Below are 72,089 nucleotides of genomic sequence, written 5' to 3'. Positions count from 1 at the left end.
GTCGGATTTCGGCCATTTTTTACACCAATACAAAGCGAGTTCAGATAAGTACGTGAACTGAGTTTAGTAAATATATATCGATTTTTGCTCAAGTTATCGTGTTAAAGGCCGAGCGGAAGGACAGACGGTCGACTGTGTATAAAAACTGGGCGTGGCTTCAACCGATTTCGTTATCGTCCTAGGGGCTAAGCCTCTACCAAATTTCACAATGATTGGTTAATTTTTGTTCGACTTATGGCATTAAAAGCATCCTAGACAAATTAAATGAAAAAGGGCGGAGCCACGCCCATTTTGAAATTTTGTTTTATTTTTGTATTTTGTTGCACCATATCATTACTGGAGTTGAATTTTGGCATAATTTACTTATATGCTGTAAAGATATTAACTTTTCTTTTAAAATTTGAATTTAAAAAAAATTTTTTTTAAAAATTGGGCGTGGTCGTTCTCCGATTTTGCTAATTTTTATTAAGCAGACATAAAGTAATAAGAGTAACGTTCCTGCCGAACTTCATCATGATATCTTCAACGACTGGCAAATTACAGCTTGCAAAACTTCTAAATTACCTTCATTTAAAAGTGGGCGGTGCCACGCCCATTGTCCAATTTTTTACTAGTTTTCTATTCTGCGTCATAAGCTCAACTCACCTACCAAGTTTCATCGCTTAACGCGTATTTGGTAATGAATTATCGCACTTTTTCGATTTTTCGAAATTTTCGATATCGAAAAAGTGGGCGTGGTTATTGTCCGATATCGTTCATTTTAAATAGCGATCTGAGATGAACCTGCATACCAAATTTCATCAAGATACCTCAAAATTTACTCAAGTTATCGTGTTAACGGACAGACGGACGGACGGACGGACGGACATGGCTCAATCGAATTTTTTTTCGATACTGATGATTTTGATATATGGAAGTCTATATCTATCTCGATTCCTTTATACATGTACAACCAACCGTTATGCAATCAAAGTTAATATACTCTGTGAGCTCTGCTCAACTGAGTATAATAAGTCTCAAAGGCTTATTAAGAACTACAGACGAAATATTGTCAGCATGAGCTTTATAAAGATCTTCAGAACTATTCGGCGGAATATAAGATGTCTTCACGAATAGAGAGCCGGAGTACGTAGAGCCACTAATATTAACACAGAGCTGGTCAACTAGCGAATCGTTATTATCCAGCTGAATTAGGGAAGCATTATACTTGCGTTGAACTGCAATAAGTACACCTCCACCTCGCGAACGCCCAGTTTTTCCTGCATCCCTGTCTTTACGGAAAACGACTAACAAATTGGGATCGAAGAATTAGCCATCAAAAAAATCTGGAGTCAGCCAATTTTCAACAATGACAAAGATATCGTCAGAGAGGATAGATAGAATAAGAGGCGTCATTTCAATTTTTATTTGTAATGTACCTGATTGGCGGGTATTAGAAAATTGGCTTCTACACATTTTTATTTTTCGTTATACCCAGCTTTTCTGGAGGGGTAGGGATTGGTTTCATATAACCACTCACCTAATTTCAGTCGTCTAGCCTTAATACTTTCAGATATATTGACTACGAATAATTCCAGTTGTATGGGAGGTGCCACGCCCCCTTGTCGAAAACTTTTTTTATATAGCCTACCATAGATTGACATACTCAGGGTATGTCATGGCAAAATTCCATTCTGCGGTTTAGGCTGCAAGTCCAAACATACATACAGACATACTTTCACAAATATATAGTAGATGTACCTGATTGGCGGGTATTAGAAAATTGGCTTCTACACATTTTTAAGAAGTGTATATTAATATATATTGTGATTGTTGGAAAGAGGATTAATTGCTTAATTAATACAATTATTTAAAACAATCAAAAATACCTCATGAAATTAGCCCTCAAATGGGACATTGCAAATAAATTTTGCAAAAAGTATGTAATGACGTCACTTATTCAATCTATTCTCTCTGGTTGATGGCAAATTCGAAGACGAAGTTGAAATTGAGGTCGAACACGAAGCAGTGCTAAAAATAAGTGCGCCATCATATGTCGTCGTTACAATGCCAAAGTCACGAATGTGCCATTTTTGTAAAAACGGAATATTATATATGTCAAATTTTGCAAAGCCAAAACGAATGTGCATTTTTTGAAAAAATAAAATATAAAAATTTTTCAATTAGCACTGCTTAGTAGTTTACAAAAGTAAACCTCCCAAAGGTGGTTGAAATATACAGAATTATATCTGTATTGTAACGAATTTTACTTGCAAATCCTCTTATTTGCAATCCTCTGCTAAGTTCGAATCACTAAACTGTTGAATAAATAACTCCAATATTGAATAACGTAAAAATGGCCTTTATTAAAGTACTTCACAATGACACTTATACTTTGCTACTCGCTGGCTTAATAACCAAACTGATTGATAACTCAAATTGAACTCTACTATTGGCCGCCAGATCGCGTGTTTAATCAATAATTGATTGATTGCTCAACTCAAACTGAATTACAGCGCCTCTTCATCTGTTGCCTTTTATACCCTTTGGTTTCCTCGTTCGCATTTTTCCAGAATGTACTAGCATTGTCCATGAGCTCTCAAACTTCTCAGCTATAACTAAAATTGCACAATTTTATACATCTTTTAGGCGCTTCTAGAATCTACTAGTCCAGTAGCTCTCAAACTTCTCAGATATATGCATGTGTTTGCGCATTGACTCTCAGCTGCTCGTATTCGTACATGGTACATATGTGTAGACGCAATTATTTATTCGTTTATGTAGATACATAAAGATTGAATTATTGATGTGAATGTTTGTAGTTTACAGTCTCTCGCGCGCACATAGGCGTATAAGTAAATGCATCTGTGTGTGACATCTCTCTGGGCTGCCTTATATATGTGTATACTTGATTTGATTATTAACGTAAATACTGCTTGGCATGGCCTTAGCATCGCCTTAGTGATGGGATAACTTAGTGATGCTAATATCCGTGACAGTATTAATTAAATCTCTATTTTTAACAATGTCTTCAAGGTTTCAAACGCTTTTTTCACAAAACATCAAATATCCACATTCGTGAATTTGGCACTGGACCGACGATATTGGCTGCAATATCTGCACAAACGTCGACAATGGCATCTCGTAGGAGACATCCATAACATCGAAGATTGAAGCACAATTGGAAGAACAGAAGGCATATATGGCATCTCTAAAATAATATAGACTGAATGAGTCCGTAGTGTTACCAGAAGTTTGTTTTAACGACCAAACTGAAAACCCCTATTAAAAACCATTACCTATATTATAAAATAACTGCGTCCCCTTGACTGGCTCGGATCTACGGGGGGGGAGAGGGGGGAGGCCTGTGTCTTTAAACATAACATTTATTTACATTGCTATTATTACATTCAGGCCAGTTCTGAATTCCGACTCGGAATGAAAAGTAAAACGACATTGATTTCGACTCGGTTTCTATTTGGTGTTCTCAATTCCGATTGTAAAAAATCGATTCGAAGTCGATTTCGAATCGTTTTCATTCCGATTCGGTAACCAGTTTAATCAGCTGTTTTTGTTTATCAGGCCTGTTCTGAATTCCGATTCCGATCAATTTTTTCGGAATCGAAATGGATTGATGTTCTCAATTTCGTGTATGTGTTTTGGTTTAGGTATCATAAAATTTTATTTTAATTAAAAAATGCCTGCAGATATGGTTTTTGGATGCGCAGACGCAAGAAGATGTGCTATTGTGCGTGCGAATCGTAAAAATGCGCTGGATCGGAATTCAGAATAGGTCGACTTCATTTCGATCAGCATCGATTTGTTTGCCTAATAGATTTCTTGATAGAAGTTTTTAAAGAAAGATTTATTATGCCAATTTAACTCAAATTTAAACAAAAAAATACACACAACTCTTCCAAATAAAATGAAGAATTAAAAAAAAATTATTTGAAAGACAAATATCGCAAAATTTGTGTATAATCTGTCAATTAATTTTCATTCCGACTGCACAGAGGCAATACTTTTCAAACCGATAATTTTTGATCGGAATCGGAATTCAGAACAGGCCTGATTGTTTCATTAAAATTATATAAGCATGAAATGTACACACCCAGTGATGATAAAAGTACCAAATATAAAATAAAAAAGTATTTAAAAACAAAATACATACATACTTTCGAAAATACTTTGAAATCGAAAGCTGACATTTTTGTATTATTAAGCGCTGTACGCAGATCAAAAGAAAAATTTTGCATTTCACATTGCATGGCAATTTATACATAAATACCGCTATTATAAAAATAAAACAAAATTTATGAAACTTTTTGATACCAAAAAGATACGAGGTCCTCAGTAGTGTAATTAGGCAGCATATATGAATGCAGCTGTTTTCTTGCCATTACTACAGAATCCTTTCCTCCCTATGAGAGCCCCGGCTCGTGGATCAGCGCCAAGTAAAGCGCTCTTCAAGGGTTAGGAGCAGTTCGCTCGATGCCACTTTACTGTGTTGGAAGTTTATCTGTAGGACTCGCAGCACCATTGGGCTGTTTGTCCCCCTCCAGCACCTTCGTCGTGACGTCGTCGTCCTCCTCATGCCCTTTTGGTTTAGAGTATTCGAAGACCCCTTCAGCCTCTTGTAACTGTTGTGCCGGGTGTACGACTCGCAGCACCATTTGGATGCTGGTCCTCTTCTAATACTTTTGTGGTGCCGTCGGCTACCTCCACCTGTCCTTTTTCTCTTTGGCTTTTGAGGTCCTTTTCGACTTCGTCCAATTCTAGCGTGTAAGGATTTGTATCCTCGGACTTCTTTTCCTAATTCGCATGTAAATTTCGCCTATACCAAAGGACATTTTGCCAAGCTGCGTATATTGTCCTCCGCCTGCTTCTTTATTTGGAAGATGTAGAACTGATCTTCCCCCGTAGGCCGAGATACAGTAAGTACCTCCCCATCCTTTGCCGGTATGTTCGAATTCTGATTCTGCAGAAGTCGAAGTGTATCCTCCGACGTCATCACGCCTGGTATCCACACCTTAACTTTTGGTACCGTTGGGATTTGAGCTTTATCCACCACCTCAAACCGCGCGTTCGTGCCTCGTCTTTGAAGGTTTGGAACCACTTCTTCCAGCCATCGCAGGCTCGCGATGTTGTCTCACGCTGACATCTCACATCAGACTATTCCAGAGTACGAACGGAACAGTTATGAAGCATTAATGGCCGCTGTTGAGAGACGTTACGGAGGCGAGCATAGGAAACAGATATACCAAATTGAGTTGCAAAACCGCTACCAAAAAGCGAATGAGACTTTGCAGGAGTTGCGTCGGATGTCGAAAGGCTGGCCCATTTAGCAAATGTGGACGCAACCGTGGAATACATCGAGAGGGTAAAAATCCAGAGCTTTATAAATGGCATACGGGACGTGGAAACGAAGCGAGCTACATACGCAAATCCAAAGCCGACATTTGCTTAAACTGTATCCCATGCACTGACTCAGGAAACAGCGTCACTTTTGAGTAAGCCCGCATACAAAGCTCATCGCGTGGAAGTAGAAAAGCCAGATTGGGTAGACATAATTTTGGAAGCACTGAAGGGATCAGAAAAAAAAAAATGCAGGAGTTATGTAATGTTTCAAGTGCGGCAACCCAGCTCACATTCTACGTCATCGCAGCACCGGTCCTAATAGTTCCAACAATGTGGGTGGCCGCAAACGCAGAGCTGAAGGAGATGAGCAAATCTCCAAGTTTACTCAATCGTTAAACTAAAGCGAGTCAGCGGCAAGGGACGCCAGCTATCTCCCGCAATTGAACGCCCCATAATCTCTATCTCGCAAATTGGAAGAAGGTCCAGCAATCTTACCATCGGGAGACGTGTGGTTGGAAAGGAACGTTTACTGACTGTAGAAACGGGTGCATCTCATTCTATCTTTCGATCGGATTTAGTCAACGAGAAGATAAGACCATTGCATGGAGCAAGATTGGTTACAGCCACTGGAGTAGACACCCAGGTTCTAGGAGAAGTAGCATGTGAAGTCGCAATTGGGAACGTCACGGTACTACAGAATTTTGTAGTGGCAGAAATTGTTGATGCAATCATAATTGGAGTGGACTTCTTAATCGACCAAGGCATCAAGATCGACATGCAAAGCAAGACGATGCGATATAAGAACATGGATGTGCCACTTAATTTTGGCTACAAAAAAGGCTACAGCAGTAAACAAGTGCTGGTGGAGGAGAATCAGCAAATACCACCAAAGTCGGAGGCGGTCATCTGGGCAAAGATTGATGGAGATTGTGGAACAAACAAATTGTGGGCTGTCGAGGCAGCAAACAAATCAACAACGAAAATACTTGTAGGAAAAACCCTGGGTACAACTAAACAAGATGGACGTATTCCGGTACGAGTACTCAATGAGTTCAAGTCACCATTCAAACTGATACTATATTGGGAAGATGTCAAGAGGCTGATGTAATTATTAACTGTGAGTAGATCCAGCAAAACGTTTCAACAAGCAATATTGATCTTTCAAATGACATCACGGCATGGACGGAGGGTATAGAGGAAGACTATCAGAATAAGGCAAATCAACTGCTCCTAAAGTACGCAAATATATTTGACCAAGATGGCTCCAATCCAGGTCGCACCAATGTTGTGAAATATCAAATTGGCACTGGAGATGCGAGGCCGATCCGTCAAGCTCCTCGTAGTCTTTCACTGGCGAAGGAGAAAGTTGTGAGTCAAATCATACAAGAAATAAGCGACAGCTAGTCCATTGAGCTCACCGGTAGTACTTGTGAAGAAGAAGGATGGAAAAATGAGGTTGTGCGTGGACTACCGGAAGTTGAATGACGTTACGAAAAAGGATAGCTACCCATTGCCAAGAATTGACGACACTCTGGACTCGCTCTCTGGTACGAAATGGTTTTCCACAGTGGACTTGAAAAGCGGTTACTGGCAAGTGGAAGTGAAGGAGGAAGACAAAGAGAAAACAGCCTTCAGTGTCGGTGTTGGTCTTTGGAAATTTAAAGTCCTTTGTAATGCACCAGCTACTTTTTAAAGATTTATGGATCAAGTGTAATGTATCCAAAGTGACTGCATACATATCTACACACATAACACACGCGGTGTCTAAGTTGTTTAGTCTGTAACTAATGCGGCAGTTACTCACGAACGTACGTACCAAAAACATGTCAGCTGGCACGACCTATCTTATGAGTGTGCAATGTAAACGAAAACTCACCCACGTGCAACGCCCGTACGTACGTAGCCCGGAATGTAGAAATCAAAACAATTTTGATTTTTTCCGTAAGAACGTGTCAGCTGATCGCTCTCTCACTAGACAGAGTTGCCTAGTAAACTTGTGTGCCGTAATTTTTGACCGTTTGGCAGTTTTATGCAAAAACACCTAATTAAAGTTTGAAAAATTGTGAAAATAATTCGAAATAATTATGTAAAAGTGCAGATTATAAATATGTAATCTTTTATATTTATTTAATATTACAACATCAAAAATTAAATTGGAAAAAGTTGATGTTTCCATAAGCATGCATGTAAAATGGTCAATGGCAACAGTGCTTATCTGTAAACAATACACACACAAATATGGTATGTACATGTACACAGACGCACACATTAATTCCTACGGGCTAGAGGGTTCGGTCAAACTTGTTTCGTACGACAAACGTCCGTACGTACGGCACACGTCGGTGGGTAATTGCCGCTTAAGAATTTGCTGACACCGCGTATTCCTCTACTCCAAAATTTTCACACGCTTTCAGCAAGTGCATTAAAGCAACTTATGAATGTGTGTACAAATGTGTATGCATACGCTTGGCTACATGACTCTTGTTATTTTGTTAGACTTAAGCGCCAAATACACGACACGAACATTTCCGCGAACATTCCCGTTATGTCATGTTTCTGCGACCTTTTCTGTCGTGTATGGTGGTGTTTGTCAGTTCGCGCAAATGTTCGCCAAAAATCAAAATATTTTAATTTTTGGAGAACATTTGCGCGAACTGGTCGTGCGTGTATGGCGAAATAGCTCATAATCGTAGTAATATCTGAACGGAACAGACGTGCGCGGAAAAGTAAAATGGACAATAAAAAATTTCTGAGTGAATTTATTGAAATGTATAAATCTTTGACATCATTGTGGCAAGTAAAAAGCAAAGATTATTGTAATTGTATTGCAGCACAATTGTTGTCCGTATTCATCGCTGTCTGAAAGAGAACTAATGTTCGGCCAAAAGTTCGTATGGTGTATGGCCAAAGCTGCGAACAAGATTGCGGAATGTTCGCGGAAATGTTCGTGTCGTGTATTTGGCGCTTTAGTAAGAATGTAAGAATTAAGAGTAAATATGTATATGTTTATGTAGTAACTAAGTAGCGCATAAGAATTATGTATAAATACGCTGAAGTTTTTATTAATAAAGAAGATTCGGTATTCGGCACTCAAGGGTGCCACCTCCTTAAATAATCTTGTTTAAATATTTAGAAGTATGTATGGTGCCTCCACCCAAATAAATAATTTAATATATTTTACACAGGCACTAAAAGTACTACATTGGAAAACATGCTTAGTGTACTTAGACGACACTATCGAATTGGGAAAGAACTTTAAAGAACTTCCTAAGAACTTAGAGGAAGTTTTCCAGACAATATAATAAATAATCAATTTCTTATTATTCATTTTGTGTTTGCCGAGTCATTGTGCATTTGTGTTTTTGTTGCAATTTTTGATTGGCACCTTTTCACCTTGCAATTGTTTTTGTGCGCACACTTTTTGTTTTTCTCGCAATTTACTGTCTTCGCAGCTGTTTGCGTCGCTTTTTAAGTGTCAAGTGACAGTGACTCTAAAACTGCTAGCTACCGCTAAGCTCCCAAACTTTCAGAGTTGCTTTATATATAACCTTTCTCATTCTCAGTGCTATTTCAACTGTTTTTTCTTTGTAATTTACAAACATATCTCTACCATTTCTATATTCTTATACTAGTTTCTTTTCACCTTTCTATAAAAAATGACTTGCATTTTCAAAAACTGTCAGGTAAAAAGCGAATCCGAACGTTTTGTCTCTTGCTGGCTTTGCGATGGGCTCGCCCATGGAAAGTGCGCGGGACTGACGGCTAGAGTTGTTGACACTGTCAATGATGGGGAGAAGGGAGTACGTTGGTCATGCATTAGACAAACTGTTTAGACAAACACGAAATGCGTTTTCTGATATTGCTAAAGAGTTTTCCATAATCACGGAAAAGTTCAATCAATACGATAGCTTGTTCAAATCCTTCAAGTGTTTGGATGAGTTACCGCATTGTTTAAATAGAAATAAAGACAACCGCGATAATAATCAAAAACATTCTGAAGACTCACCTAATGCTTTGAATCTTAATCCTGCTCAGAACATTAATCTTCCGCAAGTGGAGCTCATAGACTTGGCTTCCCCTAATCCGCAAGATGTGGTTCCATCCACTTCTAAGGCCGCGGAAAAAACCTTAGAGCCTCAAACTGTAACTTCTGAAACTGTAACTTCTCAATCTGTGACTTCTTATTCAGTAGCACCGGCTAAGAAGCTGGTTGTAGTCCCGCTCAAAAAATCGATTTTTATATCTCGCTTTGACAAAGACACTTCCGTTGAGGATATCAAGTCTTATGTCACTTCGAAAATTAAGGCTGACGGCATGACTTTAAGAAAATTTAAATTTAATTACGAAAGGAACATGTCTTCATTTAGAATTGATGTCTACTCAGAAGATTTTGATAAACTTTTGGACAGCGCATTTTGGCCGCCAGGGGCTTTTGTTCGCGAATTTGTGCATAAGACTATTGAGATTACTCAAAATGTAGCAAAATTTCCTCCTCAAAGTTCCAATCCAAAAAACTTAATTTAATATCTTGCTTAAGCATTTACTATCAAAACGTTAGAGGCTTAAATACTAAATTAACTGACTTATATTTGAAAACCATTCACTGTAACTATAATATTATTGCTTTTACCGAAACATGGCTGAAACCCAATGTTTTAAATTCCGAAATTTTTTGTGGTGAGTATCAGACCTATAGAAATGATCGCTTAAATAGGACCGGAGGTGGTGTCTTGCTAGCTGTACATTCTTCAATTCCATCTGAAGATGTTAATTTAGCCGAATTTGATTCCATCGAGTTTAAATGCATCCGAATCTTACTAGACCGGGGTCATATTTACTTAGCCGTTTGCTATATTCCACCGTCTTCTGATCTATCAGTGTATATGCACCATATTTCACTGTTACAATCAGTCAATTCGATGATAAAGTCCACGGACTCAATGATTGTTTTAGGCGACTTTAACCTGCCACATATATCTTGGAATACCGTTGATCACAATATTGTCGCCGTATCATCCAAGATGCATAACAATGACTTTTTGGATGGAATTACTGATATTTGCCTTAATCAGATCAACTTCTTTCCAAATAAGTATGGAAAATTCTAAGACTTAGCATTTGTTGACGACATATCTAAATTCTCTATAAATCGGTGTGAACCTCTTGTTTTGCCAGAAGACGCTTACCATCCTTCTCTTGAGATAACTTACGAAATCATAAGCAACGAAGTCGGCTGCACTAACAAAACATGTGTCTCTACCAGATGCTTTAATTTTTCTAATACTAATTTCAACAATTTAAATAAAGAGCTTTCTGAGATAACTTGGCCTCGATATAAAGAGGATGTAGAGGAAAACGTTTTACATTTTAATAAAACCATTTATACTTTATTTGAAAAACATGTGCCCAAACGCAAATGCTCGTACATCGAACCAGTGCAAGCTTGGTTTACTAAAGATTTAAAAGCTTTAAAAAATAAGAAATCACGTTTATTCAAATTATATAAGAGAACCGGTTTACATTCTCATTATGCACAGTACGCTATTTTCCGTCATAAGTATTTTGAACTTAATAAAAAGTGTTATAAAGCTTACATATGTAAAATTAAAAGAAACATTATTTGCCACCCGAAGCCTTTTTATGATTTCGTAAATTTTAAACGCAGAACTAACGGATTTCCTTCTGCCATGAAGTTTAGAAATAGCATTTCCAGCGACGATCAAGAGATTGCAAACTTCTTCGCTCAATTCTTTCACTCTAATTACTCTGCTGTGGTTGATTCATCACCTACAAATTATCCGTATGAGCTCCATTCTAGTAACTCAATATATGCCCCACATTTGCTGCCTGAAGATGTTCTACTACATCTAAAGACCCTAAAAGAATCCTTCAAATACGGTCCCGATTTGATCCCAACATGTTTTCTTAAAAAATGTGCGGAATACATTTACCAGCCCCTTACTGATCTGTTTAACCTCTCTTTAAAAAATGGCATTTTCCCGACGGCTTGGAAGGAATCTTTTCTTATCCCACTCCATAAAAAAGGAAGCAAGTCGTCTATTGAAAACTATCGTGGAATAGCAAAGCTCTCCGCTATCCCTAAGCTTTTCGAAGCAATCGTTACTAATCACCTTACATTTTCGATTTCTACATTGATAGATAGTTCTCAGCATGGCTTTTGTAGAGCCAAATCAACCACAACCAATTTGCTTGAATTTACAACTCACGTCTTTAATGGGTTTAGAAACAATCATCATACCGACGTTATATACGCTGATTTCAGCAAAGCATTCGACAAAGTACGCCACTCATTACTTGTTTATAAACTCGAATTGCTTGGTTTTCAACCTGGCCTAACTCGCTGGATCTCCTCCTATCTTTGCGGTAGAACTCAAAGAGTCATTTTTAAAAAATTTGTTCGAATGTCATCGATGTTCCCTCCGGTGTGCCTCAGGGCAGCCATCTCGGTCCTATTCTGTTTTTGATCTTTATAAACGATGTTTCCACAACTATAAAATATTCTAAAATTTTAATGTATGCCGACGACGTAAACCTTTTTAAGTCATACGCGTCGGTTGAAGAACGTTCTGTACTCCAGGCGGATTTAAATCGTTTAGTTGCTTGGTGTAATGCGAATTTTATGCCTCTCAACATAGAAAAATGTAAATCCATGTGTTTTTCACGTGAGAACATACAGCCAGCTTCCCACACAATTAATGGCCAAACTCTGGAAAGCGTTGATGTTTTTGTCGACTTGGGAGTTACAATGAATTGCAAATTTAGTTTCAACCCTCATATTAATGCCACAGTCAGTAAAGCGAGAGGAGTTTTAGCATTTGTGAAAAGATGGGCAAAGGAGTTTAGTGATCCTTACGTTACAAAAACCCTTTTTACATCATTGGTGAGGCCGATATTAGAATATGGATCGATAATTTGGAATCCGCGTTATCAAGTTCATGTGGATAGACTAGAATCAATTCAAAAACAGTTTTTACTTTTCGCCTTTAGAAACCTTCAATGGGACTCTCCGTATAATCTTCCTCCTTACACTAATCGATTAAAACTAATAAATCTTCCTACCCTTGCAAGTCGTAGAGAAATGCTAGGTGTACTATTTATGGCTAGACTTTTAAATGGATCGATTTCAATCCCATTTCTATTGAACGAAGTAAACTTGAATGTTCTATGCCGAGTTTCAAGGCATTATAAACCTATAATTCTTAAACAATGCAGAAGCAATTTCCAACTACACGAACCTTTTCTATGTTTGTGTGAAGATTATAACTCTCATTCGAGAATAATTGATGTTTCGGACTCGCTCTTTGCCATAAAAAAGACGCTTCTATCTTCTCTTAATAATTAAAAAATTATATTTATACTTTTAGTCTATTGTATTTTGTGAATCTATATTTCTCAGCTGATGAGTTTCTCTGTAGCTGAGCTGTTTTAGATCTCGGCGCTTAAGAAGCCACTCCCTCTCAAAGACTCGGTAACAAAAAAAATATAAGTAACACATAAATAAGAATTAGGATACAAAAAAAAATAAAAAAAAATAAAAAAACAAAAAAAAAAAAAAAACAAAAAAATAAAAACAAAAAAAGTATGTATGAATTAAAAAAAAAAAAAAAAACAGGATTAGCCTGGTTTCATCGGGCCACTTGAGGGCAGTGCGCTGCCCCAACGTCCGAGTTAAAAAAAAAAACAAAAAAAAAAAAAAAAGCTGGTGCTGGTGTGAAACTAAGTGCCAAAAAGTGTCCGCTGTTTAAAAAGGAAGTAAGTTATTTGGGTCACAAGGTAACGACAGAGGGCATCTACACTGCGAATGAAAATATAGAGGCTGTAAAGGATTGGCCAAGACAACAGAACCTGCATGAATTGAGAAGTTTCCTTTGGCTGTGCATATATTACCGCCAATTTGTACCAAAATTTGCAAGCGTAGCCCATAGCCTCCATGAGCTTACAAGAAAAAATAAAGCTTCTAAATGGAAGAAGGAGCAAGAAGTGGCCCTCCAAACATTGAAAGAGCGTTTGTGCACTGCCCCAATGTTGGCATATCCGATTGCAGGAGCAACATTTATTCTAGATACAGATGCCAGTGAATATGCTATAGCAGGCGTTTTATCACAACTGGTCAACGGACAGGAGATTTCAGCCGACGAACTGGAAAACCAGAGAAGAACTATTGCGTTACACGCAGAGAGTTGCTGGCATTGGTAGAGTGCATTAAACATTTTCACAAGTACCTCTACGGGCAGCGATTCCGCATCAGGACAGATCGCGTTGAAATGGCTCCTGCAGTTCCGTAATTCAGAAGGTGAATTGGCACGGTGGATTGGGCGACTACAAAGCTATGACTTTTACATTGAGCATCGGAAAGGTAGTACCCATGGGAATGTCGATGCAATGTCACGAAGACCATGTAATTTGGAATGCAAACACTGTTCGAAAGCTGAGGCTAAGGAAAACATCATAGATATCCGGCTTATGACTATAATGTGTTCGGATGAATGGGCCATTGAACTACTAAGGAAGTGTCAGTAAGAAGATACAGATCTGTCACATGTTATGCGAAGGCTCGAAAGAAACGAAAACCAAATAAAGAGATGTCAGCAGAGAGTCCTATTGCGAAGTCATATTGGAACAGTTTGGATACAGGATGGTCAATGTAAGAGGAAACTAGTAGTTGTTCCCAGGAAAAGGATTCCTGACGTTCTCAACGAGCTACATAATGGTCCAAGTGGAGGTCATCTGGGGATCACGAAGACGCTTGAGAAAATTAAGCAGAGATTCTATTGGGTTCTTTGCCGTCAGTCGGTCATGGAGTGGATTGCCAACTGCGAGGTTTGCAGCAGAGCGAAGGGGCCCGAATCCCCAAGTCGTGGCCAGATGAAGCAATATAACTCAGGTGCACCAGTTGAAAGGATCGCTATGGATATCGCAGTTTCATTTCCTACTAGCAACCGCGGAAACAAATATGTACTGGTGGTTATGGATTACTTAATCAAATGGCCAGAGGTATATCCAATCCCAAATCAAGAAGCTGAAACAGTATCAGAAGTGTTTGCAAACAATTGGGATGGAGGTGTACCAATGGAGTTATATTTTGACCAAGGCAGGAATTTTGAAGCAGCTGTGTTCCAAGAAATGTGTAAGACATTGGGCATTCGAAAAACACGGATACAGTTGTATTGCATCCTCAGTCCGTTGGTATGGTGGAACGATACAATAGAACCTTGGAGGAGCGCTAGAGGAAAGTAGTGGACAAGTTCCATAAAGAGTGGGATACATACATATCATTATTCTTGATGGCTTACCTATCGGCAGTGCATGAAACAACGGGCCAAACACCCGCAAAGGTCATTTTTGGCAATGACCTTCGACTGTCAGCTGATTTGATGTTTGCGATAAATGCCGTTTCGGAGAGAAATACCAAGAAATCCGCTGGCGTCTTGGAGGAACAGATGAAGGAAATACACGATCTTGTAAGACAATGAACCAAGATTATGAGTAACAAGATGAAAGCCAGATATGATAAAGCAATTAATTCAGAAGGCTTTCGGGAAGGAGATTTGGTGCTGTTATACAACCAACAACGAAAAAATGGTTTGTCTCCGAAATTACAGTGTAAGTGGGAAGGCACATACAAAGTTGTAAAACGAATCAACGATGTAGTTTGCATCACACAAACCATTGGCTAACCACGAAAGAAAATGAAAGTGGTTCATTTGGAGAGGCTGGCAGTGTTTAGATCGGGACGAGCCGACTTAGGTGGAGGGCAGTCCGGCGAATTTTTAGCATAACTAGACTGTTAGTAAATAAAGGCACAACAACAATAAAGCAAGCTGCCACTCTTGTGTACACGAACACATCAATTTTATCCATTTACACGCGTACATAAAGGCGACGAAGAGATATTCCACACACACAGATGTAGTCATCGCCGAAGTAGTTACTCATACATACACACGCATATGACCAGTAGAAAAGCATTAACTACAAATATACATGTACATATATAGCTGGTAACCAAGCAGGAGATACAACAGTTGCAGAAGGTGAAACGTCTAGACCTTTGGAGAAATATGCGGAAGAGACAATAGATAGAATAAAAGCAGCGCGAGCTGACGAACGAGTAATCAGTTTGAGTTAAACACGCTTTTGTTAAATACTTGATATTGAAGTATAATTGTACTACTCCCAAAGTAATCTAAAGAAAGACCTCTTTCAAATACTGAAAATTGCAGTGAATTTTTCAACAGTTAAGCGATTCGAACGTTAGCAGAATGTTTGAAATGAATTTCCCCGAAATTCGTTTCAATATAAAGAAAAGTGTAGTCATTTGGGTTGAAAGAAATTTTTTTTCAAAATCAAATTTTATAGTTAAATTGTTTTTCTTGTTTCGTTCTCGATAAATTGCACTAAAGATGTCGCAATGCCGAAACCGGTTTGTCTCCGAACCAAACTTGACGAGGAATGGCGGAAAATGGTCCCAATTCAAGTAATTGCTGTATATTGGAACAATTTTCCATCATTCCTTGTCAAATTTGATTTGAAAACGAACCGGGTTCGGTGTTGTGCTATTCAGTGCTATTTTTTGAGAACGAAAAGGGAAACTAATATTTTACCTATGCACTTGGTATTTGAGAAGTTTCTTTTGACACAAGTCTTCACTTTTGCACCCTATCGAAAAATCAACAACATAAAAGACAACATAACTTTCAACTAAAACCAAAAGCTTTGCCTACAATTAAAAATACTTACACTATGTTACGTATTTTGAATTCTTCTGCTCTATACGCCGTTTCGCCTGGGCTTATATATAAATACGTGAAATTCATTCTTCGGCAGCGGAAGTCCCAAGATTCGTCGAGGGTCATTCCATATTGCATATACCAGATACCTTCGAACTGTAAATAATGAAAGCATAACGTCGCTGCGCTCACAAAAACAGTTATGTGTTTTTCAGTAACTTTTCAGGAGATCAAAAAACTTATTTCTTGTGTCCATTTGCAAAATTTTGCAAATGTCGTATTTTGAAATATTTTATGGAAAGTACGTTATTGATGTATGAAGGAAAAAATCATTATTTTTAACGCATTACGACCTGATAAATATTTGCGCCGTTTTATAGCACATAGCTGCTTTCAAACATGATTCAAATTTGCTTTCGGCGGTAGGGAAATGCATGCAATTTTTGCCGTTATTCCTCATAATGATTACGGAGATTACCCCTTAAGCCCATGGGAGGTGTAGCTTCATCAATCAGATGTCTGTTGGGATGCCCAGGTTTCTGGGTATTCAACAGAAACAGAACTGTTTGGGAGTACTCTCGCCTCATTGTGTACGTGGTGTTCTGGGTACGTAAGAAAACAGGCCGTAGCGGTTCTGAGAGCAGTATTTTGGCAGGCCTGTATTTTCTTCCAGTGAGTAACCTTTAGGCTTGGCGACCGTATCGGACGCGAAGCATGCAACCGGCCGGCCAATTGCTTTGTAAGTAGTAATGAGCGTTTCTTTGTCTTTTCCCCAAGTGCTGCCGGAAAGAGGTTTGGGGATATTATTACGGCTCTGGATTTTCGGTACAATCCAAAATGTAGATCCTGATCGAACATCACACCCAAGATTTGAGGATGTAAGACAGTCGGTAGCGTAATGCCGATGTCGGGATCAAATAGATTATATTGCACTGTGTGGTGGGTGATAAACGCGAGACCGCGGGCATTTCAGCCCTCGCGATCTCTTCTGTGGACGTTATGTCCGGAGCAGGTCCTCAGCAGATCTTGCTGTATGTTTGGTCTCTTGGATCGCTGCAATGCGTATGTTATACCGCTTCATGAAATCAACTGCATATCTCCGTGATCTTCCCAGTTAACCCATAACAGTTTAACTGCAGAATTTTGAAGTGCAACGGGGTAAACGTCGTCACCCTAGGGGTAAGTGATTGGTGACTACGTCTGAGTTGAGGGAGGCCAGGATGCAATTGCTGTTGTGGCCTTGGGACTAGACTTTCCTGGGTAAGCATTTGTGTACCCGGTGTAGTTGGGTTTGCGGCCTAGCAGTATGGCGTGATAAAACCCGTCAGGGGATTGCCGTCGCTAAGACCAGAACATCTAGGAAAGTGGCATCGTCCAAGGCAGGAGCTGTATTGGACAAATGTTGCAACCATATATATTCTGTGCTGGCAAACGGTGCAAAAGGTGGTAGGGACCAAAGAATTTGTTTCTCTGACCTACTCGAGTGCTAGTGCCGGAAAGAGGGGGAGAAGAAGACGGGGACGGGGGCTGATGCTCGGCATTGCTACCGACTCTACTACAGAGATTGTAGCTATGAGGAGGAGCGATGTTGTTGTTGTTGTAGCGATAGGGTGCTCCCCGAAGGCTTTGGGGAGTGTTATCGATGTGATGGTCCTTTGCCGGATACAGGTCCTGTACGCTCCGGTACCACAGCACCATTAAGGTGCTAGCCCGACCATCTCGGGAACGATTTATGTGGCCACATTAAACCTTCAGGCCATCCCAGTTCCATGAGGAGCTTGGGGTCGCCAGAGCCTCGCCTGTTAGTGAAACAGGATTCGCCGCGGATAGGTGAGGTTAACAATTGGGTTTGGAGAAGCTATATATTGCGATGGGAACCTGAAGGGTTGCGCTACACACCCCTTGAATCTGGTATTTTAGTCGCATCTTACGACAGGCATACCTACCGCGGGTATATTCTGACCCCCTTACCCATCGGGGGAGGAGCGATCGTATGAGCTGGTGGCGCCATGGGGCCGGAGCCGCAGTGGTTACTTGTTATGGCTTGCTGAGAAGCGGGGCAGCTAGAAGGAAGTGGACGCAGACTACGGGACTCCCTTGGGCGTAATCAGCAAGGAGCCAAATTTATAAAAGTTATGAAGGCTTCGGGTTTTGGGCTCTAGCCCAGAACATCCTGTCCAATGCAACCATCTCTTGCACGTGACACATTGACAAGAGTGTGGCCGTCCTAAAAAGGTTATTTTCCGGCAAACGCAGCAAAACCATTTCTCTGCACCGGGGTCAGGTACAGGTCCTGGATTGGGTTCGATACCCTCCCGGAGCAGGAGAATATTGCGCAGTCACGTTGCAAGGATCTGCTGGGAGGATGACAATTTGTGCGAGGGAAGCAACAAATTAAATGGGGTTACACTGAATTGGTCGGGAAAAATCCCGAGTCGCTCCGGTTCATAGAACCTGCTGCCTTGGGAATCGAGATGGTTTGTAATAATTTTTTACATTGAAATCAAAGCACTTTCGCCAGCGATTCAAAAAAATTATAAGCTAGTGAGTAAGTACATAACCGTTTTTCAGAGTACTTTTAGTACTGTGAGCACATAGTTGTTTTCATTCACTTCTAAACCAAAAGAGATATAAAAAAAACTGCATATGCAGAAATGTGGGCTCTATATAGTGATAATAAAATATGCAATAAAAAAAAAATTTTAAGAAAAACACATAACTGTTTTCGTTAGCGCAGCGACGATAAGCTTTTAAAATGGCTTTAAAGTCTATACATAGTACTATAAAATTGGCCTAGCTATATACATAGAGCTGACACTTAATTTATTTAAGTATATAAAACTTCATACTCACATCTTCTCTGTTGACGCTTTGCAAATGTTGTATATCTGTTCGACACGAACCTGGCTTTCGACCTTGTCCGGCCACCAAATATGATGATGTCAAAAAAATTAAAACTAACAAAGGGGAACTGAAAAAAAAAATGAAATTAATTAAAAAACAAGTAAGGAAGGCTAAGTTCGGGTGTAACCGAATATTACATACTCAGCTGAGAGCTTTGGAGACAAAATAAAGTAAAATCACCATGTAGGAAAATGACCCTAGGGTAACCCTGGAATGTGTTTTTCTGACATGGGTATCAAATGAAAGGTGTTCATGATTATTTAAAACGTAGTGGGCCTTAGTTCTATAGGTGGACGCCTTTTCGAGATATCGCCATAAAGGTGGACTAGGGTAACCCAGAACATCATTTGTCGGGTACCGCTAATTTATTTATATATGTAATACCACGAACAGTATTCCTGCCCTGATTCCAAAGGCTTTTGATTTCGCCCTGCAGAACTTTTTTATTTTCTTCTACTTAATATTGTAGGTGTCACACCCATTTTCCAAAGTTTTTTTCTAAAGTTATATTTTGCGTCAATAAACCAATCCAATTACCATGTTTCATCTCTTTATTCATATTTGGTATGGAATTATGGAATTTTTCGTAATTTTCGATATCGAAAAAGTGGGCGTGGTCATAGTCGTATTTCGGCCATTTCTATACCAAGATAAAGTGAGTTCAGATAAGTGCGTGGACTAAGTTTAGTAAAGATATATCGATTTTTGGTCAAGTTATCGTGTTAACGGCCGAGCGGAAGGAAGGACGGTCGACTATGTATAAAAAATGGGCGTGTCTTCAACCGATTTCGCCCATTTTCATAGAAAACAGTTATCGTCATGGAATCCATGCCAATACTAAATTTCAAAATGATTGGTAAATTTTTGTTCGACTTATGGCATTAAAAGTATTCTAGACAAATTAAATGAAAAAGGGCGGAGCCACGCCCGTTTTGAAATTTTCTTTTAGTTTTGTATTTTGTTGCACCATATCATTACTGGAGTTGAATGTTGATATAATTTACTTATATACTCTAAAGATATTAAATTATAATTTGACTTTTAAACATTTTTTTTTTTATAGTGGGCGTGTTCGTCATCCGATTTTGTTAATTTTTATTTGGCAAACATTTTGGCAAAATATTTAAATAACCTTCTTTAAAAAGTGGCCGGTGCCACGTCCAATGCCCAAAATTTTACTAATTTTCTATTCTGCTGTCATAAGGTCAATCCACCCATCAAATTTCATCGCTCTATCCGTCTTTGATAACGAATTATCGCACTTTTTCGGTTTTTCGAAATTTTCGATATCGAAAAAGGGGGCGTGGTTATAGTCCGATTTCATTCATTGTAAATATCGATCTGAGATGAGTGCCCAGGAACCTACATACCAAATTTCATCAAGATACCTCAAAATTTACTCAAGTTATCGTGTTCACGGAGAGACAGACGGACTGACGGACGGGCGGACGGACATGGCTAAATGGATTTCTTTTTTCGCCCAGATCATTTTGATATATAGAAGTCTATATCTATCTAGATTAGTTTATGCCGGTACGGGGTACCGTTATGCGAACAAAATTAATATACTCTGTGAGCTCTGCTCAGTTGAGTATAACAAGTAAAGGTGTCTAAGTTCGGGTGTAACCGAACATTATATACTTAGCGTGAGCTTCAATTGTACATTTCATTTCAGATAAATTACTTTTCTACATAACACGTGGCTCCGCCCGTTTAAAAAATGTCTCCCCATTTCCTCGTATAATAAAACTTGATAAGTGAAATATCATTGATTCAAAACTATTTTTTGCTAAGTTATAGCTTATTATTCTAGTCTACGACCCTTTTAAGCTTATTTTATATCTAAGCTGCCGTAGTCTTTAACTGATCCCGTCCATTTTTACTAGACATATTTTCTGCTATAAGGAAAATACGTGTACACAATTTTGTTACGATATGTTAATTTTTCTTCGAGTTATGGCTCCCGAAACAGAAAATGGCTTAGTCATAAAAGGGGCGCTACCACGCCCATTTTTTTAAATTTGAAGTTTTTCCTATTGATTGTTATAAATCTGCTTGAGAAATGAAATGCCATTATATAAAGTTCTTTTGCACAAAGATATAACTTATTTTATTCGTCCACGACCCTTTTAAAAATATTTTATATGAAAGTGGGCGTGGTCTTTAAAAGATTTTGTTAATTTTTCTTCAAAGCATTCCTTATAGTAAAGGCAACCTCTCTGCCGAATTTTGTTACGATAGGTTGAATGATTTTTGGTTTAGGAATAATAATATTTGTAAAATTGATTTTATCACAAGTGAACGGTGCCACGCCCAATTGAAAACATTTTTCCAAATTTTTATCAAGAGTCTCAATATCAGTCCCATTTCAAATTTCAACATTCTAGGTGTATTATTTACTAAAGTATCAGGTTTTTTGTGTATTCCAAAATTATATATATGTATATAAAAAATGGGCGTGGTTATCATTCGATTTCGCTCATTTTCTATACCTATTCTGGGTCCAGATAAACTAGTGTGTCAAATTTGGTGAAGATATCTCAATATTTACTCAAGTTATCGTGCTAACGGACGGACGGACGGGCGGAGAGTTTGCCGGCATCAGTTCTGCATGGCTTTCGGGATCAATCTGGGATCCGTCAAGGTCATTTCGGGATCAATCAGGGACTTTTTTAAGGATCATATCTGGATGGTTTCTGGGATCCGTCCGGGATTATTTCGGGATTATTTGCGGATCCTTTCGGGATCATTTCTGTGTGGTTTTCGGAATCCGTCTGGGATCCCGACGGGGTAATTTCGTGACTTTTTCTGGACTATTTCAAGATCATTTGAGCACCCTTCTGAGATCATTTCAGGATCTGTCCGGGATACCATAAAGGTCATTTCGGAAAATTTTTAGCACTATTTCGGGAACATTTGGGGATGGCTCCTGTATCATTTCTTGGTGGCTTTCGGGCTCCGTCTGGGATCCCGTCAGAGCAATTTCGGGAATTTTTTGAGACTATTTCGGGATCATTTGAGGACCCTTCTGGCATCATTTCTAGATGGTTTCGAGATCTGTCCGGGATCCCGTCAGGGTCATTTCGGACTTTTTCGGGACTTATTCGGGGACTTTCGGGATCTTTTCGGGACCATTCACACAAAGTACCAACTTATTTTTATACTCAGCGTGCTTTGCACACAGAGTATATTAAACTCTGATTGAATAACGGTTGGTTGTACAGGTATAAAGGAATCGAGAAAGATATACACTTCCATATATCAAAATCATCAGTATCGAAAAAAAATTTGATTGAGCCATCACGAAATGACCCGACGGGATTCCGTAAACCGTCACGAAAGTATCACCGAAGGGTCCCCAAATGAACCCGAAAAAGTCCCGAAAAGACCCGGGACGTATCCCGAAAACTATCCAGAAATGATTCCGTAAGAGTCCAAAATGATCCCGAAAAGACCCTGACTAGTACCTGGACGGATCACGTAAATCATCCAGAATTATACCGGAAGAGTCCCTAAAAGATCCCGGAATAGTCCCGAAATGATCCCACATGTATCCCGAAAACTATCCACAAATGATAGCGAAAAAGTCCCCAAATGACCCTACGGGATCCCCGGACGGATCGCGAAAATCATCAGAAATTATCCCGGAAGGATCCCCAAATGATCCCGAAATAGGCCCGAAATAGTTCCGAAATGATCCTGACGGGATCCCGAAAGTCGTCCAGAAATGATACCAGAAGTATCCCCAGATGATCCCGAAAAAGACCCCGAAATAACTCCGACGGGATTCCGGACGCATCCCGAAGTCGTCCAGAAATTATACCGGAAGAGTCCCCAATGATCCCGAAATAGTTCCGAAATAACCCTCACGTGATCCAGAAATGCTCTCGGAGGGATACCGAAAATGACCCAAAATAACCCCGGCGGGATCTTAGATGTATTCCGAAAACTATCCAGAAATGATCGCGAAAAATTCCCGAAATGAGCCTGACGGGATCCCGGACGGATCGTAAAAATCATCCAGAAATGATGCCGGAAGGGTCCCAAAATAGTTCCGAAAAAGCCCCGAAACTACCCTAGCGGAATCCCGGAAACCATCCGGAAATGATCCCGGTAGGATCCCCAAATGATCCCGAAATAGTCCCGAAAAAATCCCGCAATGACCCTGGCGAGATCTCGAAAGTTTTCCAGAAATGATACCGGAAGGATCCCCAGAGGATCCCGAAAAAGTCCCGAAATAACTCCGACGGGTTGCCGGACGCATCCCGAAAATATTTCAGAAATTATACCGGAAGGGTAGGGGGTAGGATGTCACTGCGCACTTTGTAAGCCCTCGACTTATTTGACCCATTGAGTTTGTAATATTGGTGAAGGTCAATATACGTAAAGTATTCGCCAGTAAACTATTGTCTCTGTCCTAAATCCGTGTAGCCATTCTGGCGTGATTCAGTAACAAAGACGAAAAAATACAATAATTAAATTATAACGGGGGGACTTCCCACCCGCCCACCTTTTCAAAAAAATATAGCTAGTAGATCCTTCTAGACTATTGGCTACATGTGTGGAAATTTCATCCAAATCTGTCTGTTCGTGCGTTATTGAGTCACAAAGACAAACGTCTGGACAAACATCCAAACATAAAAACATCCAAACTTTCATATTTATAATATACATTAGATTAGACTAGATTAGATTAGATATTAGATTAGATTAGATATTAGATATTTTCCACCGATCTCCATGATTTTTTCAGACAACAATATATGCTATATATGTGAGCATTTGATGAAATTTGAAGCTTCTAACTGATAAAATGGGGCTGAAATTGCGAAAAGTTTCTTATCTGAAAAATCGGTTGTATGAGATATATACTATATATACAACCGATCTCTATCATTTATTCACACAGCAGCATTTGTTGAAATTTGAAGCCTCTAGCTCTTAAAATGGGGCAGTAATTACGAAAAGTTTCCTATCTGAACAATCGGTTGTGGGAGATATGTGCTATATATACGACCGATCTCATCCATTTATTCAGACAACAATATGTGCAATATACGAAAGCATATGGTGAAGTTTGAAGCTTCAATCTGATAAATTGAGGAAGATATGACAAAAATCCTCTTTTTCTGAAAAATTGGTTGCATGGAGGATATATGTTATAGTGGTCCGAACAGGCCGGTTCCAACAAATGTCTAATCGGACACCTAAATACACCCGCTCACGAAATTTTATTAAGATATCTCAAAAATTGAGGGACCAGTTTGCACACAAACAGACAGACGGACAGGCGAACAGACGGACATGGCTAAAACAACTCAGCTCTTCATCTTATTTGTTTCGGTATACCTAGTGGTGGGTTTACCTATTTTCTTTTAAGAACTTACAATTTTAGGATTCGTGCCGAAATTAGTATACTATTTCATTTTCATGAAAGGTATAAAAGATAGTGAGGTTCGACCCAAAGGAGAGCGCGAGCGTGAACGCAATATCCGCTTGCCTCCTTGCGACACCGAAGTATTTAAGGGCGATTACCTATCTTGTCCAACTTTCCAGGACATGTTCACGGCCATATATATCAACAAGAGTCCGCTTAATGCCGAGAGGTTGTATTACCTCATTCAAAAGACTGAGGGGGAAGCAAAGGAAATTGTTCTAAATTACCAACTCACAAACGACGTTTTCACCATAGCATGGAAGAATTTAACTGACAGGTACGCAAACTAAAGTATCCTGATCAACACCCAACTAAAGATTTTATTTAGTTTAAAAAAATTTTGAGTGAGTGTGGTAACTCGACGCAACGCGAGATCAATAACTGTATCGCGTACCTTAAAACGCTCAGATCGACATCTCAAACTGGGATGCCATCATTACTTACCTATGCTCGAACAAGCTGCCAGAAAGTACCTTAGCTCTCTGGGAGCAGACAGTCGCCAATAAGACAAAAGTCTCCAAGTGGAAAGAAATGGACAAATTCTTCCCATAGATTCCATGCACTGGAAACTGTTTCAGGCATTACCGGTAGCGATATTAGTAAAGCCGCTAAACAGCAGAACGATAGACAGTCTACCGATCCTTCGCGCCGAAATCTTGGCGCCTTTCAAAGAAGCGTGGCCAAGCGCGCGTGCAGTATGTGCAAGTCCAACGAGCCCAAACTCATGTCCGATATCAGATTACACTTTATTAAAAGTAACAACACTTGTATCAAGTGCCTCTCGTCGGGGCATACTGTCTCTAAGTGTACTAGCTCATATAACTACAGCATTTGCCACCTACGACATCACACGCTCCTACATATTCAGGCAATTGCATCAACACCTGCGGGTAGGCCAAAAGGATCATACCCCAATGACAACATCCCAAGCACTTCGGCCGAAGCAATGCAGAGGCGTGATGCGGCAAATAAGCACAACAACAATGTCAATAATGTCACATCATGTTTCTCAGCTTCCAATATAAAATACGGAAGCCTTACTAGGTACAGCACACGCCAACGTATTTTACAATAATACAAATTTTTCGGCGCGTTCCTTAAATGATTCTGGGCCCGAATGCACCTTTATTAGAGAAAGGCTCAAAGGCCGTATCAACTTGCCGCCTACTAGGCTGTCACTGGTATCACTAATCAGGTTTCCGCGAAAGTAAAACTTCCCAACCTGTCAGGCAAATCCAACCGCATTACAAGCTTTCCCTAATATCATATTAGCGGACAAACGGTTCTTTATTAACGAATCAGTCGACCTTATTTTAGACGGTGACATTTACTTCCAAATCATGTTAGGGGGTATCAAAAAAGATAATCTAGGGACTCTCATCGTCCAAGAGACCGTATTTGGCTGGATCTGTTTCTCTACGAAGGCCATCCATGTGGAACGGAACTAACTTCGTCGGGGCAGCTCGGGCGCTTAGAGCAGAATTTAAGGCATTATTAACCGATGCCCGCCTCAAGATCCTAGCTCTTCACTCCCACCAAGAAATAGCGTGGCTTTTTATCCCTGCTGCGGCTGCTCACATGGGAGGGGGGGGGGCTGTGTGGAAATCAAAAGTTTCACAAAAAATGTCATGAAAATATCTCAAAACTCCAAATAAACATTCCAGGACTTTGCCACGCTATTGCGCAGAATGAAGTATTGATAAAGTCGATATGGAACCACTAACGCCTGGGCATTTCCTAATTGTAGGGCACTACTTGCTCCTCTACAACCCGATGCCAGCGAAAACCCACCATCGGTCATCAACCTAATCGAACTCCAAAAACAAATATGACAATAGGGGATTTGATGAGCATAAAGGAAGACAACCTCCCCCCGAATGAATGGAGACTGGACAGGGTGGTCAAAGTCCACCTTGGCTACGACGACCGAATTCAAGTGGTAGCAATCATGACCGCTCGAGGCCCTCGTCAAACTGATACGCCTCCCTCCTGGCAATGAAGGAGAGGACCCTACAAAAGCACAATAATTATCTTAACTGTAACCGGAATTCCACTTCGCAAAATCGCAAAAAAACAAGTAAGGACGGGACTGTCTTCGGCTGTGCCGAAGACTTCATACCTTTCATGAATGGGGTTGAACAATAATCTTATCCCATTCGTAATCTCCAAATAATCGGCTTTATAAGATAAGAAATATATAGTGAACAGATGTACATACCTAAGCGATTTTTAAGGTAAATATAAAATATAACAAGTAAAGGTGTCTAAGTTCGGGTGTAACCGATCATTATATACTCAGCGTGTGCTTTAAGTGTACATTTCATTTCAGATAATTTACTTGTCTACATAACACGTGGCACCGCCCGTTTAAAAAAAATGTTTCCCCATTTCCTCTTACAATAAAACTTGATAAGTGAAATATCATTGATTCAAAACTATTTTTTGCTAAGTTATAGCTTATTATTCTAGTCTACGACCCCTTTAAACTTGTTTTATATCTAACTTGCCGTGGTATTTAACCGATCCCGTTCATTTTTTACTAGGAATATTTTCTGCTATAAGGAAAATACGTGTTTCAGTACGAGTGGGAGTGGACTTCTGAGTTGACCATGACATCATCATCGATATGCAGAGAAGGATTATGCGCTATGAGAACCAGGATGTGCCACTTAACTTCAGTTTGGAGAAAGGGTGCAGCAGTAAGCGAGAGCTGGTGGAGGAGACTCAACAAAGACCACGAAAGTCAAAGGTAAAGGTTGATGGAACGAATGGGCCAAATAAAGAAAAATCAAAGATATCTGCAAGAGAAACACTGGCATTGGCAAAACCAAATGGACGCATTAAAACGAAGGAAAGAATTTGAACTGTCAAGACTATACTGAGGATGCAAAGTCAATCCGTCAAGATAAAGCTCTGCGAAGTAGTTCATTCGCCAAACAACAGAGTGTGACGGAACGGTTCAGGATAATGAGTAGTAGGATGAAACACAGGTACAAGAATAATAATTCGGAAGGTTTCCTGGAGGGAGATTTGGTACTGCTATACAACCCTCACCGGCGGAAAGGTGCTCCATCCAAATTTTGGTGCAATTTGGGAGGCCCGTACAGAGTTGTGAAGAGGATCAGTGATGTCATCTACCGCATACAAACAATTGGGAAACCACGAAATAGAAGGGTGTTCACTTGGAGAGGCTAGCAGCGGTTAGATCGAGAGATTTGTCTGATCGGGACGATCAGACTTAGGTAGAGGGCAGTGTGACGAATATTAGTATCACTAAGCAATACTACCATCACTAAGCCGATAATAAGCAGTATGTATGTGAACAAATCAATCATCATGTACACCCAAGGCAGCGGAGGGATACTCACCATTAGCTGAAGTAGTACTCACATATGGCATGTGGCTATGCGAGAGACTATAAACTACAAATATACATGTACATATATGGTTGATAACCAGGCGTGAAGTTCTCGAAGTTACTAGGCCTTAGTAGAAATGGGTGAACGTGCAACAGAGAGTATAAAAGCAGCGAAAGCTGAGTAGTCAGTAACCAGTTTGATTTAAACACGCTATCAGTTGCGAAGTGGAGTATAATTGTGAAGTATAACTGTACTACTCCCAAAGTAATCTAATAAAGGCCATCATGCTTTACTAAATATTGGAGTTTCACTAAATTCGTTACAATATTTACATAAATTATACGATGGAGAATTAACGAGTGGAACTCCCTCTTTATGGATTTTCAACAAACCATACAACCTAGGCGTATTTGCAGTTTTACTGAGGAGACTATATTTTTCTTTTATATTTATCACATTTTTTTTAAAAATTTTTCTACAATTTCATTATTCTTGTCCTGTAACTTGTTTGTGAGGTCGCGTTTCAAGACCCGATATGAGGAAATATCGTTTATCATTTCCTGTAAAATCTTATCATAATCAGATTTTTCCATCAGAACTGTTACGTTGCCCTTGTCAGGGTTCAGGACTAATAGTTCTTTATTGTTTTTTAAGAACTTCTTAGCCGACTGAAAATCTGGTGATTGTGGACACCGCCTCGAGCGAACCCGCAACCGCCAAAAAAAATCTCGAGGACCCGTGCAACACCTTGAGTGGACATGAGGCTCCGGATGTCGAGAGCGATACAGTCTCGGTATCTGAGATTGCGGGCGAGTTCTTTACTAGCATGGACGAGCAACTTCTGTTGAAATCCGATCCGTCGGATGCTGAATTCGACGATACTATCGTGGAGGAGGATACGACGGTGCGGATCAGCGGAGGATGGACATCGATGCTGAAACCGACCATTAGCGAGCGCGCAGGTACTGCATATAAACCTGCACCACTCCAAGGCAGCTTCGGCTGCGCTAATATTACGCCACAGCACAACATATGAGGACGTCGTTCTAGCCCAGGAGCCTTGGGTCGTTGGCAGCAAGGTCTGTGTGATCTGTTGTCATGGCAAGAATACTGTTCGTACATATATAAATAAATTAGCGGTACCCGACAAATGATGTTCTGGGTCTCCCTGGTCCACATTTTGGTCGATATCTTGAAAACGCCTTCACATATAAAACTAAAGGCCACTTCCTTTGAAAACCTCCATTTATACCTTTAATTTGATACCCATAACGTACAAACACATTCTTGAGTCACCCCTGGTTCACCTTATTGCGAAATAAGGCCCTCTCCCTTTTAAAATAATCATTACCACCTCTCATTTGATACCCATGCCATACAAACACATTCCAGGGTTACCCTAGGTTCATTTTCCTAAATGTTGATTTTCCCTTATTTTGTCTTAACCTTGCTTGTTTTATTAAAAACTTTTGATTTGATCGTCTAATGTATAATACACGAAACACTAGTAAGAATGCCATTTGTGGAGTTAGGCACTTTTGATATGTGTGGACTCATATTTAAAACAGAGAAAATATAGTACTTTCACAATCATTGTGTACAATACAAAGTGTGTCAACTAAGGGATAAATGTCAAAATTCAAACAGCCTAGCTCGCAAATCTCAGGTCTAGAATTGCATTTTTTTGGTACGTAAGAGTACTTTAAGCTGAGTTGCATTTGATAGTTAAATAAAACTTTGTAGTAGATGAAACAGTTGCATATATTCCTGCGGAAATATAAATAATAGAAGACTTGCAGCCTCCAAGAATGCGGAAACATACGGAAAGAAAAATATATTTAAATTAGAGTCAAAAAAGTCTAGAGAAACTTAACAAAATATAAAGTGCCACACGTGTAACATTGTTGTTTTTATACTCAGTTAAGCAGAGCTCACAGAGTATATTAACTTTGATTGGATAACGGTTGGTTTTACAGGTATAAAGGAATCGAGATAGATATAGACTTCCATATATCAAAATCATCAGTATCGAAAAAAAATTTGATTGAGCCATACGTCCGTCTGTCCGTTTTGAGGTATCTCATCTGATATGTAGGTTCCTGGGCACTCATCTCAGATCGATATTTAAAATGAACGATATCGAACTATAACCACGCCCACTTTTTCGATATCGAAAATTTCGAAAACCCGAAAAAGTTCGATAATTCATTACCAAAGACGAATAAAGCGATGAAACTTGGTAGGTGAGTTGAACTTATGACGCAGATTAGAAAATTAGTAAAATTTTGGACAATAGGCGTGGCACCGCCCACTTTTAAAAGAAGGTAATTTTAATATTTTGTAAGCTGTAATTTGGCAGTCGTTGAAGAACGGAGAACGGCCACGCCCACTTAAAAAAAATTATCTGAACTCACTTTGTATTGGTGTAAAATATGGCCGAAATCCGGTTATGACACGCCCACTTTTTCGATATCGAAATTTACGAAAAATGAAAAAATTCCATAATTCTATACCAAATACGAAAAAAGGGATGAAACATGGTAATTGGATTGGTTTATTGGCGCAAAATATAACTTTAGAAAAAAGCTTTGTAAAATGGGTGTGACACCTACCATATTAAGTAGAAGAAAATGAAAAAGTTCTGCAGGGCGAAATCAAAAGCCCTTACAATCTTGGCAGGAATACTGTTCGTGGTATTACATATATAAATAAATTAGCGGTACCCGACAGATAATGTTCTGGGTCACCCTGGTCCACATTTTGGTCAATATCTCGAAAACACCTTCACATATACAACTACCACCACTCCCTTTTAAAATACTCATTAACACCTTTTATTTGCTACTACCCATATCATACAAACAAATTATAGAGTCACCCCTGGTCCACCGTTATGGCGATATTTTGAAAAGGCGTCCACCTATAGAACTAAGGCCCACGCCCTTTTAAAATACACATTAACACATTTCATTTGATACCCATATCGTACAAACAAATTCTAGAGTCACCCCTGGTCCACCTTTATGGCGATATCTTGAAAAGGCGTCCACCTATAGAACTAAGGCCCACGCCCTTTTAAAATACACATTAACACATTTCATTTGATACCCATATCGTACAAACAAGTTCTAGAGTCACCCCAGGTCCACCTTTATGGCGATATCTTGAAAAGGCGTCCACCTATAGAACTAAGGCCCACGCCCTTTTAAAATACACATTAACACATTTCATTTGATACCCATATCGTACAAACAAATTCTCGAGTCAGGCCTGGTCCACCTTTATGGATATATCTCGAAAAGGCGTCCACCTAGAGAACTAAGGCCCACTCCCTTTTAAAATACTCATTAATACCTTCCATTTGATACACATTTCATACAAACACATTCCAGGGTTACTCTAGGTTCATTTTCCTACATGGTGATTTTCCCTTATTTTGTCTCCATAGCTCTCATCTGAGTATGTAATGTTCGCTTGCAACCGAACACAAATATAAAGAACTTGGGTACAGAAATTCAGAAATCCTAGAAAATGTTTTACCGACTTACTTTGCTGTTGTGTTTGAAAAGTTTTTCACAATAATTAGAAAAACTATATGTTTTCTATGTTTTTTATACAAATGAAAGTGCAAAAGTGTGTTCCGGCGAAAGCATAGACTAGAGAAAAATTTTAAGTTTTGCAATTATTTGCAAAAAATCTCTGTTTGGACCATTCGCCATATAAATTATCGGAACAAAGAAAAATTCAAAACGCTACAGTTATCGATCGCCTAAATATCTGCTTAGAGGCCAAAATTCCGTCAAATTATTTATGAAATGAGTTTATATCGCCGTAGTAACTGCAAAACGTATCGAATTAGTTACTTTCTGGTGATAGACGATAAAATTATCTAAAAATATCTGGAAGGAAAACTTTGCAAAGGCATACATAGATATGTTTTTCAACCGACTGCAGAAATAAATCACCAATTTGATAACGTGGCCGAATCGATCCCCTCGGTATTTTAAAATTTAGTTTGCGTGTGAACGCATTGAATGTAGCCAATAGCCTATTAGAAATCAGATTCAGCGCGGTCAATAAAGTTATGTTAGCTGGTTGTGTTAACTAGCTGGTCTGTGAGGACCCCAAATATACTATATGCGTCCATTGTGTTTGTTTAACGACCAAACTGAGAAATAATATTTAAAAGCAGGACCTATCTTATAAAATAAGTTCGTCCTTTTGATAAAGCTTTCTAGGACCTATGCCACTAACTATACTATATCTGATTTAAATAAAGGAAAAATTCAAAAACAGGATGTACATATATATTCCTCTAAATTTAAACCAAAGGACATATAGCAGTATGTGCTGTACTAATATATCGATTTGACTCTTAAAATATCTTTTAATTTGCGATACTATTTTTTTCTGAAAGGATAATATAATTTAGTTACTTACTTAGCAATCAGATGTTTCAGCATTTTGTAAAGTATTAGCTTGAAGAAATTACAACAAAATATCACTTACGTCTTCAACACTAAAACTGACAATGTGATATTAAAATTTTTCACACCTTTTATACTTGCAATCTATGCCGATTTTTTCAGCGAAATTTCCACACACACACAAAACACATTATACCATTCCAAATAACAAAACAAAAACAGAAAGTAGCCTAAGTTCGGGTAACATTGTATATACCCTACAGAAAAAATTAGAGACAATCACGCAAAGCGACAGTTTCGCAATAGATTTAGGTCCGTCCCTTTTTTCTAAGATACATATACAAATTGGCGGCCATCGTGGCGTGATGGTAGCGTGCTCCGCCTACCACACCTTATGCCCTGGGTTCCCATCCCTGGCAAAGCAACATCAAAATTTTAGAAATAAGGTTTTTCAATTAGAAGACAATTTTTCTAAGCGGGGTCGCCCCTCGGCAGTGTTTGGGAAGCGCTCCGAGTATATTTCTGCCATGAAAAGCTCTCAGTGAAAACTCATCTGCCTGCAGATGCCGTTCAGAGTCGGCATAAAACAAGTAGGTCCCGTCCGGCCAATTTGTAGAGAAAATCAAGAGGAGCACGACGCATATTAGAAGAGAAGCTCGGCCTTAGATCTCTTCGGAGGTTATCGCGCCTTACATTTATTTTGTTTACATATACAAATTTCTATTTTCTACATACTCGCGTCTCTGTTATGTGCATTTCCTAATATAGTGTAAAAAAAGTTAACTGTTTGGCCAATTTTCGTGTATTCACAAAAGATGTTTTGTTCTACTTATCGATTTAACCCTTGGTAGGTCACCCTGTGTTGGTGAAAACATAAGTGTCAAATGAATCTATCTGATAGGTAGCTATCCTCCAGATAAGATCTACCTTAGCTGGAGATGGTAAAAAGGCCCTTAATGACTACCTCCGAACTGCTGCTAATCGGATGAATATCGGGAGACTGAACCAATTATGAATGCTTTAAAAGTGTCTACACTGAACTTGCTTTTTGAACGCGTCGTTAACTAACTCAGTCGCAGCCTTTAATTAATTTATTTAAATATATAAACCTAGCTCGACCCTAAGCGCTACTGGTACAAGTGTGAGTACTAAATGTCACGCTCTTCATCCGATTTGTACCCGTTCAGCACCGTTCGTTTTTTCTGCTGGGTATTCATTTTTGTTCTAAAACTTATTGATTTTTATAATTCAGTAACACACAATACTACTTTAGTTTCCGTAAAGTGCTTTGAAAACGCAATTATAAGCTACAAAATATAATTATTTACCTTTAAGAGACACGTTTTTGCATATATTGATAATGAGCCAAGCAAGCAGAACATAAAAAGTTCTAAAAAGTAAAAAAAATCAATTTTCATATCATTTATCTATAAATATAAGCAGACCTGGCATACGTTGTTCTGTCTTAACTTTGATCTATCTACATAAGCTTTTGTCTCAAAATCTTCCTCCCCATTTTCCTTGTCCTTTTATTCACTCGTCCCTCTGTTTTTCTCTTTCTATACGTCCCTTTCTCCTTCTCCGTATTTTCTTCTCTATCTTCGTCGAACTCCATATCTTTCTCAGTTTCTTTCTCCGTCATTCTTTTCTCTCTATAGTTCTTATTCTTCACCATCCCTTATTCCCAGCCCCAGTTCCAGTTACAGTCCCAGCCCCAGTCAAAGCCCAAGTCCCCGCAGTCCCTGTCTTAGTCCCAGTCAGTCCCTGGTCCGCTCCCCGGAAAAAGTCTCGTAAATACTAATCCAGACAAAGGGCTGCTTAAATACCTAATTTCAGGCAAATCGAACCGTGAATAGAATTAGTTGGAATGGATCGTTCCCGGGTCCCCTTTCCAGGAAGGGATTTGATAGGAATCCTCTTGAGTTTGCGATGAAGCGACCCTGCAAATTTGATCAAAATCGGGGAATGATTTCGGAGTACATAAGTTGTTTGCAAACATACATCCTTCTTTATAAGTATATTTAACCTCTAACCATTTATGTTGCGGGAACCGAACATTTTGCAAATTTCCCCACCACTATAATATATACCTTCAAATTATATCGAAAATGCCAATCTAATCTAGCTTAGCTTTGAAATGCAGAAAACCGTTTTAAAATCGGAGCACTCTGTGTGAAGTGATGGGCCTACAATGACATTAGCGACTTTATTTTAAAAGATTTATATATGGATATAGATATATCATAAATTAAAGTCGGAGAGATGTAATCTGATACAATACTAAACGTATTGGATTGTAACTTGCTTTAAAAAAAATCTTAAATGTAGCTCTATGAAATAGCTACATAAAAGAAAAATGAGCCTTACAATTTTTTACACTACGTACAACATTGCTGCAAACGAACGCACTACAGCACTTAGTGACTAGAAGTATGATTGTGTGATTCGTAAATCAACAACCCTACGTTCTGTTAAAGTAAGTGCACGCTAACTAATAAAATGAAAAAGAAACTACGTATTTGGGCTATCCCATATGTAAAGTGAATTTTCTGAAAGTCAAGCCATGACGAAATCAATGAAGTGAAGGCAGTGTCAAGTTTAAGTCAGTTCGCTTTTCCACTATGCAACTGAATTTGGCAAATCCTGTAATGCTTGACCATGTCAACAAAAACGGTTTATATACAATGTCAAATGGTGTGCCGTCGATTTTAACTACAAAGTGACAACTAAGTTGACCAATAAATGAAAACAACAATTGCCCATTTACCATTAAAATTTCATTTGCTAACATGTTGGCATTTTATTTTCGTTTGCCGACTGGCGTCCCATCATCATATAATGACACAGCGTGTAAAACAACGGAAAATAACGAAATAGATTGTGAAATAAATGAACACAAAATTTTAGCATGGATTTTGACCATGAAGTTCTTTATCGACTTTGAGTTAGTAATGTGTCAGAATGAAACGGCTTTGACCCCAACTGACCACAGGGTCAGTCAAGCTGCAGTTTTGATGTCAGTCATTTTGACCTAATAAAAACAAGCATTAGATATGTTTGTTTTGATTTGTTTTTCAATGCTTTTTATTGTTTTTGTTTTGTTTTCATTTCAATTTTCAGGAAATTTTCAGCGAATTTAACACGGAAAACATTTTTATTTGATAAAAAATAATACTTTTCTTATTTTATTTAATTAGGTTGGGTCGATTTGTATGGACGAAAGTTAACCGATATCGCGCCATCGATCTTTCGATAGGATTTGTGCTCAGGAAAAAAAGTTCCACTACACATACCCTGCGAAATTTCATTTTTTGACTTTTTTCGACTTTGATTTTTAAGGTTTTTTTCATGACCTACTAAAAAAAATTTCATATGTATAACCAAAAATGAAATTTCGCAGGCGTGGTGGAACTTTTTGTCCTTAGCCCAAGTCCTATCGAAAAATCAATGGCGCGATATCGGTTAATAAATCGACCCAGTCTAATGCATAGGCACTATTGCAATGACAAGACGCAAATCCCATTTGTGGATCAGCGACGAAATAATGAAAGTTTGTGGGTTACACATACGAATGTGCGTTGTCAGCGAAGGTGCAATAAAAAAAAATATAATGCAGTTCCTTATGAGTGAAGTGAAGTTTACAGATCTATTTGGGTATCTATCATTGAGTTGTGTAACATCTAAAGAAGACTGTGAAGGGATGGGAATTCCCGGCTCCCAATGTCTTAGTATCTAGGGCTTACATTTGTTTACTTAATATACCTAATGCATTCGTACAGTAAAGGATTTAGTTATAAACATGAAAGGGATCAGTGCAAGGATACAAACAAATTAAAGAATGTTCCAAAACCCTTTCAACTTTAGTCACTGACCGCAGAACGATTTTTTGCTATGGGTTGATTGGGAAACATTTTGTTATTTTTAAGTTATTATTTTTCTAGTTTTTGCCATTTGTTTATACAAAGCAAACAAAGCACATTAATTAAGGTTTCAATTATGATGTTTGACAATTAATCACCTATTTATTTGAACAAAAAAAAATTGTTTTTAAGATATTTTTCACCTGTTCAAAAGTAAACAAAGAAGTATTTCTTGAAAAATAAATAAAGTGGCATTTAACCTGCAGAAATTCTTATCTACTCCCAACATCAAACCCTTTGCAAATGACTAAATCCACGTTATAACAACCTATAGCTTGGTTTTCGTTTTACAATTTTGGTCAAATCAATAAAAACAACTTGTCATACAACGTCAAAAGCGATAATTACATTGCTTGCTGATTATCGGCACATTCTCTTTTAGAGATGCTTATCATATTTACGCACGGCGACTCTTTTTAAGCAACAGTCTGACATTTCATTTCATCTCATTCTAAAAAGTTGTTTTATTTATTTAAAATTTGAAAAATTGTTGTGAATCATTGGAAATACCTATCAATTAAAACCAAGGCGAATTCAGTACCAGATGTTGTTATCCCAACAGCTGGTTGCTTCTTCATGATTATTTTCCATGCAACGCCTTGTACAACAATATGTTAGTTAATCGAAATCAATGAAAATTTTGTTTTGACATTCTTCTGCACGGCTGATTGTTTGAATTCGCTTTGCCATCACCTTTTATGGAATCGCCTTGATTAAAACTTTAAAAATTTGTGTTTCAAATCAAAATAAAATTCTTCAATAAAAACAGTTTAAACAAGTAAGGAAGTCTAAGTTCGGGTGAAACCGAACATTACATACCCAGCTGTACACTTGAAATGCTGTTGTTGTTTGTTTTGTGTGCTTAATAGTGTTACAAGGCTGCACAATAATACATATACTATAGTTCTATTCTAAACTAATTTTTCTTCGAGTTATGGCTCCCGAAACATAGCAAATTGCTTAGTCATAAAAGGCGCGGTGCCACACCCATTATTTAAATTTGAAGTTTTTCCTATTTATTGTTATAAAACCTCTTCGGAAATGAAATACCATTGATATAAAGCTCTTTTTTGCAAAGATATAGCTTATATTATTCGTCCACGGTCTCTTACATAAAAGTGGGCGTGGTCCTTAAACGATTTCGTAAATTTTTCTTTAAAGCATTCCTTATAGTAACGCCAGCCTCTTTGCCGAATTTTGTTACGATAGGTTTAACGATTTTTGATTTATGATTAATAATATTTGTAAAATTGATTCTATCATATTTTAAAAAATTTTTTCAAATTTTTATCAAGAGTCTCAATATCAGTCCACACGTCAAATTTCAACATTCTTAAGGCTCCATTACTGATACTTAGCATAGACTTGACTTGGCTTGCGAACTGTCACTTACAGTTCTGTTAAATGGACATTGCATGTTACTGATTACTCAAAACTTAACTTGACTTAGAAGTCTGTTGAATTTTGATTTTCTATGTAAGTTCTAAGTGACGTTTACATTTTGAGATGCCATTTGTTTGATTCCATTTCATTTTGACATTTTGTCATACAAATTGACATTTATTTAAAAATAAATTTCAACGCTGATTATGATGCCAGATTTTATGCGCCAAGTGGAGAATAATCTTGGCTAAGTTGCCAAGTTTACGCCAAGTCAAGTAAAGTCTATACTAAGTATCAGTAATGGGGGCTTAAGTGTATTATTTACTAAATAATCAGGTTTTTGTGTTTTCCGAAATGTTATATAGTAAGCTGGGTCGATTTGTTAACCTATATCGCGCCATCGATTTTTCGATAGGTTTTGAGCTCAGGAAAAAAAGTTCTACTACGCATACCCAAAAAAACATATATGTAATACTCCTATGTTGCTAATAGAAAATGCTCGCAATGTGTTTTGAATTCGAAATCAAAACAAGACAGCCTATAAAATTTTTGTGTTTTAGCAGCATAAGTGTGACAAGAAAAAATTTTAATTTAGGTACATTCAATATAAAAACAAAAACCTTTAAACAGCAATACATAATATTATATCGGCACTCTGATGTTTGGGAATGTACCTAGCCTTTTGTAGCAATATAGGAGTATTACATATATGCAAACAAATAATTTTCGAGTCGCAAAATTTGCGTTTTTAACACGCTTTTATTAGCTTGGCCTGTATCTATGTAACGGAATCTTTGAGCTTAATTTTCACCGGTTTATAGAAGTCTGATTAATTTGAAACTTTGCGTACGTAACAAGGACCGATGACAATGCATTAATGTGATGGTGTGGTGACATAATGTCAACGGCCAGAAGGTCAATTGGCCTTATTACCACTTTGAATGGCCATGAGTTTGATTGAAACTTTGCACACGTATCAAGGCTCGATGACAATGCATTAATGTGATGGTGTGGTGACATAAAGTCAACGGCCATAAGATCAATTGGCCTTATTACCACTTTGAATGGCCATAAGTTCGATTGAAACTTTGCACACGTATCAAGGCTCGATGACAATGCAATAATGTGATGGTGGGGTCACATAAGGTTAACGGACATAAGGTCAATTGAACTTATGACCACCCCAAATGGCCATAGATTTGAAACCTTGTACATAATGCGAAAAACTCATTCCTTTATTAATGATAGAAGTGGATGCATGGCACATCTACGAAAGAGCATACTGGAGCCCTTTTTAACACGCTTTTATTAGCTTGGCCTGTATCTATCTATGTATCTATGTATCCATGTATGTATGTAACGGACTCTGTAGTGGAGCCGAGAGCCCCGGTAATGCAGAGCACCAAACTCCGTTGCAACTTTTGAAGCATTTTAAGATAGGTACTTTTAGCTAGTGCAGGCCACTAGACCAAGGCACCATAAGGAAGAATCGGGCACACAATGGCTGTGTAAATCCAGTAGGTCACCTTAGGGGAGAATACCCAGGACGTGCCAATTGCCATTTTGCAGGTGAACAGCTCTGCTGCTGCCTTCTTGGATCGCTCCACTATATGGTCACTCCATAATAGCTTCCTATCCAGAATGACTCCCAAATACTTGACTTGGTCGCTAAACGCTAAGAACGTACCCCCAATTCTTGGCGGTGTAAGATTTGGTACTTTGTACCTCCTCGTGAAGAGAACAAGCTCGGTTTTATTCCGGTTGACTTCCAAAACTGTGGCGGGTTGTACTCCTGGGGCAGCTCCAGGATGTCAGCTGGATCCGCTGCCGTCACTGGAACCCAGGCGCGCGCCCGGATATACCACCCCTATCAGCGTGACGGCGGCCCTATAGAGGTTTACCGACCTGGCGTCGTCACAGGCAATTAGCTTGACATTGCCCTGGAACCACCCTGCATCAGTGTAAGATGGCGGTGAGCCAGGGTTGTCTTTCTTAACCTTAACGGCCACCGTAGCGAGCGCGGCCTCGATCCACTTCCACTGTTGTTTCGGGATCCTGCCATCTTCGCTGCACTCGTCTATAATGCCAATGATCTGCCGACCCTGGGCAATTTCGGCGAAAGACCGCGTCCAGCCTCCCTGCGTCTTGGCCCTTTTCGGTGCCGTGGAGTTGGATTTATCCATGGACCGCTGGCGTTTCGAGGTTTCATTACTCTCCACTAAAACTTTTAAAATTACTTGAACTAAAAAATTTAAATTAAATAATAGTTTAAAAAAACAATTTTGAGTCGGACAGGGTATACATGACAATTTTTTAAGTAGGTTATGAAAAAAACCTTAAAAATCAAAGAAAAAAAGTAAAATAAATAATAGTTTAAAAAAAGAAAAAAACACGTTTTTATAGTAAACCGAACTAAAAAATAGAAAATAGTTTTCAATTAAAAAAGTTTATATAACAGTAGTAAAAGGTCAAACAATCGTTTATAGTTAATCACCTCAAAATAAAATTATAATAAAATTTAAGTTATTAACAGAATAATTTAATTCACAGTAAAAAGCGTGGGGTGCTTGATATTGAATGTTACAATCATTCTATTGGCAACTATCTGAGAGGAAAGATATGAAATGTAGTCAAATGCACCCCACGCTTTTTACTCTGAATTAAATTATTCTGTTAATAACATAAATCTTATTATAATTTTATTTTGAGGTGATTAACTATAAACGATTGTTTGACCTTCTACTACTGTTATATAAACTCTTTTTAATTGAAAACTATTTTCTATTTTTTAGTTCGGTTTACTATAAAAGCGTGTTTTTTTACTTTTTTAAACTATTATTTATTTGACTTTTTTTCTTTGATTTCTAAGGTTTTTTTCATGACCTACTAAAAAATTTTCATGTATACCCTGTCCGACTCAAAATTGTCCGCTAAAAACTTTGGCGATAACAGATTTTTGAAAAAAAAAAAATATTTTTTTTGGTTTTGAGGAGTGTTTTGGTGAAAAAATTTATTTTTTTTGCCTGTTTTTTTTTAAGAGTTTCTTCAGAAACGTGCAAAAGTGTTGCTGATGAAAACGAATTTGTCTCATAGTTCCTATCCCACTTAAAATTATGCGATAAAAACGTTGGCATTAACAGTTTTAAAAAATATATATTTTTTTTTTTTTTGGTTTTTGGGACTTGTTTTGGTCGAAATCGATTTTTTTCATTTTCAGTGCTCCATATCATTTTTTATGTATATGTTATAATATACAATACAATAAGTATACCAAAATGATCAGGGAGCGAGCTGAGTTGATTTAGCCATGTCCGTCTGTTCGTCTGTCTGTTTGTTTGAAAGCAAACAAGTCCCTCAATTTTTGAGACATCTTGATGAAATTTGGTAAGCAGGCATATTTTGATGGGGAATTTGACATTTGTCGGAATTGACCGGATCGGACCACTATAGCATATACCTCCCATACAACCGATTGTTCAATAAGAGGGCTTTTGCCATTTCTGCGCTATTTCTGCAAATAGCAAATTTTAACAGCTACCACAAGCTTACGTATTCGGCATAGATGGTTGTCTGAAAAAATCGTCTTAATCGCACTAAAAATCGATTTCGACAAAAATGATGAAAATCCTCTTACCGGAACAGTCGGTTGTATGGGATATATATTGTAACGATTTTACTGTAACGCCGATTATTTTCAACTTGCTTCTTACGTTCGTATCGCTAAATTGTGGAATAAATAAATCAAATATTTAATTATGCAAAACGGTCTTTATTAGACTACTTTGAATAACACTTATACTTCACAACTGTTATCGTGTTTTAAATCAAACTCAAGTCAGACTACTCCGCTTTTGCCGCTTTTATACTCTTTTCTGCATGGTTGGGATATTCCAGATGTTTCTCCTTGTAGAATGTTCTACTTGTTTACCCTAGTAATTGAGCTACATATATGTATACCTATTTGAAGTTTATGGACTCTCGCATAGGCATATGCGTGTATATATGTGAGTAATACTTTGACTGTTGACTAACTATCTACATCTGTGTGTGAGTTATCTCTTGGTTGCCTTGTGTGCATGTGGGTAAACGACGATTAATGTTTTTATGTGTATTTCCCCGCTGCGTGTATGTAAATGTTGCTTGTCGTAATGTGTACATAATGATTTATTTATTTACGCACATACTGCTTAGAATCACCCTAGCGATGTGATGTGAGTATCACTTAGTGATTCTAATATTCGTGACACTGCCCTCCACCTAAGTCGGATCGTCCCGATCAGACAAATCTCCTGACGTAAACGTTGCTAGCCTCTCCAAATGAACCACTTTCATTTCGGTTCGTGGTTTGCCGATGGTTTGTATGCGGTAAACTACATCGTTGATTCGCTTTAAAATTTTGTATGGGCCTTCCCAATTACACTGCTATTTCGGGGACAAACCTTTCTTCCGTTGTGGGTTATATAACAGCACCAAATCGCCTTCCTGAAAACCTTCCGAAATAATTGCTTTATCGTATCTGGCTTTCATCTTGTCACTCATAATCTTTGTTCGTTGTCTTACAAGATCGTGTATTTCTCTCATCTCTTCTTCCAAGACACCAGTGGATTTCTTGGCATTTCTCTCCGCATCGGCATTAATCCCTCCTCCAAATCGGCTGGTAGTCGAAGGTCATTACCAAAAATTACTTTTGCGGGGGTTTGGCCCGTTGTCTCATGCACTGCCGATCGGTAAGCCATCAAAAATAATTGTATGTGCGTATCCCACTCTTTATGGTACTTGTCGACTACTTTCCTTAAGTGCTCCTCCAAGGTTCTATTGAATCGTTCCACCATACCATCGGACTGAGGATGCAATGCAGCTGTCCCTGTTTTTCGAATGCCCAGTATTTTACACATTTCTTGGAACACAGCTGATTCAAAATTCCTGCCTTGGTCAAAATGTAATTCCATTGGTACACCATACCTTGCAACCCAATTATTTACAACCAAGACTGCAATTGTTTCCGCTTCTTGATTTGGGATTGGGTATACCTCTGGCCATTTGCTAAAATAATCCATAACCACCAATACGTATTTGTTTCCGCTGTTGCTAGTAGGAAATGGACCCGCGACATCTAAAGAAATCCTTTCAAACGGTGCACCTGAGTTATATTGCTTCATCTGACCATGACTTCGTGTTCTGGGCCCTTTGGCTCTGCTGCAAACCTTGCAGTTGGCAATCCACTCAGTGACCGACTGACGGCAACCAACCCAATAGAATCTCTGTTTAATCTTCTCGAGCGTTTTCGTGATTCCCAGATGACCTCCACTTGGACCATTATGTAGCTCGTTGAGAACGTCAGGAATCCTTTTCCTGGGAACAACTATCAGTTTCTTCTTGCACTGGCCGTCCTCACTCTCCCATATTCGATACAGGCAACCGGATATCAATTGTAAACTATTCCACTGGGCCCAATATGACTTCACAATAGGACTTTCTGCTGACATCTCCTCTTTATTCGGTTTCTCATTTCGTTCGAGCCCGTGCATAACATGGGACAGATCTGAATCTTCTAGCTGACACTTCCTTAGCTGTTCCATGTCCCAGTCATCCGAACACGTCATAGTCATAAGCCGAACATCTATAATGTCTTCCTTAGCCTCAGCTTTTGAACAGTGTTTACATTCCAAACTACATGGTCTTCGTGACATTGCATCAGCATTTCCATGGGTACTACCTTTTCGATGCTCAATGGAAGAGTCATAGCTTTGTAGTCGCTCGATCCACCGTGCCAATTGACCTTCTAGGTTACGGAACTGCAGTAGCCATTTCAACGCTGCGTGATCTGTCCTGGCGCGGAATCGCTGCCCGTAGAGGTATTTATGAAAATGTTTAATGCACTCTACCAATGCTAATAGTTCTCTCCGTGTAACGCAATAGTTCCTCTAGTTTTCCAATTGATCGGCTGTAATATGCAACTACCTTCTCCTGTCCATCGACCAGTTGTGATAAAACGCCTCCTATAGCATATCCACTCGCATCGGTATCTAGAATAAACGTTGCACCTGGAATCGGATATGCCAACATAGGGCAGTGCACAATCGCTCTTTCAATGTTTGGAAAGCCACTTCTTGCTCCCTTTTCCACTGAAAAGCTTTTTTTTTCTTGTAAGCTCGTGAAGGCTATGGGCTACGCTGGAAAAGTTTGGTACAATTCGGCGGTAATATGTGCACAGCCCAAGGAAACTTCTTAATTCATGCAAGTTCTGTGGTGTTGGCCAATCGTTTACAGCTTCTATTTTTTCATTCGCAGTACAGATGCCCTCTGTCGTTACCTTGTGAGCCAAATAATTTACTTCCTTTTTAAACAGCGAACACTTTTTGGGACTTAGTTTCAGACCAGCGCCAGCTATTCTCTGGAAAACTTCCTCTAAGTTTTTAAGATGTTCATCAAAGTTCTTGCCCAATACGATGATGTCGTCCAGGTACACCTAGCAGTTTTCCAATGTAGTCTTTCAATACCTGATCCATGAGTCTCTCGAAAGTAGCTGGTGCATTACAAAGTCCAAAAGGCATCACTGTAAATTGCCAAAGACCATCAACAACACTGAAGGCTGTTTTCTCTTTGTCTTCCTCCTTCACCTCCACTTGCCAGTAGCGCGTTTTCAAGTCCAGTGTGGAAAACCATTTCGTACCAGATAGAGAGTCCAGAGTATCGTCAATTCTTGGCAATGGGTAGCTATCCTTTTTCGTAACGTCGTTCAACTTGCGGTAGTCCACGCAAAACCTCATTTTTCCAGCCTTCTTTTTCACAAGTACCACGGGTGAGCTCCATGGTCTAGCTGATGGTTCGATGACGCCGCTGTCGCTCATTTCTTGCACGATTTGACTTAAAACTTCCCGCTTCGCAAGTGGAACACTACGAAGAGCTTGACGGATCAGCCTCGCATCTCCAGTGTCAATTTGATGTTTCACAACTTTGGTGCGGCCTGGTTTGGAGCCATCCTGGTCAAATATATTCGCGTAGTTTTGGAGCAGTTGTTTTGCTTTACTCTGATAATCTTCCTCTAGCCCCTCCGTCCATGCCATGATGTCATTTGAAAGATCATTGTTGCTGGTTGGAACGTGCTCCTGGAGCTGCTCACAGTTAATAATTACACCAGCCTCTTGACATCTTCCCAATGTAGCTCGTTTGGTAAGTTTGATTGGTGAATTGAACTCGTTGAGTACTCTTATCGGAATACGTCCACCTTGTTTTGTCATAGCCAGGGTTTTTCCTACAAGAACATTCGGTGTTGATTTGTTTGCTGCTTCGACAACCCACAATATGTTTGTCCCACAATCTCCATCAAACTTTGCCCAGATGACTGCTTCTGTTCTTGGTGGTATTTGCTGATTCTCTTCCACCATCACTCGTTTCCTGCTGTAGCCTCTCTCGTAGCCGAAATTAAGTGGCACATCCATGTTCTTATATCGCATCATCTTTCTTTGCATATCGATCTTGATGCCTTGGTCGATTAAGAAGTCCATTCCGATTATGATTTCATCAACAATCTCCACCACTATAAAATTGTATACTGCCGTGACGTTCCCAATTACGACTTCACATACTACTTCTCCTAGGACAGTGGTGTCTTCTCCAGTACGCAATCTTGCTCCATGCAATGGTCTTATCTTCCTGTTGACTAAATCCGCTCGAATAATGGAATGAGATGCACCCGCATCTACAGCCAGTAAATGTTCCTTGCCATCCACATGTCCTCCTACAGTAAGATTGTTTGACCTTCTTCCGATTTGCGAGATAGAGATTATGGGGCATTCAATTGGGGGAGCCAGCTGTCGCCCCTTGCGGATGACTCGCTTTAGTTTAACGATTGAGTATACTTGGAGATTTGCTTATCTCCTTCAGCTCTGCGTTTACGGCCACCCACATTGTTGGAACTATTGGAATTGGTACTGCAATGACGTGCAATGTGACCTGGGTTACCGCACTTGAAACATTTCATAACTCCAGCATTTTTCTGTTGTGATCCCTTCAAACCTTCCAAAATTGTATCTACCCACTCTGGCCTTTCTACTTCCACACGATGAGCTTTGTATGCTGGTTTACTCAATAGTGACGCCTTTTCCTGAGTCAATGCATGGGATACCGTTTCAGAAAATGTTTGCTTTGGGTTCGCGTATGTGGCTCGCTTCGTTTCGACGTCCCGTATGCCATTTATAAAGTTCTGAATCTTCATTCTTTCCGTGTATTCCACGGGTGGATCCGCATTTGCAAGATGAGCCAATCTTTCAATGTCCGAAGCAAACTCCTGCAAAGTCTCGTTAGCTTTTTGGTAGCGGTTTTGCAATTCTATTTAGTAGATCTGTTTCCTAGGTTCGCTTCCGTATCTTCGTTCTACAGCAGCCGTCAATGATTCGTAACTGTTACGTTCGTTCTCTGGGATGGTCTGTAGGATCTCAGCAGCTGGTCCTTTTAAAGCAACGAACAATGCTGCAACTTTATCTTCGGTATTCCAGTTGTTCGCTGCTGACGTCTTCTCAAATTGAAGCTTAAATACCTGGAAAGGAACAGAACCATCAAACGTTGGTGATTTTACCTTCAGAGTAGACGCTGAAGTGATTGGACGGTTCAATTGTAACTCCTGAATCCGATCTTTCAAAGCATCCATCTCAGCCTCCATTTTATCTTGTCGTTCACCAAAACCCTCCAACTGCGATGATATGCGATCCTCTTGCGCTTTCAACTGCTGAGCCAACTGAGATATCATATATGTCTTCTGTTCTTCCAGTTGAGATGCCATATTTGTGGATATTTGTGATGAAATTTCTGTTATACGTGTTTCTTGTGCTTTAATCTTCGATGTAATATGTGTCGACATTTCTGAAATACGCGTTTCTTGAGCTTCAATCTGTGATGTTATGCGTGTCTCCTGTGATTCTAGTTGAGATGGCATTTGTGATGTCATATATGTCTTCTGTTCCTGCAGTTGAGATGACATATATGTCTTCTGTTCTGCCAGTTGAGATGACATATATGTCTTATGTTCTGCCAGTTGAGATGACACTGTCGATGTTTGAGCAGATATTGCCGCCAAAATCATGTTCAAGTCTGTGCTCGTAACTGTCTGCGATGTTTCGGTTTTCTCCTCAATTTTTGTTGTTGTCTCCTCGCCATCAGGATGAAAGACATCTTTGTCTTCTGCATCGTTGGGATATTCCAGATGTTTCTCCTTGTAGAATGTTCTACTTGTTTACCCTAGTAATTGATCTACATATATGTATACCTATTCGTAATTTCCCTGCAAAAAGCGAGTCTGGTCTAAGACTGTATAAAAGACAGTATTTCGTTGCCTTACTACTGGATCAAGTCTAGACCAATCTCATATAAAATCATAGGACCAATTTACACGGAGCATGTCCTAGGCTTGGTCTACCATTATACCATTCATGCCGTGTATAGTCCAGACCAAAGATAGACGGTTTGGTCTATACATAATACAGTCAGATGCTAGACCAAATGAACTATACAAATAGTGCCTATTCTGGTCTATGCATAAGACAGTCTCATTGATAGACCAATCGAACTGCATAAAAGATATTTACTTTGGTCTATGCAATAGACTGTCTTATGCATAGACCAATCGGACTGCATAATACCTACCTACTTTGGTCTGCAATATATATTTTTCTAAAAATGAAAGTTGCTCGTTTTTTATTTTGGTTTTTTTATATTTTGATATATATATACCTATACGGTTTTTGATTTTATTCATCACCTTTCGTTTAATTTAAACATTTAAAGTCTTCTCATCTAGAAACTAAGTATAATTTATAATAATGATTTAAAAAAAAACAATTCTCAGATAATGATTTCAAAAATTAAAGGAAAAAGTAATCACATTTTCAGAAAGGAAAAAGATGTTTTTATAATGAAAATAGATAAAAAGTCTATAGTGTTAATTATATTAATTATTTCCGATTAACTGTGGTCAATCTATACAGCCTTTTTTTTAACAATGTGGAGGCATTTCGATAGTTGCTTATCGGGCTTTTCTGACGTCGCCGACTGTCCACCTGTTATTAAAAATAAAATAAATTGAAGAATATATTGTCACGGATATTAGCATTACTAAATTATCCCATCACTAAGGCGATGCTAAGGCCATGCCAAGCAGTATTTACGTTAATAATTAAATCAAGTATACACATATATAAGGCAGCCCAGAGAGATGTCACACACAGATGCATTTACTTATATGCCTATGTGCGCAAACTACAAACATTCACATCAATAATTCAATCTTTATGTATCTACTTAAACGAATAAATAATTGCGTCTACACATATGTACACATTCCGACGAGCAACATTTACATACAAGGCAGCAAGAGATGAGATGTCACACACCGATGAATTTACTTATACGCTTATGTGTGTGCGGGAGACTGTAAACTACAAACACATGCATATACCTTATCTGAGTTGTCACAAGAGTGAGCAATAATTTGTGCACGTAGTTGTGGCTGGCGATTTTGTAGCCGAAACAACTAGTAAGTTCTGGAAATCGAAGAGCCTAGAAGTATGCAGCGTAAACTATAAAAGCGGCGCCAGCGAGTAAGAAGTAATTCAGTTTGATTTGAGTTGATCAGCAGTTACGACTAAGAAGATATCTAGCGAGCAACCAGTATTATTTTGATTAGTGGAGTTTCATTTGAGCTATCAGTTTGGTTATTAAGCTATTCGTTGCACAGTTTGAGTGTTATTGTGAAGCATTTTAATAAAGGCCATTTTTCCATTATTCAATATTGGAGTTATTTATTCAACAGTTTAGCGATACGAACCTAGCAAAAGGGGCAAATAAGAGGATTTGCAAGCAAATTCGTTACAATATTTAAACAAAAATTAATTTATATACGTACTTATAATAGCATCATACAAGAAAGTATATTTTTTTAGGCAAATCTTGCCATGGACGCCGCCTACATTGACTTCGTTGCACATAGATCTGGAGATAATTTCCTCAAAGTGCTTTTCAGGTTCCCCCTTTAATAAGTGTTTTATTGCGTTAATCTGAAATATTAATTCATAATTATTAGTGGAATTTACAATAAATCAATTATTAAACTTACATATTCATTGATGTTCACCTCATTTATGGCGTTATTGACGCTTTCCATTTCCTCAATGGTTTTTATAGGGAATAGTTTGCTAAAATTCCTCAAATCTGCGTCCTTATTAGCAAGAACGCTTAATTGGGCGCCTTGCTTTGCCTGAACTTCCATCATTTTTTTTTTTGGTAATCTGGAAAATAATCATTTTTAAAATTATTTGTATCAAAATTTTATTAAAACAAGTAAGAACGGGACTGTCTTCGGCTGTGCCGAAGACTTCATACCTTTCATGAATGGGGCTGAACAATAATCTTATCCCGTTCGTAATCTCCGAATAATCGGATGTATAAGATAAGAAATATATAGTGAACAGATCTACATACCTTAACGATTTTTAAGATAAATATAAAATAAAAAACGGGTAGGTACTTTGTGTGAGGATGCAAAGTTTCAGGTTTTTTGTGGTCTGCGTGTAAAAACTATGACTACGAATCACGTATTTCAAAAATATATGACGAAAACGTAACTATTTGATGACATTTGATGAATTTTGAAGATTCTAGCCGTAAAAAAGGGGTCAAAATGACAGTTTATATGAAGTATATAATATATATACGACCGATCTCTATGATTTTTTCAGACAACAATATATGCTATATACGTAAGCATTTTGTGAAATTTGAAGCTTCTAACTGTTAAAACGGGGCAGAAATTGCGCAAAGTTTCTTATCTGAACAATCGGTTGTATGAGATATATACTATGTGTACCACCGATCTCAATGATTTTTTCAGACATCAATATATGCTATACACGTAAACAGTTGGTGAAATTTGAAGCTTCTAGCTGTTAAAATGGGGCCGAAATCGTAAAAAAAATATATATATACTATATATATATACTATATATACCATCATATATATATTATATATATCACCGATCTCTATGATTTTTTGACACAACAATACATACTATATACGTAAGCAATCGGTGAAATTTGAAGCTTATAACTGTTAAAATGGGGAAGAAATTGCGCAAAGTTTCTTATCTGAACAATCGGTTGTATGGGATATATACTATATATACCACCGGTATCTATGATTTTCTCAGCCAACAATATATGCTATACACGTAAGCATTTGGTGAAATTTGAACATATCTAAACGATTTTTAAGATAAATATAAAATAAAAAATAGGTAGGTAATCTGTGTGAGGATGCAAAGCTTCACGTTTTTTGTGGTCTGCATGTAAAAACTATGGCTACGAATCACGTATTTCAAAAATATATGACGTAAACGTAACTATTTGATGAAATTTGATGAATCTTGAAGCTTCTAGCCGTAAAAAAGGGGTCAATATGACAGTTTATATGAAGTATATAATATATATACCACCGATCTCTATGATTTTTTCAGACAACAATATATGCTATATACGAAAGCATTTTGTGAAATTTGAAGCTTCTAACTGTTAAAACGGGACAGAAATTGCGCAAAGTTTCTTATCTGAACAATCGGTTGTATGAGATATATACTATATATATCACCGATCTCAATGATTTTTTCAGACATCAATATATGCTATACACGTAAGCAGTTGGTGAAATTTGAAGCTTCTAGCTGTTAAAATGGGGTAGAAATTGCGAAAAGTTTCTTATCTGAACAATCGGTTGTATGAGATATATACTATATATACAACCGATCTCTATGATTTTTTCGGACAACAATATATGCTATATACGTAAGCAATCGGTGAAATTTGAAGCTTATAGCTGTTAAAATGGGGTAGAAATTGCGAAAAGTTTCTTATCTGAACAATCGGTTGTATGAGATATATACTATATATACAACCGATCTCTATGATTTTTTCAGACAACAATATATGCTATATAAGTAAATATTCGGTGAAATTTGAAGCTTCTATCTGTTAAAATGGGGCTAAAATTTGCGAAAATATATATACTATATATATATATACTATATATATATACTATATATACCACCATATATATACTATATATACCACCGATCTTTATGATTTTTTCAGACAACAATATATGCTATATACGTAAGCATTCGCTGAAATTTGAAGCCTCTAGCTCTTAAAATAGGGCAGTAATTACGAAAAGTTCCTTATCTGAACAATCGGTTGTGGGGGATATATACTATATATACGACCGATCTCATACATTTTTTCAGGCAACAATATGTTCAATATACGAAAGTATATGGTGAAGTTTGAAGCTTCAATCTGTTAAATTGGGTAAGATATTACAAAAATCCTCTTTTTCTGAAAAATCGGTTGTATGGAGGATATATGCTATAGTGGTCCGATCCGGTCGGTTCCGACAAATGTCTAATCGGACACCCAAATACACCTGCTCACCAACTTTTATCAAGATATCTCAAAAATTGAGGGACTAGTTTGCATACAAACAGACAGACGGACAGACGGACAGACGGACAGACGGACAGACGGACATGGCTAAAACAACTCAGCTCTTCAACCTGATTATTTCGGTATACTTAATGGTGGGTCTATCTATTTTCCTTTAAGGACTTACAATTTTCGGTTTCGTGACGAAATTAATATACCATTTCATTTTCATGAAAGGTATAAAAATAGGTAGGTAATCTGTGTGAGGATGCAAAGCTTCACGTTTTTTGTGGTCTGCATGTAAAAACTATGGCTACGAATCACGTATTTCAAAAATATATGACGTAAACGTAACTATTTGATGAAATTTGATGAATCTTGAAGCTTCTAGCCGTAAAAAAGGGGTCAATATGACAGTTTATATGAAGTATATAATATATATACCACCGATCTCTATGATTTTTTCAGACAACAATATATGCTATATACGAAAGCATTTTGTGAAATTTGAAGCTTCTAACTGTTAAAACGGGGCAGAAATTGCGCAAAGTTTCTTATCTGAACAATCGGTTGTATGAGATATATACTATATATATCACCGATCTCAATGATTTTTTCAGACATCAATATATGCTATACACGTAAGCAGTTGGTGAAATTTGAAGCTTCTAGCTGTTAAAATGGGGTAGAAATTGCGAAAAGTTTCTTATCTGAACAATCGGTTGTATGAGATATATACTATATATACAACCGATCTCTATGATTTTTTCGGACAACAATATATGCTATATACGTAAGCAATCGGTGAAATTTGAAGCTTATAGCTGTTAAAATGGGGTAGAAATTGCGAAAAGTTTCTTATCTGAACAATCGGTTGTATGAGATATATACTATATATACAACCGATCTCTATGATTTTTTCAGACAACAATATATGCTATATAAGTAAATATTCGGTGAAATTTGAAGCTTCTATCTGTTAAAATGGGGCTAAAATTTGCGAAAATATATATACTATATATATATATACTATATATATATACTATATATACCAACATATATATACTATATATACCACCGATCTTTATGATTTTTTCAGACAACAATATATGCTATATACGTAAGCATTCGCTGAAATTTGAAGCCTCTAGCTCTTAAAATAGGGCAGTAATTACGAAAAGTTCCTTATCTGAACAATCGGTTGTGGGGGATATATACTATATATACGACCGATCTCATACATTTTTTCAGGCAACAATATGTTCAATATACGAAAGTATATGGTGAAGTTTGAAGCTTCAATCTGTTAAATTGGGTAAGATATTACAAAAATCCTCTTTTTCTGAAAAATCGGTTGTATGGAGGATATATGCTATAGTGGTCCGATCCGGTCGGTTCCGACAAATGTCTAATCGGACACCCAAATACACCTGCTCACCAACTTTTATCAAGATATCTCAAAAATTGAGGGACTAGTTTGCATACAAACAGACAGACGGACAGACGGACAGACGGACAGACGGACATGGCTAAAACAACTCAGCTCTTCAACCTGATTATTTCGGTATACTTAATGGTGGGTCTATCTATTTTCCTTTAAGGACTTACAATTTTCGGTTTCGTGACGAAATTAATATACCATTTCATTTTCATGAAAGGTATAAAAATACCTAGCATGTTGTCAAATTATTGTAATACTCACAAAATATTATTTCATTCTCTTTGAAGTCAAATTGTCTTATCTGATTTGGTTGTTGCTGAGTCATTTTCATATATTTCGTTTTTTTATATTATATTTTTTATATTATATTTTTTAGATTATATTTTTTTTATATTATATTTTTTATATTATATTTTTTTTTATATTATATTTTTTATATTATATTTTTTTTATATTACATTTTTTATATTATATTTTTTTATATTATATTTTTTATATTATATATTTTTTTATATTATATTTTTTTATATTCGTTTTGTTTTTTGTTATCTATTAAAAAGTGCAGCTATTTAATAAAGGCAATAGTAGAAAATTTTGTGAAGAAGGAAGCAACATTAATTTATATGCTACATCATCCGCTTTAAATTCTTCAATTTCTTCAGATAATGAATCCGAAAGTGCTATTCCTAGAGCTAGTGAAGTGAATGGAGCTGTAAAGAAAGGATGGACATTTTTAAACCGGACTGCTTCCAATATTATTTCTCCTGCATTTGACTTTTTAATTTTTTTAATTGAAATACGTATATCTGGCCAAATAACGCAGGCATTATCTGGTATCTTTGAACTTAAATAAACATTTTTCATCCTATAACTTTTAATTATATTATTGGTCTGTCTTTGCCCTGGGCATTCAATCCAGTGTTGTCTGAACTGTTTTGATTCCCAGTTACTTATGGCTTTCCTAGTATGTGCCTCTGTGAGCCCACAAAAGGGCTCTAGACCATAGACATAGAATTTACCAAAATTGTTTATTAATATTAATTAGGCGAGGATTTACCTCATTGATTTTCAATGTATATGAATGAGGGAGATTTACTAAAAAAGTGGCGGTGCCACACCCATTTTCAAACATTTTCTAACTTTCGAACTTTGCTCCATGATATCAATTTCATTTGACTGTATATCTTAGTTGAATTCTTTGTTACCAGCAAGCTTGAAAAAAACTGTGAAGTGGGCGTGGCCCTCAAACACAGTGTAAAAACTAAATAATAGTTTAAGAAAACTAAAAAGCACGCTTTTATAGCTAACGGAACTAAAAAATAGAAAATAATTTTCAATTAAAAAGAGTTTATATAACAGTAGCAGGACCTTCTACAACAACACAAGATTAACAAGTAAGGGAGGTTGAGTTCGGGTGTAACCGAACATTACATACTCAGTTGAGAGCTATGGTGACAACATAAGGGAAAATAACCATGTAGGAAAATGAACCGAGGGTAATCCTGGAATGTGTTTGTATGACATGTGTATCAAATGAAAGGTGTTAATGAATATTTTAAAAGGGAGTGATCCTTAGTTCCATAGGTGGACGCCGTTTCGAGATATTGCCATAAAGGTGGAACAGGGGTGACCCTAGAATTTGTTTGTACGATATGGGTATCAAGTGAAAGGGGTTAATGAACATTTTAAAAGGGAGTGGGCCTTAGTTCTATAGGTGGACGCCTTTTCGAGATACCGCCATAAAGGTGGACCAGGGGTGACTCTAGAATGCGTTTGTACAATATGGGTATCAACCGAAAGGTGTTAATGAGTATTTCAAAAGGGCGTGGGGTTTAGTTCTATAGGTGGACGCCTTTTCGAGATACCGCCATAAAGGTGGACCAGGGGTGACTCTAGAATGTGTTTGTACGATATGGGTATCAAATTCAAGGTATTAATGAGGGTTTTAAAAGGGAGTGGTGGTAGTTGTATAGGTGGTCGCCTTTTCGAGGGTTCCCCCCATAAATTCAGAAAACAAAATTTCAGAAACACATTTTTTCAGAAAACATTAGTCAGAACTCTTTTTTCAGAAAGCAAAAATTCAGAAGTCAAAACTCAGAAACAAAAATTCAGAAATCAAAATTGCAGAAGTCAATTTTCAGAAGTCAAATTTCAGAAGTCAAATTTCAGAAGTCAAAATTCAGAAGTCAAATTTCAGAAGTCAAAATTCAGAAAGTAATCAGACAGCAAAAAAACATTAAATTTTGCGCAAAATTTTATGTTTTTTTGCTGTCTGATTACTTTCTGATTTTGACTTCTGAAATTTAACTTCTGAATTTTTTTTTCAGCCGTCTGATTATTTTCCAAATTTTAAGTTTAAGTCTTTCTGCCTTCTGATTACTCAAATGTTTAGTTTTTCATTTTTGATATATTTTCAGCATATATGTAATACTCCTATATTGCTACAAAAGGCTAGGTACATTCCCAAACATCAGAGTGCCGATATATTGCTGTTTAAACGTTTTTGTTTTTGTATTCAATAATCGAATGTACCTAAATTTGAATTTTGTCTTGTCACACTTACGCTGCTACAATCACAAAAATTTTATAGGCTGTCTTGTTTTGATTTCGAATTCAAAACACATTGCGAGCATTTTCTATTAGTAAATACATAGGGGTATTACATATATGTTTTTTTGGGTATGCGTAGTAGAACTTTTTTTTCCTGAGCTCAAAACCTATCGAAAAATCGATGGCGCGATATAGGTTAATAAATCGACCCAGGTTACTATATTATATATATATTATTATAATATTATAATATTACTATATTATTATATATATTATTTATTACAAAGGTAACGATAATTTAATTCATAGAACCTTTTCCATAATATACGACTGTAATATCCATGATAGCATAGCAGTTCATCTATATATTTCAAAAATGATTAATTTTGTTAACACTAATATAAGCAATTCAATTACGAAAATTATCTACGTGTCAGATGGTGCAGGAGCACAGTACAAAAACAAATACAACTTAATTAATTTATGTCATCATAAAATTGATTTCGAAATATTCGCTGAGTGGCACTTTTACGCAACTAGCCATGGAAAATCTGCATGTGATGGTATAGGTGGGACATTAAAAAGAGGCGCTCGGAATTATAGCATGGCAAATAAAAATCAAATTCAAACGGCGAAGGACCTTTATCATTGGGCTTCACAAACGTATAACACCTCCATAGAAGTTGCTTACGCAGACGCTGATGAATACAACAAAACAAAAGAAGAGCTACTTTCAAAGTACAAAAATGCCAAAACTTTTACGGGAACTCAAAGCTTCCATTCTTGTGTACCTTTAGATGAAACATCACTAAAAGTAAACAAACATTCCGAAAGTCAGCAGTATGAGCTGCGCAAAGTTGTATATTAAATCTGAATAAATAAAAATAAAAAATTAACTTTATTAAGTGTATGTCTATTTATTGTGCGTGTCTGAAAAATTTGATAATACGATTCTTGTTCGAATCTATTAGAATACTTAGTCATAGTATCTGTATCTGTATAACTTCCAAAGTATAGCTAGGTACCTTTTTTGTCACACAATAATAGCAAAATAAAAAAAAAGTTAACAAGAGATGGTTTTACTTATAAATTTTTTTAAAAGAAAAAAAAACACCATTCTAGCTTTTATATTAAATCGACCTTTCTAAAAAAATTTTTTTTAAATCACTTGGTCTTTGAAGTGTTTTCCCAGTTTGAAAAAAAAAATGTAGAAAAAAATTAAAATTTTTTTTTTCTTTCAGTGTAATATAGAATCTTTACAGTATATGTTTTCAAAGGTGATTTTAATACCTTTCTAACGGTATAAAAATTTTTCAAATTGGTTGATTAATTTACGCGTGATATCCAAATATGAGAAAGTAACCAAGAAATGCATTTGCTTAAATAAATTAAAAAACAAAAAAACCCCATTTTAGTTTTCAGATATGTTATATATATTAAATAGACCTTTCTAAAATAAAATTTTATTTTTCAAAATCGCTTGATCTTTGAAGTGTTTTTTCAGTTTTAAATTTTATTTTTACAGTATATTTTTTTTCAATACCTTTCTAATGGTATGAAGATCTTTGAAATCGGTAAAGCCATTCCGTAGTAATCACACTTTAAAAGTACCTATTATCGTCATTTTTCTAATATTTTCGGATATTTCGATACCTTGCTACGCCCACAATTTTTCGAAAATGCAATTTCTAAAAATGAGGTTGTGTTTGGGTGGGTAAGGTGTAACCCCATGCAAAATTTCATCAAATTCTGAGGGTGTCGGGTTCAAAATGTACGTTTTTTTCAGCCTTTGATATGAAATTTATCATATATGAATTTCAGTATAAACTACTAATCCATTTTTAATATATAATCACCTTTATTTTTTATCATCACTTTTTCGTGTTATTGTAATTTTTCATACCCATATGGATATACATTCTTCCATTCATACGTAAGAATGTATGTAAGCATTTACTTGATTTTAGTCTGCACTCCCCCCAGTGCTTAATTTGATCAGTGCATACATTTTGTTTACCATTGCTTTCCATTCATTATTGTACGTATGTGAATACAAATGTACGCTGGCATAAAAACATGAATTGCTTTTTTTTGCAAACGAGCTTGAAAAAACGCTTCAACTAGGTAAACAGTCTCATCATAGCGGAACCCTAAAGGTGGAAGTTTATCAGCTAATTGGTACGTTTTTTTAGCTGCTTTGACATTTCTACTTCTGGAACAGTACGTTTTAGACACTCAACCAAACCGCTTAGCCAACTGAACTAGCTTACTTTGTTTTGTTGCTTTCTATGCAATTCGCTAATATACCTAGCGTTTTATTTCCTCTAGCAAAAAAAGCGGCTATTGTCACTACTAATGCCCTTATTATGTATGTCACCATGAATGTTTGCGTCGCATTCACTCACATTCACATTCACTCGGAATTCGTATTTTGTAACTTCTTACGTATTCGCGTTCGTTCTCTTACGTAGTCACTACGTATTCACTGCGTATTCACTGAGACTGTCAAGCCCAATACGTAGCCAGTATAGCCACTTATTACTTTTGTTATTTCGGAAAAGTTTGCAGTGCAATTTTTTCGGAATAACATCATTTTAACGACCTGGCAATATTGCAGGGAAACACCTGACAAAAATAAATAAAGAAAACAGTGTAAACAAATAATTAAATCGCTTGTTTGTTAAATTGATTGCTTGCTAATATTTTTATGTGCAGTGATTGTAAATAATAATAAGCAGATCGATTTATTTGTGAACATGGAAAAATAAATTTTTATAAAAAGACAAACATATTACTGATTTTGTGAAAAGTGATATGCCTGAGTGTTCCACTTCAGTCTCCTCCAACCAGACAGGCGAATAGCCGAGCTTTCTCCCTGGTGTACCCCTTGTTTTATTCTTCTGGGTTTAGGTTACGTTCCTGAATTGCATCGATGCCTGTCGACCACATAGATAATTGGCGATCCACTTTTTGAGACTAGAAGGAAGAGGAGAGCCTTCCGAGTCTTGCAGTAACGTGCCGGGGTTGACTGTATCCAAAGTTGGTAAAAGCCCACAGTTAATCACATCACATTCAACAGCCACAGTCCATTATTATCGCATACAGTACATTCATCACATCATCGTTATATCGCAATCACTCATACAGTCCATTCGCATCACATCGAAAACACATTATCATCACTTCACATCACACATAAAAACTTAAGGTACGTACGTGGTTGCTTGGTTTCACAAACCTTTTTTATGTACGTGATTCACGTAAAAAAGTGCACTCTGTGATTGATGCAAGGCAAAGCAAGTGAAATTGCTAAATTTCGTGTTTTTTAAGCACACAACGCCTTTTGACGATCGGGTAATTCCCCCCACCAGTGGTAAGGGTTACTCGACACCGCTCAAGGCAGACAGTCAGTGAATTTTTTTTAGTTTTTTTTCACACTCATCACTGCACTGTGTTGTACCCCCTCATCGTCACATACATTGACAAACTTCCCAGTCAGGAACCATAATTTCACTTGGTTGATAGCCTTAGCTTGTCTATCACAGAATTCACTTTGGTAATCAGTTTGCGAGCTGAAATATTACCAAAAGCCAAAAAGTATCACTACGTTGGGTGGCTAGTGGCTCATCACAATTGGTCACAAACACAATTTTATACTGATCGTTTTTATATTATATAGCTGTATGTTTTCAGCGTTTTTATAATAAATAATTAAAAGTGCAGTTGTCCACATTAAGTTGGATACACACATTTATTTTCTTATTTATATTGGGAAAGATACCCTGGTTGGCTACTCGGCGATACTCATCAACGTTCACATAACACCCTTTTGTATACACATTTAATCCTCGTCAGGATTTCTATCTGTGTTCCACATTAAATCCTCATTGGGATTTTTTATCTGTGGTTCACATTTTACACTATATCCACATTGGGATTACCATCTGCGTTTTTAATTTTTTTTAAACACGCTAAGTTTCAAAATATTTCTATCTGTGTCCAACACACCTGTTAAGACACATTAAATATTTGCAGACGATTCTCTTCTCTGCATTGCATATCACTGTAGACACATTAAATCCTTTCAGGACTTCTATCCGTGCTTAATATCACTTTGCACCGACTAGAACCTCAGGATTTCTATCTGTGCTGCATATCACTACATTTATATCATTTTATACACACTAAATCCTCGTCAGGATTTCTATCTGTGTTTATTTCCATATCACTGCATACACATTAAATCCTCGTCAGGATTTCTATCTGTGGCTTGCACAATCCTCGTGAGGACTTCTATAAGTGGTTCATATCACCGGCCACATTACATACACGGCATAATTTACATTTGATTAAATTTTTGCTTAGCACTATTCACATAAGATTGCTATCTGTGTTAACACATTCAATCAGAATTCGTGTGTTCCTAAAGCTTTTACTTATACAGCGCAATCACAGCAAAAACGAAAACACTCTTATAATTTTTTGTTGTGGTTGCATTTACACCAAAGCCACTAAGTCGTTTACCTCCGAGCTCGACACCTTCAAAGAGACAAAATATTCAAATTAATAAAATCAATGGAGACTTATATTAGATTGGCTGATTCCATAGTGGAGTTTGAACAAGAGTTCAACTGCACCCCGTCCGAATCCCGGAACAAGCACACCCTTGCACTACTGCAAGAGGAGCTAAGGGCACTATGGAAGAAGACCAAGTCCACATATGAAAGTCTTCTCAGCAATTCTGAACTGTCCAAAGACGAGCTCAGCTCATTAAGAAAGAAAAATAAAAGTTGCTTTGCATGCTACCTGCAATGCATGTCTGCTGTGGCGGCTGAAGCCGAAGCTATCACCCCACAGCCGGCGAAAGATGAAGCAAAGGAGGAAGACTCCTCGCGCCGTGGACATAAAATGCGGCTGCCGCCGTGTGACACCGATGTATTTAAAGGCGACTACCTCTCCTGGCCAGCTTTTCGAGATATGTTCACGGCGATATACATCCACAATACCGATCTGAAAGATGTCGAGAAATTATACTATTTGAAGCAAAAAACGCAAGGGCAGGCAAAAGAAATAGTGGGCAGGTGCTCATTAACAAACGAGGGTTTTGCAACCGCCTGGAAGAATCTAAGCGACAGGTACGAAAATAAACGTATCCTCGTCAACACACAATTAAAACTTTTATTTAATCTGACGGCAGTCGAGCAGGAGTGTGGAACATCAATTAAAAAATTGCAACGTGAGATCAACAATTGCATTTCTGCGCTACAATGTCATAATATTGACATCACAAATTGGGACGCAATCATAACTTACTTATGCTCCACAAAACTCCCTGAATCTACGTTGGCTCTTTGGGAACAGACCGTAGAACGGAAGACAGATATCCCGAAATGGGAGGATATGGACAAATTCCTGTCCAATCGCTTCCAGACATTGGAGACGGTTTCCGATCTGAGGGGTAATAAAACAACAAAAACACCCAAAAGTCAGAGTTCGAATTCTAGGGAAAATTCTACGAAACTTGGGGTTTACCAAGCAAGCGTACCAAAGTCGGCATGTAAGATGTGCAACAGTACGGAGCACAAATTACGAAATTGCCAAAAATTCCGTAGGTTGTCCACGTCAGGCAAAATCGAATTTATCAAAAACAATAGTTATTGTCTGAATTGTCTGTCGGGTGGACACACCGTGACACGATGCACTAGCCAATTCAATTGCAGCACGTGCCACGCAAGCCACAACACCTTGCTCCATCTTCCGACAGCACAACCAAAGACAACTCCTCAAAGGTGGACTCAAAACGCCACCGACAATTCAACCTTACAGCAGGCTAGGGCAAGGATGGAGTCTGAAAAAAGGCAAGATAATACTAATAACGTCTCTTCGTGTCATGCTAACACCACTAAAGGGGTGTTATTAGGAACAGCGCGGGTTCATATGATGTACAACGGGGTGAAATTTTTCGCCAGAGCGCTGATAGACTCTGGGTCCGAATGCTCTTTCATAACTGAAAGACTAAAGAAGCGAATAAACCTTCCGTCCAAACGTTTGCATGTGCAGGTGTCAGGAATAAATAATACACCATCTGCACAGGTAAAGGAATCATGCTCAATTAACTTAGGCTCGCTTACAGACCCCTTAGTAAGCATCCATACAGTGGCCCTAGTCCTGCCTCAATTAACAGGGGACCTTCCGACTTGCCAAGTGAGCGCAACGACTCGGCAAGCATTCCCTGATCTGATTCTGGCGGATAAGAGGTTCTTCATTAATGAACCAGTCGACCTCATACTTGGAGGCGATATTTATCCCCAGATCATACTAAACGGTATACGGAAGAACGTCCTAAATACGCTTCTCGCCCAAGAAACCGTCTTCGGTTGGATTTTAACCGGTCGTGCAGATGCACCTCACCCAACCAATACACGAGTATCCTTTTTCAATGAAATTAGCCTAGACAAGCAGCTAGCCGCTTTCTGGGAACTTGAAAACGTACCTACAAAAAGGCCCTGACCGAAGATAATGCCTATTGCGAGGCACTATATAAAAACACAACGGAAAGGAATTCAGATGGAAGATATACTGTCGCCCTTCCATTCAAACAAAGCTTCCCAAAAACCGTCTGTTTGGGCCCATCTCTCAAGAGCGTCTGCTCTCAGTTCTATCGGAACGAGACGCGCCTAGCCAAGACCCCGGCCCTACAGATGGAATACAATAGGGTACTGACAGAATATGTCACGTTAGGGCACATGACTAAGGTGCACACCGTAGTACCACCACAATCAACTGATTGCTATTTCTTACCGCATCATGCGGTGATCAAAGAAGAAAGCACAACGACTAAAGTAAGGGTCGTATTCAACGCGTCGTGCCCGACATCCAATGGCATAAGCCTGAACGAGGTTCTACACACCGGCCCAGTACTGCAATCCGACTTAACAATACTGCTCCTCCGATGGAGATTCTACAAGTACGTCTTCAATAGCGACATTGAGAAGATGTACAGGCAAATTTGGGTAAAGGAAAATCAAACCCAATACCAAAGAATAGTTTTTCGACTCCAAGCAGAGGACCCTGTCAGCGTGTTTGAGCTCAACACGGTAACCTTTGGGGTAAACTGTGCCCCCTATCTAGCGATCAGAACCCTACATCAACTTGCTGATGACGTCGAGGCGTCTCTGCCAACCGCAGCGCATATCTTGCGAAACAGTATGTACGTCGATGACGTCCTTGCAGGGGGACATAGCATCGAAGCAGCAATCGCGGCCCGCGATGAAATCACAGCTGCATTAAAGTCAGCAGGATTCCCTCTGCGAAAGTGGACATCTAACTGCAGTAGGATACTACAGGGCATACCCAAACCTCACAGGCTTACGGAAGACTTTCTGGAATTCGAGGACGCGAGCATGGTAAAAACCCTAGGCATCCGTTGGAACGCGCATTCCGACTATTTCTATTTCACAGCGAAACCAATCGAAAACCAAGACATCTTAACAAAAAGGGCGATCCTATCGGCCATCGCCAAACTCTTCGACCCGTTAGGCTGGCTTGCTCCAGTTATCATCGTAGCTAAGATATTAATGCAGAACATTTGGCTGGAGGGGACGGATTGGGATGAACCGGTATCCACAATCACTTTAGATCGGTGGCAAACCTTTATGCAGGAGTACCCCGCCATTAACCGGATTCGTATACCTCGGTGGGTGCACTTCACCCCAACCAACGATATAGAAATTCACGGCTTCTGTGACGCGTCCGAAAAAGCCTACGCGGCTACGGTTTACGTGCGAGCTAAGATCAACGATAGGGCATAAGTTAGTCTACTCATGGCGAAAACGAGGGTGGCACCAGTAAAAACAATTTCCACTACCCAGATTGGAGTTATGCGGTGCCGTCTTGCTGGCTGAAACTTTGGAAAATGTGATGGAGAACCTGAACTTAGGCACATTTAACATGCACCTATGGACAGATTCGACCATCGTCCTCGCATGGATTCGAATACCCCCGTGTTCCTGGTAAACATTTGTAGCTCACAGGGTAACGAAAATCGTCGAGAAGGTAGGAACTAAAGCATGGCATCATGTCGAGTCCGCATCAAATCCAGCGGACTTAGCCAGCAGAGGACTTCCAGCCACGGACCTAGTCGACAACTCTTTGTGGTGGCAGGGACCTTCTTGGCTGCAAGAAGGCAAAGCGGAATGGCCATCTCAAAGCGAACAGGAGTACCACACAAACATCGAAGAAAAACGAGTACAAGTGCATGTAGCAACGAACATCAACAATAGCGAGGATATTCTTGATCGGTTTTCCGATCTATCAAGAGCGTTGCGGGTTATCTCCTACATTATACGATTCTCGAATAGAACACGTCCAAAAACTAAAATGTCCTTTAAGGCAGAGTCTCACCAGATCTCGCCCGACGAAATCAAGGCTACGACTAGCCGCCTCATAAGGATATCCCAAACCAACCATTATGCCGAAGAAATAAGCTCTCTGAGAACTAGGAAACCCATCGCGACCAAAAGCGAGATTCTCTCTTTAAACCCCTTTATCGACGAAGATAATGTCCTTCGGGTGGGGGGTCGCCTCAACGCATCCAGGGACGTTCCCGTCGACGAGCGTCACCCGATAATCCTCCCTTACGCCTGCCGACTCACCCGTCTCCTGGTCCAGTTTGTCCACACCATTTCCATACATGGCGGAAACCAACTAATGCTGCGGCTCCTACGCACGCAGTATTGGATACCTCGGGTCAAAAACATGATCCGATCCATCATACACAACTGCAAGGCCTGTACGCTATTCCGCAAACGTTCCCTGACGCAACTCATGGGAACCCTCCCTGCGGAACGCACTACCTTTAGCAGGGCATTTACCAACACCGGGGTGGATTTCGCGGGACCGTTTGACATAAAGTCTTACAGCGGACGAGGATGCCGCATGTCTAAGGGTTACGTCTGCCTATTCGTCTGCTTTGCGACTAAGGCGATCGACTTAGAGGCGACTAGCGACCTCAGCACCGCCGCGTTTCTAGCAGTATTTAGTCGGTTTGTCTCCAGACGAGGATGCCCGAAAAACCTCTATTCCGACAACGGAACGAACTTTGTCGGTGTGTCGAGGGCTCTCCGCTCAGAGGTCAAGGCATTCCTCGTTGATGCGCGCAACCAAACCCTCTCTAAATATGCCCACCAAACCCTTACATGGCATTTCATACCAGCAGCTGCTCCTCATATGGGCGGACTGTGGGAAGCGGGAGTCAAGAGTTTCAAAACCCATTTCAAAAAGATCGCATCGGATCATAAATTTACTCTCGAGGAGTTTAGCACCCTCCTGTGTAGGATTGAATCCTGTCTCAACTCCCGACCCCTGAGCCCATCTTCAAATGACCCGTCTAACCTGGAGCCACTCACCCCCGGGCACTTCCTAGTCGGGGGCCACCTACTAGCGCCACCCGAGATTGACGTCAGCGAGAATCGCGCTTCGCTCGTCAATCGATGGGAAAAACTTAAGGCGCTGCATCAAACCTTCTGCAAGCGGTGGAAAACGGAGTATCTCACCGAACTACAGAAGCGCGTGAAGTGGAAGCATCCACAATCGAATCTCAAACAGGGAGACTTAGTCGTCATTAAAGAGGACAATCTGCCCCCCAACGAATGGAGACTTGGTCGGATAGCCAACCTCCATTATGGCCCCGATAACCGAGTTCGAGTCGTCGAACTGGATACGGCAAGGGGACAAACCACCAGACCAATCACGAAATTGGTCCTACTGCCACCCTCCAGTGAGGGTGAGGGAGACTTGTAACTCCCAACCGCTCTAACAAACCCCGTAACCCAGCTCTCGTTCACCCCGAACGAGGCCAACAGAACCCTACCGCAGATCCGCTATCTGCCACAGAATACCAGTGAATCAATAATCATGCTTTTGTCTTAAAACATCTACATACCAATTCTAAATATTCCCGCGGAAAAATTCCTCCAATTCTTTTCTCCTAGGGAGAAGAAAAATTGGGGAATAGGAATTTCGAAGTCAGCTGTTTTGTCAATTGAAATCTCATTGCGCATTTCTTATTTTGTTAAAAAAAAAAAAAAAAAATTTTTGTAAGGTCTAATGATTGTTGCGAACAATTAAGTGTTCTTTCTTAAAAGAACCAATTTCCTTTAACTATTTTGATGCATTCCCTTTAACTCGTGGAAAAACTCCTATGATGGCAAGGAAATATCCCTCTCCCTCACATTCATAATACCTACTCTTCTCCCATAACTGGTTTCCTCTTTTTCGAACATTGTTCAGAATAGGAGGAAAGGGAGAAGTGAAAAAAAACTCACAAGGAATTTTTATTTAGAATACGAGGAATGGGAGAAGGGAATTGGGCTGCTAATATTTTATTACCTTAACGTAATATAGTTTACCATCATACCTTTAAATCCGTTTGGCGTATCAATCTCCGTCATGTGGTGCGCAGGTTCTGCACGTTCCTGTGGTTTGGCTGTAGTAGCATTTGAGGTAGTTGTTTTGTCAACGTTGTTCCACCTGTTAAATTAACTGATTTTGAAATTAAGGTGATTTTAGCTATCGTTACTACCTACTTACCATCATAAATTAATTCCAATCATCGGGTTGCTTGTCTTCGGGTAGAACTGGTAGATACAACAACAACCGCCACAACAGCATCAATCGCCACCACAACAACAACATCAATCGCCACCACCCGTTTTAAAATATTTTTCCAAATTGTCACAATCTAATTTGGTGCGACAAAAGATAATGGCACGATCCATTTTATGTTGGTCAATTGCAGATATGCAATATTCGCCTTTAAGTATTTTTAACACCTTCTGATAATGTTTCTGGTGTAGGATTTTGTGGTTGTACATTATCACGAGCATGTACACCATCGGTGCGTATATGTTGTCTTAGATTATGCCAAGTGGTATCTTGTTGAGGGGCGACCATACACACAACGTGGTGTACAGTTTCTGGCACAGCATCTTCACCCTTCAGATCAACCCATGTAGGAAAATGCATTAAACAATCAGCCATCTTTTTCACTTCAAATGCATGAAGTGTAGCCGAGCAGACAACCATTTGTAAACGACGCCCATCGGATGTAATTTTTGGTATTTGCTTGTGAAGACGATCGATTAAATCGGTATAACCCTGTTTTAGCAATGCATCCGCTTCATCCAGAACAAAGAATCTGCAATGTGTCAACGACACAAACCCACTACTAATCATCTCTTCAAGCCGTCCAGGTGTACCGACTACAATATGAACACCTTGTTGTAGTGAAGTTTTCTGCGTTTCTAACTTAACACCACCAATCAGTAATAGCGAACGCACGTCAGGGTTGCTTAAATGCACTCGAAATTTTTCAATGTGATTATTTTAGATTCGGAATGGTTTTTCAAATGTTGGAGCACCCCGAATCCTAAAAGATATTCATAGCAGATAAGACTAAAAGCTATTAAACATAGGTACAAACAGATCTTTTGCCAAGCATGCATATACATATGGCCTTAGCTATAAACACAAGTTACATAAAAGCATATTCAACTGTTGGCTCATCCACAATAATTCGATCAAAACTAAGTCTCGTTAAATCTATTTTGCGAAACTGTCCATCTATAATTAATTCTGAAATCGCCCTACCCACAGCAGGCGATTGTTGTAAGCCTAAGCAGGAAAATGCAGTCGCTATAAAAGGATTATCATAGTACGGATGAGCTCCAATAATACCATTTTCATCATAGACATTATAGTCAAAAGAACTCTTCCAACTATCCATAATTTAGGCGGCTTCGACATTTTCAATCTATGTATTAAGCTTGGTAGTATAATATTTTTAAAATCGTTTTCTTTTAATTTACTTTCACTATCAGATGTCGCAGTTGTACTAAATCCTGCTATATAGTTACCAGTTAGACCGTCTCTTCGAAAATGTGTACCATTGAAATCGACTATACATGGCGTGTTTAAACTTGCAGCTCTATCCAAATCGGCATTAAAACTATAGCCATAGAATTCACGGCGCTGTATGGGCAGTGGAGTACGTAGTAATCCACCGGAACCACTACCAATTTTTGCTAGTATTGCAGTGTTTTCCGTATTGTTTTCGGTTGCTATAACACAAATTGCGAATTTAATTGTCCTCAAATCTCCATCTGGCATTTTAACGACTGCCTTGTCTAAAGCATTGTAGGAGGACGCTTTATTTTCACCCTCCACGATAACATCTGATAGATTTTGGAGTTCAAAGTCAATTAATTCAGCATTACAAAAATAAGCTTCATATTCTTTAGCTTTGAATCTGAGTCCTAATAGGAAGTTATTTGCATCAAACCATCCGTGTTTTTCGAGTCCTTGACAACTAAGTGCTACGTCCTCAGTTTTTAACCAGGGGAATTTCGCTCTTAGGCGTTCTGGCGTTAGTAATTCAATACGCGCTCCCAATTCGGTTTGGATTAGTGCCATTTCTTTTAGAGTTTGAGCATTTTTGTTTGATGCCAATGTGAGAAAGCCTTGTGGGTCATAGTTGAGATTAATACCAAGATCCTCTTTTGCATTCATAATAAATTGTGCTCCGAACAGTGACATTTCTATATTTTCAGGTAAATAGAACTGTTGGTGCAATCCACCCACAGGCAAAGTTGAACAAACTCTGCCATCTAAATGCGGTATATCTCTCTCCAAAACCACAACGCTTAGTCCATTACGAGCTTTCAGAGTATATTAAGTTTGATTGTATAACGGTTGGTTGTACATATATAAAGGAATCGAGATAGATATAGACTTCCATATATCAAAATAATCAGGATCGAAAAAAAATTTGATTGAGCCATGTCCGTCCGTCCGTCCGTCCGTTAACACGATAACTTGAGTAAATTTTGAGGTATCTTGATGAAATTTGGTATGTAGGTTCCTGAGCACTCATCTCAGATCGCTATTTAAAATGAACGATATCGGACTATAACCACGCCCACTTTTTCGATATCGAAAATTTCGAAAAACCGAAAAAGTGCGATAATTCATTACAAAAGACAGATAAAGCGACGAAACTTGGTAGATGTGTTGACGTTATGACGCAGAATAGAAAATTAGTAAGATTTTGGACTATGGGCGTGGCACCGCCCACTTTTACAAGAAGGTAATTTAAAAGTTTTGCAAGCTGTAATTTGGCAGTCGTTGAAGATATCATGATGAAATTTGGCAGGAACATTACTACTATTACTCTATATGTGCTAAATAAAAATTAGCAAAATTGGATGAAGAACACGGCCAATTTAAAAAAAAAAAATTTTTTTAATTCAAATTTTAACAAAAAATTTAATATCTTTACTGTATATAAGTAAATTAAGTCAAAATTCAACTCCAGTAATGATATGATGCAACAAAATACAAAAATAAAAGAAAATTTCAAAATGGGCGTGGCTCCGCCCATTTTCATTTAGTTTGTCTAGAATACTTTTATTGCCATAAGTCGAACAAAAATTTACCAATCCTTCTCAAATTTGGTAGGAGCATAGATTCTAAGACGGTAATTGTTCTCTGTGAAAATGGGCGAAATCGGTGGAAGCCACGCCCAGTTTTTATACACAGTCCACCGTCTGTCCTTCCGCTCGGCCGTTAACACAATAACTTGAGCAAAATCCGATATATTTTTACTAAACTTAGCCCACGTACTTACGTGAACTCACTTTTTCTTGGTATAAAAAATGGGCGAAATCTGACCATAACCACGCCCACTTTATCGATATCGAAAATTACGAAAAATGAAAAAAATGCCATAATTCTATACCAAATACGAAAAAAGGGATGAAACATGGTAACTGGATTGGTTTATTGACGCAAAATATAACTTTGGAAAAAACTTTGTAAAATGGGTGTGACACCTACCATATTAAGTAGAAGAAAATGAAAAAGTTCTACAAGGCGAAATCAAAAGCCCTTGGAATCTTGGCAGGAATACTGTTAGTGGTATTGCATATATAAATAAATTAGCAGTACCCGACAGATGATTTTCTGGATCACCTGGTCCACATTTTGGTCGATATCGCGAGAACGCCTTCACATATACATCTAATGGCCACTCGCTTTTAAAACCCTCATTAATACCTTTAATTTGATATCCATATCGTACAAACACATACCAGAGTCACCGCTGTCCCACCCTAATGGCGATATCTCGAAAAGGCGTCCACCTATAAACCTAATGCCCACTCCCTCTTAAAATGCTCAGTAACACCTTTAGTTTGATACCCATATCGTACAAACATTCTAGAGTCACCCCTGGCCCACCCTAATGGCGATATCTCGAAAAGGCGTCCACCTATAGACCTAGTGTCCGCTCCCTCTTAAAATGCTCAGTAACACCTTTCGTTTGATACCCATATCGTACAAACATTCTAGAGTCACCCCTGGCCCACCCTAATGGCGATATCTCGAAAAGGCGTCCACCTATAGACCTAATGCCCACTCCCTCTTAAAATGCTCAGTAACACCTTTCGTTTGATACCCATATCGTACAAACATTCTAGAGTCACACCTGGCCCACCCTAATGGCGATATTTCGAAAAGGCGTCCACCTATAGAACTAAGGATTACTCCCTTTTAAAAAACTCATTACCACCTTTCATTTGATACCCATATCGTACAAACACATTCTAGAGTCACCCTGGCCCACCCTAATGGCGATATCTCGAAAAGGCGTCCACCTATAGACCTAATGTCCACTCCCTCTTAAAATGCTCAGTAACACCTTTCGGTTGATACCCATATCGTACAAACATTCTAGAGTCACCCCTGGCCCACCCTAATGGCGATATCTCGAAAAGGCGTCCACCTATAGACCTAATGTCCACTCCCTCTTAAAATGCTCAGTAACACCTTTCGTTTGATACCCATATCGTACAAACATTCTAGAGTCACCCCTGTCCCACCCTAATGGCGATATCTCGAAAAGGCGTCCACCTATAGACCTAATGCCCACTCCCTCTTAAAATGCTCAGTAACACCTTTCGTTTGATACCCATATCGTACAAACATTCTAGAGTCACACCTGGCCCACCCTAATGGCTATATCTCGAAAAGGCGTCCACCTATAGAACTAAGGATTACTCCCTTTTAAAATACTCATTACCACCTTTCATTTGATACCCATATCGTACAAACACATTCTAGAGTCACCCTGGTCCACCCTAATGGCGATATCTCGAAAAGGTGTCCACCTATAGACCTAATGCCCACTCCCTCTTAAAATGCTCAGTAACACCTTTCGTTTGATACCCATACCGTACAAACATTCTAGAGTCACCCTTGGTCCACCTTTATGGCGATATCTCGAAAAGGCGTCCACCTATAGAACTAAGGATTACTCCCTTTTAAAATACTCATTACCACCTTTCATTTGATACCCATATCGTACAAACACATTCTAGAGTCACCCTGGCCCACCCTAATGGCGATATCTCGAAAAGGCGTCCACCTATAGACCTAATGCCCACTCCCTCTTAAAATGCTCAGTAACACCTTTCGTTTGATACCCATATCGTCAAAACATTCTAGAGTCACCCTTGGCCCACCTTTATGGCGATATCTCGAAAAGGCGTCCACCTATAGAACTAAGGATTACTCCCTTTTAAAATACTCCTTACCACCTTTCATTTGATACCCATATCGTACAAACACATTCTAGAGTCACCCCTGGCCCACCCTAATGGCGATATCTCGAAAAGGCGTCCACCTATAGACCTAATTCCCACTCCCTCTTAAAATGCTCAGTAACATCTTTCGTTTGATACCCATACCGTACAAACATTCTAGAGTCACCCTTGGTCCACCTTTATGGCGATATCTCGAAAAGGCGTCCACCTATAGAACTAAGGATTACTCCCTTTTAAAATACTCATTACCACCTTTCATTTGATACCCATATCGTACAAACACATTCTAGAGTCACCCTGGCCCACCCTAATGGCGATATCTCGAAAAGGCGTCCACCTATAGACCTAATGCCCACTCCCTCTTAAAATGCTCAGTAACACCTTTCGTTTGATACCCATATCGTACAAACATTCTAGAGTCACCCTTGGTCCACCTTTATGGCGATATCTCGAAAAGGCATCCACCTATAGAACTAAGGATTACTCCCTTTTAAAATACTCCTTACCACCTTTCATTTGATACCCATATCGTACAAACAAATTCTAGAGTCAGCCCTGGTCCACCTTTATGGAGATATCCCTAAATGGCGTTCATCCATAGAACTATGGCCTACTCTCTCTTAAAATACTCTTTAATACCTTTCATTTGATACACATGTTATACAACCACATTCCAGGGTTACCCCAGATTGATTTTCCTTATTTTGTCTCCATAGCTCTCAACTGAGTATGTTATGTTCGGTTACACCCGAACTTAGCCTTCCTTACTTGTTATTCCTATCATCACTTAAATGACGCATGAAACCAGTGCGATAGTATTTGTTCATATTTAACAGGTTAATGCATGTTCTGCTCTTCATAATTTTCCATGGTGCAATAGCGCCACCAGAAGCAGCAGTTTTGCTAACCTTTCCCCCCTCTAAATCGCGTAACGTTTCCCAAACTATTTGCACAATGGGTAAACAGAAAGCTCCTGTTTTACCAGAACCAGTTTCGGCGGCCAAAAGAGTACCTGAAATGAAATAAAAGAATAAAAATTTAGTAACTTTGTAAAATTATAAAAAAAGGGAACGATACTAGCATACTTATACTTACCCATTACAAGTTTTTCTTCATAGTAAAAATTCATTCAAAATGTATCTATACTCATTTCCATGAATGAATGTCATTTTGAATGAACGAAATCAGGTTGCCACCCGATGACATTTGCTTTTTTCGGTTCTTACGCAGTAAGCACATTGCGCGCGATCCAAAGAGTATTACAACTCGGATCCGCGGGATCCAACAAATTCGAGTGTTAATAACCGAACAAAAAATTCAACTAACGAAAACCCTGAAGATACCGCCTGGTCTCACTGAAAACACATGCGCCAGGTTGTATTTCGATAGTTTTTTCTGACATTCGGCCGTCTTTTTTTCTTCCTTCCTTGTTTTGAGAAAAGTTTTTAGTTTGA

General features: G+C 38.5%; 1 long non-coding RNA gene and 2 pseudogenes across 1 annotated transcript; all 3 read right to left on the bottom strand.

Moving 5' to 3' along the window:
- Window positions 1-16,103: 16,103 nt before the first annotated feature.
- LOC137235760 (uncharacterized) lies at window positions 16,104-32,347 on the bottom strand. Its single transcript, XR_010948038.1, has 3 exons — window positions 32,229-32,347; window positions 18,942-19,059; window positions 16,104-16,244 (listed from the first exon to the last, which is right to left on the bottom strand). It is a non-coding gene; the product is annotated as an uncharacterized lncRNA (long non-coding RNA).
- Window positions 32,348-47,236: 14,889 nt separating this feature from the next.
- On the bottom strand, window positions 47,237-66,361 carry LOC137235759 (ATP-dependent RNA helicase Ddx1-like; annotated as a pseudogene).
- On the bottom strand, window positions 66,229-71,734 carry LOC137235758 (FAD-dependent oxidoreductase domain-containing protein 1-like; annotated as a pseudogene).
- Between the last annotated feature and the right edge of the window lie 355 nt (window positions 71,735-72,089).

This window comes from Eurosta solidaginis, unplaced genomic scaffold (assembly GCF_040869045.1).
Source record: "Eurosta solidaginis isolate ZX-2024a unplaced genomic scaffold, ASM4086904v1 ctg00001065.1, whole genome shotgun sequence".
NCBI lineage: Eukaryota > Metazoa > Arthropoda > Insecta > Diptera > Tephritidae > Eurosta > Eurosta solidaginis.
This window is presented reverse-complemented; position numbering and strand designations above follow the sequence as displayed.